At 40.1% G+C, this 54,511-nt stretch overlaps 3 protein-coding genes across 4 annotated transcripts; all 3 read left to right on the top strand.

Annotated features, from left to right (window-relative positions):
* The first annotated feature begins 10,371 nt into the window (after nucleotides 1–10,371).
* LOC146680754 (NLR family CARD domain-containing protein 3-like) lies at nucleotides 10,372–23,141 on the top strand. Of its 2 annotated transcripts, XM_085449910.1 has the most exons (12): nucleotides 10,372–10,816; nucleotides 10,900–10,998; nucleotides 11,484–11,600; nucleotides 12,293–12,374; nucleotides 12,538–12,766; nucleotides 17,353–19,204; nucleotides 19,908–20,081; nucleotides 20,223–20,396; nucleotides 20,785–20,958; nucleotides 21,435–21,481; nucleotides 21,574–21,779; nucleotides 21,944–22,074. In XM_085449910.1, exons 1-12 carry the CDS (start codon nucleotides 10,728–10,730, stop codon nucleotides 22,001–22,003), a joined length of 3,303 nt encoding a protein of 1,100 aa, XP_085306036.1. In that variant the 5' UTR covers nucleotides 10,372–10,727; the 3' UTR covers nucleotides 22,004–22,074. The 2 variants fall into 2 exon arrangements, with proteins under 2 accessions (XP_085306036.1, XP_085306035.1); XM_085449909.1 differs by having other exon boundaries at nucleotides 21,574–23,141.
* Nucleotides 23,142–24,791: 1,650 nt separating this feature from the next.
* Nucleotides 24,792–46,621, top strand: LOC146680753 (protein NLRC3-like). Its single transcript, XM_085449918.1, has 11 exons — nucleotides 24,792–24,928; nucleotides 26,483–26,561; nucleotides 27,026–27,148; nucleotides 27,302–27,424; nucleotides 40,128–40,206; nucleotides 40,362–40,590; nucleotides 41,154–42,930; nucleotides 43,050–43,223; nucleotides 43,996–44,172; nucleotides 44,454–44,500; nucleotides 45,331–46,621. Exons 2-11 carry the CDS (start codon nucleotides 26,515–26,517, stop codon nucleotides 45,870–45,872), a joined length of 3,318 nt encoding a protein of 1,105 aa, XP_085306044.1. The 5' UTR covers nucleotides 24,792–24,928; nucleotides 26,483–26,514; the 3' UTR covers nucleotides 45,873–46,621.
* Nucleotides 46,622–50,321: 3,700 nt separating this feature from the next.
* On the top strand, nucleotides 50,322–54,311 carry LOC146680752 (uncharacterized). Its single transcript, XM_085447671.1, has 6 exons — nucleotides 50,322–51,700; nucleotides 51,785–51,883; nucleotides 51,987–52,112; nucleotides 52,943–53,021; nucleotides 53,180–53,408; nucleotides 53,557–54,311. The coding sequence occupies exons 1-6, from the start codon at nucleotides 51,612–51,614 to the stop codon at nucleotides 54,309–54,311; spliced, it is 1,377 nt and encodes a 458-aa protein (XP_085303797.1). The 5' UTR covers nucleotides 50,322–51,611.
* Nucleotides 54,312–54,511: the final 200 nt, after the last annotated feature.

The raw sequence follows: 54,511 nt of genomic DNA, 5'->3' as shown, positions 1-54,511 counted from the left end.
ATGGGAACACAGGACCTACACTTTCAACACTTTTATTAGACCTGGGTCCAGTGGACCCGAACACCTTGTATGTAATGTAAATGCGTGGGGGGGAGGTACAGTATGAGGTCATTGAAAATTAGTTCGGATTTATGTTCTTCACAGAAAATAAGCCAAAGCCAATGAATTTCAGGTTGAAAAAATAATTAATTGTTTAATTTTTCTTTTGAGAAAAACTGAAAACGGGTCTCACAGACCCGAACACCATACAAGGGTTAAACACATCTGAGGGCTCGATTGTACCTGAGGAGACACTGGACAGCTTTGTCCTGGTTAATGCTAAGAACCTTAAGAAAGTTTTCTCCACAGTGAGACCCACCACATGTCTTTTAGATCCAATCCCCTCTTCACTCTTTAAAACACTTTATGGATTTTTTGAAGCTGAGCTTTTATACATGATGAATTGCTCTCTTCAGTTGGGTGTCTTCCCTGTTGCCTTTAAAACGGCAGTGGTGAGGCCCCTTCTGAAGAAGAGCAATTTGGATTGTAATGATTTTAATAACTACAGACCTGTATCCAACTTACCATTTTTAAGTAAAATCTTAGAAAAACTTGTTTTTACTCAGATTACTGATTTTTTTGAATGATAGACAGATCCTGGAGATATTCCAGTCTGGATTTAGGGGGAAACCACAGCACAGAGACGGCTCTCCTAAAGGTTTTAAATGATCTTAGATGTAACTGGGACTCCCAAAAGCTCTCAGTCCTGGTGCTACTGGATCTAAGCGCAGCCTTTGATACAGTAGACCACGCTATTCTTTTAAACAGACTGAAACACATGGTGGGCCTCTCTGGTGCTGTACACAACTGGTTCACTTCCTATCTCTCAGACAGAACTTTTATGGTGAGTATGGATACACAGTGTTGGGGAGTAACGGAATACATGTACCGCCGTTACGTATTTAAAATACAAAATATGAGTAACTGTATTCCGTTACAGTTACCGTTTAAAAAGGTGGTATTCAGAATACAGTTGCTTTGTTGAAATAAATGGATTACACTGCGGTACTTTCCTGTTTCATTTTGTCGCGGGTCAGGACTGTTTGGGTTTTGTTTGACAGCTACGTTCTGTTGTTCCAGGCGGCAGCGTTACGGTTGCCATGGTTACAGGGCGACGCTCTCTCTCTCTCTCTCTGCGACTGTGTGTTTCCTGGGTGAGAGAGCGCCTTTTCGTTGTTGTTGTTGTTGTTGTTGTGCTAAGCTAACAGGCAGAATGCTACAAGCATAGCTCTAAAGAATGTAGCATCATGGGCAGTGTAGTCCGTGTTGCAGGGAGAATGGACTGCCATACACGTTATGAGTCTGTGAGCGCGAGGAGGGAGAAAAAGGGGAGTGGAAAGGTACGACTTGTCATCGAGGAAAAACGGGAGCTGGAAGCATGTAAATATAATAATAACCACTGCAGCCAAGAAGAGTGCCCGACGAGCCCAGTTGTAAGTAAGCTATTAAGACTCGACTGTACGCCGTGTTCGTGTTTTCCTCCGAAAACAATAAGTTCCGTTGGAGCAGCCTTTCAACGCCTCTCTCTGTCTCTCGCAAGAAAAGTTGACCCACACAACAAAGTAAAGCTATTTTTCGGCTACGAGCCGACAGGGACCCCGCTGTATTAGTCAGAGGTCCCTTTACTACAGTTCGGAGTCGCGGACCTTCAGTAATAGTAATAAATCACACAGCAATAGTACATTCACGTTATTGTAAAAAGCATGATAATATATTAAGTAATCCAAAGTATTCAGAATACGTTACTGTCATCGAGTAACGTAACGGAATACGTTACAGAATACATTTTGGGGCATGTATTCTGTATTCTGTAATGGAATACATTTTAAAAGTAACCTTCCCAACACTGTGGATACATGCTCCTCTAAGATCCATAAAATGACATGTGGTGTGCCCCAAGGGTCGGTTTTAGGCCCTGTACTTTTTAATTTGTATATGCTCCCTCTCGGCGGTGTCATCAGGAGGCATGGAGTGAACTTTCACAGTTACGCTGATGACACTCAGCTGTACATCTCCGTGTCTCCTGATGACACCAGACCAATGGATGCCCTTTTAAACTGTATTCTAGATATAAGATCTTGGATGTCAGAAAACTTTTTACAGCTTAACCAGGACAAAACTGAAGTTTTAATCCTCGGTCCTGAGACTCAGAGAGAAAAACTCTTGTCTAAATTAGAGGCATTTTCACTATGTCCTTCGCTACAAGTGAAAAACCTGGGTGTTATTTTTGACTCTGAGCTTGGTTTTATCCCACATATTAAACATGTAACCAAAATTGGATTTTATCATCTAAAAAATATAGCCAGAGTCCGCCCTATTCTCTCTCGGGCCAACACGGAGATGCTGATGCATGCTTTTATTACCAGTCGCATTGATTACTGTAATGCCCTGCTCTCTGGTCTTCCTAAAAAGAATATTTCAACTTTACAACTTTTACAAAACTCGGCAGCTCGTGTGCTGACGAAGACCTTACTCTATTTATATTTATATTTATATTGTATCCCGTTCTTATTTATTTTATCGTTTTACCCTGTATATATCCTATTGTGTCATATCTCCAGTGTTTCCTCAGAGGGCGCTCTCTGCACCGGGGCTTTGATCGACCGTGGCTGCTGGGGCTCTGGGGGTCCTCTCAGCCTGGCTGGGGGGCTTCTTTGCCTCCCTCCTGCTGTGTGCCCAGCCTGGAGGCTGCGGTCTGTGACCGGCTCCCCGTGCAGACGGCTCCCTGTTATAGTGTTTCCTCACTTGGCTCATGCGAGCCCAGCCCAATTTTACTCTTTAAGTGTGTGTGTGTGTGGGGGGGATATGCGTGTATTCACATCGTTTATGTTAATGAGAGTGTGGGGAGTGAGTTGGAGGGTGGGGTGGGGTGGGCTGCTTTTAACCATGTAAAGCACTTTGTGCTACATTTTTTTTTTTGTATGAAAAGTGCTTTATAAATAAAGATTGATTGATTGATTGATTGATTGATTAAAACATAACCTTAGAAGTTTTGCTGGTTGACTGATACAGCTGTCTCAGGGCCTCCTGGAGACTGCAGTTAATCTCTTGGTAGTCAAACTAAAAGGAAGAATGAAAGAATAGGAAAGAAAAATGTTCTGTTCTTCTCCCCTCTGCTCTTCTTCCCTTTTCTGGGAGGCAGTGGGGAGGTAGAGCGTACAGCATGATCCGGCAGGGAGGTGTGGGAAGCCAGATCGGGCGCCCCCCTTCTGGCTCTCCTCTCTGCTCTCTCCTATCTTTTCTTACTTACTTGTCTTACTTCTCTCTGTCACCTTTTCTGTCCCTTTGGAAAAATGAGGCTCCATAAATCTAAATCCTACCTTAGCCTCTGAGCACCTGACCTGAGCACCAGTCAGAGGACACAAATCAGATCATGTCAAGTCTCATTTATCCGTTTGCTCAGATTATCACAAAGTTGCTTCTTGCTAACTTCATGCAGTTCTGTCTTGATTTACTTGTGATGACACTCATATAGTATTTTTTGTTATTTCTTAATTTTTTATGTTACAAATTTTTTATGAGCGTGTTACAAATACAACGAAGGCTTCTACAGACAAAAACATGGCTGCGCCATGGGCTCCCCTGTGTCACCTATTGTAGCCAACCTTTACATGGAGGAAGTGGAAAGGAAGGCTCTTGGCTCTTTCAAAGGAAGAGTACCCAGCCACTGGTACAGATATGTAGACGACACCTGGGTCAAAATCAAGACACAAGAAGTGGAATCCCTCACTGCATACATTAACGCTGTGGATAAAAACATCAAGTTCACCAGGGAAGACACAAAGGATAACTGTTTGCCTTTCCTGGACTGCGCTGTGCACATCGAAGAGAACGGCAACCTCAACATCGAAGTTTACCGGAAGCCCACACACACGGACCAGTACCTCCTCTTTAACTCCCATCGCCCTCTGGAACACAAACTTGGAGTAATTAGGACCCTACACCACCGGGCAGAACATGTTCCCTCTAAGCCTGAAGGGGAAAAGAAGGAACACACACATGTAAAGGAAGCACTCAAAACGTGCGGCTATCCTAATTGGACGTTCTTAAAGTCAGCAAAGAGGCACAGAAAAGAAGATCAGATACCAGCGAGGGAGGATAAGAAGGATAGACGTAACAACATTGTCATCCCCTATGTAACCGGTGTATCAGAAAAACTCAGGAGAATTTTCTCCAAGCACGACATCCCGCTGCATTTCAGACCCAGCAACACGCTCAGACAAAAACTGGTTCACCCAAAAGACAAAACTCCAAAACACAGACTTAACAATGTGGTGTATGCTGTACAGTGCAGCGAGGAATGCCCAGACCTCTACATTGGAGAGACCAAACAGCCACTTCACAAGCGTATGGCACAACACAGAAGAGCCACCTCCACAGAACAAGACTCAGCAGTCCATCTGCATCTAAAGGACAAAGGTCACTCTTTCAAGGATGCCAATGTTCACATTTTGGACAGAGAGGACAGATGGTTTGAAAGAGGAGTGAAAGAAGCCATCTATGTCCACTTTGAGCGACCATCTTTGAACAGAGGCGGTGGTTTACGACATCAACTGTCTGCCATCTATAATCCAGTTTTGAGTTCCCTCCCAAGACTTCTTAATGCCCACTCACATCCTGGGCTATCTGACCTCAGGAAATCACATGATAGGGTGGGGCGAGGTTTCAAAATGAGCTCACCCAAAACCCTGGCTGATTGGGACCCACACCCATTTTCACACCTTGGCTCAAGCGATTAGAGGATCATCAGGGGGTCCTTTTGTCCCTCTGTGGGGGGTTACTCCCACTGGGTTTAAATCTGGGACTCTCCACCATTTGACCTTAGAACTGAAGAAGCTTCTCGGATGAGAGGTTAAACGTCTTCAAGCAACTTAAAGAAGTCCAGACGCTTTTCTTTGCAAGCTCCTTTGACTACGATGACCTGGATGATTGAGAACCTTCACAGACATATGTTACATTTTATATTGATTTCATGTTTATCCTTGTTTTGAGCAGTGTGTGGAGCAACTTTTGTGCATTGTCTTCTGCTTATAATTTATTGTTTATATGGTCATTTTATTGCTGATAATTTATTCAGTGTCTTGTTTGTGAACTGTGTTTTCATTATTTGTAATGTTTCGGTTGCATCTTAAATTTCCTCTGAATTGTCTAAACTGGTGACCTTAAAGGTTTCTGCACAAAATAAAAACAAAACAAAAAATTATTTAAATTACATTTTTCAAATAAGACATTTCATTCAGTGTCAGTTTTAATTAATTCTAGTTTTTGCATTTGAACTTTTCCAATCCTGAATTTCATGCCAGAAAAATGTTTAAATTATTTTGGGGCAGGGAAAACAAATAAGTACTAAATTTAATGCAATAGAGGACAAAAACGTAGCTCTATGTCACAGGATGGGCAGCCTTGATATTCCAAATAGAGCACAGAGTGTGGGTGCTGGCACTGTTAAATATTGTATCTCTAACATATAGCAGCTGCAGGTTAATTATTGATGGCATTAAAGTCATTTCAGTGTGAAGCTAATCTTTGACATGTGAGCTGCAGAGTAGGATTCTTTAGTGGTTTGAAGTGTTTTATTTGGCAGAAGTCTCCTGACGCAGAGGAGCGATCACAGAAAAGAAGCAGAGCATTTTCTGTTTTTCAATAGAAAGCTGGTCCAGGCAGCAGAGAGCTGCAGAGTGAAGTTCATAGGAACAAGCTGAGTAAGTGCAACTTTGATTCATTTGTCTCTGAGATTTCTTCTTCATCACAGAGCTGCTGCTCTTTGTTAATGTGTGTTTGTTTGGGGAACAGATTGAGACTCATTACATATCTGATACATCTGTGAATACATCTGTGAATACATCTGGTATTGGATGAAATCAATAAAAACAATACACAAAATTCCTTTAACAAAAAAGTCTTTGATATCCAATTTAGAGCTTTTCAAACCAATCCATGTAAGAAGATCTTTTCCCCCTCACATCACATCACATCAGACAGACAGCTTGTGCTTTTCTTTATCAGGCAACAACAGGTTGTTAACAGTATCATGAAATGTGTCTCAGTGTGCACGTCACATCAGATCCGATCAGAAAAAGTCTGACTGTAATGTGATGTTTAGTAAGATGGACTCTGAACAAGCTCACCATCAAACTGTAAAACTATAAAAATCCTGTATTTCATGTTGATGATGAGATTGTTTTATGAAGGATCATAGTTCATTCCTTTTAAATATTCTCCATAATTCATGGAGAATATTTAACAGGAATTGCTAAGAGCCCCCTGCTGGTTCCCTCTAAGTCAGGGGTGTCAAGCATTAGGCTCAGTGTACTGAATCAGCCCAGCAAAGACTAATCCTACCTGCTGGACGACTTCGGAATTTTTTGGATTTCTAACTGTATTTTTATGTATTTTTATGTGTGAAACTGGGCGTGGGTCCAAATCAGCCTGAGCCACACCTTGGCTCAGGCGATTAGAGGATCATCAGGGGGTCCTTTTGTCCCTCTGTGGGGGGTTACTCCCACTAGGTTTATATCTGGGACTCTCCACCATTTGACCTTAGAACTGAAGAAGCTTCTCGGATGAGAGGTGAAACGTCTTCAAGCAACTTAAAGAAGTCCAGACGCTTTTCTTTGCAGGCTCCTTTGACTACGATGACCTGGATGACTGAGAACCTTCACAGACAACTATTTCAATGATTGTGCTTGCCAACTCATTGGATATTGAACAACCAAGTGAGCAGGAGGGCTATAGTTATAACTGAGAATTTGAGTTTTAGACATATTAATTTTATAGCCAGAGAGTTTCCCAAATTTTTGGCATAAATTCATCAACGAAGGCAGGGAGTTAGTGGGCTGATCTAGGTATATCAATATGTCATCCGCATAGCAAGCAAGCTTGTGTTCCTGTCCTGCAATGGTAATCCCCTTAATATCTTTATTTTGTCTAATTGATTGTGCCAAAGGTTCTAAATACAAAGCAAACAGAAGCGGGGACCAAGCACAGCCTTGTTTATTTCCTCTCTGCAGAACAAAGCTATTTGAGAGAGAACCATTAACTTTAATTCTTGCGGTGGGATTAGTATATAATGCCCTCACCGTATCAACAATTCCCTTATGTAAGCCGAATTTATCCAAGACTTTGTATAGAAAGTCCCAATTTACGGAGTCGAAGGCCTTTTCTGCATCAATACTCATAAGCATGGCTGTACTCTTAGATGTCTGTATCTGATGTATTATGTGAAGAGTTCTACGTATATTATCCTGGGTCTGTCGTCGTCTTATGAACTCTGTTTGGTCATTACTAATCAGGTCAGGTAAAATTTCTTCCATTCTCCTGGCCATTATCGAAATAAACAGTCTATAATCTATGTTAAGGACAGAAATGGGTCTATATGAGCCACACTCCATTTTGTCTTTCCCTTCTTTCGGGATAGCCGAGATGATAGCCTCCTTCCAACTCGGCGGCATTTGCGCTGTTTTTAACACACAGTTAAAAGTAGTGAGTAATGTAGGGATCAAGTCCTGTTTAAATTCCCAATACCACTCCGCGGTGTAACCATCGGAGCCTGGTGACTTATTGTATTTCAACCTATTGATGGCATTCATAAGTTCAGCTTCCGTCACCTCCGCTATCATCATTTTATTTTGTTCCTCATTAAGGCTTGGTAGGCATAAAGAATTCAGGAAATCGTCCATTTCATACTCAGCCCCCCGTGGGACTCCCGCATATAATGTTTTATAAAATAATTCAAAGGCATCCTGTATCTTACTAGGATGAGTCATTATATTTCCTGTCTCTGGGTGTTTAATTTTAGTTACAGTATTCTCCGCTATCTTCTTCTTAAGTTTCCACGCTAAAATTTTCATTGATTGCGATCCCCCTTGATAATACTTCTGTTTCAAATATAAAAATTTTCTCTTTATCGTTTGTGTACTCAACGTATTTATTTCAGTTCTGATCGTTGTTAATTTCTGCAGAGTACCCGCTGAAGGCGTATGTTTGTGCTCCCTTTCTAATTGTTTTTGAATCTCTTGTAATTCTTCCATTTTTTTCTCTCTTACTTTTTTTTGGAAGGAGGCAAACGCTATAATCTTCCCCCTCATGACAGCTTTTAATGCATCCCATAGTATCGGAGGTGACACCTCCCCATTATCATTAATTTCGAGATAGACTTTGAGCTCTTTCCTTGTTACTTTCCTAAATTCCACATCTTTAAGCAGAGATGAATTCAATCTCCAAATTGAAATTTTGGGGTATACGTTCATATCAATCGTCAGATACAGCGGTGCGTGGTCACTTATATCTATCGAGCCCATCTCGCATGTTAAGATTTTATCCCTATCTCTTCCAAACGTCAAAAAATAATCTATCCTCGTGTAAAGGGAGTGTGGGGCTGAGAAATGAGAGTAATCCCTCCTTGTAGGAAAGCGATTTCTCCATACATCAATTAAACCCACCTCATCAAACAATGCTGAAATTTTTTTATATAAGGTACTCAAGGTACTCCCGGCTTCTTTCTATTAGAGCTATCTAGATCCGGCTGCAGGCGTACATTCAGATCGCCGCCGCAAATTAAAGGGCCTTGAGTTTCTGTCACCATTATATTAACAATGTTCTTAAAAAAAACTTAAGTCACTTCCTGGTGGGGCGTACACATTCATTAAAGTAACCTGATTACCATCAACTGTTCCCCGGACCAGTATAAACCTCCCATCCTTATCTTTAAGTTCGAATGACTTTTCAAAGTTCAATGCCCTGGAAATCAAAATCACCACACCCCGTCTGCGGCCGGATTCATACGCTGAGGAGAACATGTTTGTAAAGCCCATCCTCTTAAGTTTTTCATGTTCATTATTATTTAAGTGTGTTTCTTGTAAGTATACTATCTGTGCTCGATCTTTCTTCATTTTAGTCAAAATTCTACTTCGCTTAATAGGATTCGTGAGCCCGTTCACATTAAAGGATATAACCTTAATTCCCTTAGCACTTAGCATTTTCCGAAATAAAGTATCCAAACTTAAGTAACTTATCGACTGGTAAACTCCCTTTAAAAACCCGAGCAATGAACAACAACAACCGTCCAAAACCGGACAAACCCCCCCAAAAAAACAAAAAAAAAAACCACAAAATTTTTTTTAATCATTTAGTAAGGGGAAAGTATTTGTTATCTCACCCACTTCGACAGAACAGTATATCTCCATTAATCTCCTGTCGTAGAGGGGGAGCACCTTCTAGAAAGCTGAAGCTGCTCACGAATGGGTCTTTCTCTGTGTCCCTCCGAGTCACACCGCTGCGACATTCCCGTCTTCTCCCACGTCAAATTTGACAGCTGCTCCGTTAGGGTCTGCTTCGGGACGACTTTAGCGATCTGGAATCCCCTTGTCCACATATCCGCCGTCGCTTCCTCCGCAGTCGAGTAGAGCCCAGTTCCCTCTTGATAGAAGACCCTCAATTTGGCAGGATAGGGCGTCTGGAATCTTATGTTCTGTTGTTTCAGATCTCTTTTAGCTTCAGCGTAGTCCTTACGTTTTCGCAGGATAGCTGGCGCGTAGTCTTGATCGAAATATATTCTCTGACCGTTCAGCAGAACAGTCCTCTTGGCCCACGCTTTGCGCAGAACTTCTTCCTTTGTGTCAAAGCGGGCAAAACAGATCAATATCGAACGTGGGGTTCCCTCTCGGTTCCTCACTGCTCCCAGAGCCCGGTGTGATCTCTCGATACTCGGGAGGTCGAGGCATTCCGTCAATACTTTTTCCACAAAAACTGGCATTGAAGACCCTTCTGCTCCTTCGGGGACATTATACAGCCTCAGATTCTTTCGCCAGGCCCGGCTATCCTGATCCGCGATTTTATTTTCTTGCTCGCCGATAATTTTTAGCATCTTTAGCATCACCTGTTCCACGTTTTGGACCCGGTCTTCCATCTTCGTGATACGGGTTTCTGCTTCGGTTATCCTATTATTGGCTCTGACCAAGTCTGATTTAAATTCTTGGAACTCTCTCCGAAAGTCCCGTAGTTCTTCCAGTATCGTGATCAAAGCCGAGCCTTCGTCCGTGTTAGCCCTAGCATTGGCTTCATGTCGAGGTGGCGATGCCGCTGCCGAAAACCCTTCGTTTACACGTTCTTCTGCCGAGCCTTTCTGTTTATCTCTTTTCCCCATGTTCACCCCGCTTATACCTCTACTATCTATCAAAAATTGGTAATAATTATGACACTTCACGGGGTGAACGACTTAATTATGAGAGAGAGCTACTCGTTAGACTGCCATATGTTGGGATGACGTCACCGGAACCGGCCAAATTATCTATCCTAAGTAAGCATAACTTCGTTTTTTCGAGGCAATGAGTTTGCATACTTTTCCTGCTAACTCATTACTGTACAGCTTTTCATTTTTTTCCTTCTGATTATCGAATTAGGGGTTCAGGTGATGAGGAAGAAATTAAAATATTCAGTCAAAGTAGCTTCATGGCTCCATCTAGTGGACTGATAGTAGAAGTAGAGCAGCTGATGGCAGCTTCCTCTGCCTCACACTGCTGTCTGACTGCATTCAGCTGACACTGAGATGAAGCAGAAAAGAAGCAGCTGATATTTGGACAGCACACATGATGGAAAGGAGGATTTCAGTTGATGTGCACATGAATGATTTGTGTTTCCTCGGAAGGTGAAGGTAGAAAGTGTGTGTGAGCTGACGTCAATTCAGCAGCATGGATCAGTGTGACGACAGAGAGGAGGGGGTCCCTCCCTCTAAAACCACTCTGTGTGGGGAACATGAGAGCCAGACCAAAGCTCAGAGGTGAGATGACCATCTCTAACTGTCCATGACTTTTTCCATGTCACAGCTCAGCACTCACATCACTGCTCCATCATTATTCACAGGAACCAACCTGGACCTGAACCCAGCTGTGTGTCCTTAAAGAGCAACTTCTCAAAAGGTATCGGTGAAGATTTTATGGGACAACATTCTCCACCAGAAAGGTAACCTGTAAATGTCTTTACTCTTTTTTACGCATACATTTTTGTGTTCATGTGCTACACGGTCTGTGTTAAAGTTTGTTTTTGTTTTAATAAGAATACCTTTGCCTTTCTTAACAAACATAAGTTGTGTTGTTTGTCCTTTCAACAGTGGCAGGACACACTTCACTCCCAGAAGCTGTAAACAACGAAACAATCAACATATTTTGACACAAAACACTCAGTTTTTTAAAAAGAAAAAAAAAATCTTCCAGTTATAATGATAGTGAATAATAAATATTATAATGTTATTGAACCTTGTATATTGGAAAAAAAAAATTCAAGGACAGAGTCTTGGAGTGCAGGAGTGCCTCTCACATTGATGAATCACAGTGTAACTGCAGTAGCATTTGTAGTTCTGATGTGTGAGATGACCATCTCTGACTGTCCATGACTCTTCTCCATGTCATAGCTCAGCACTCACATCACTGCTCCATCATTATTCACAGGAACCAACTTAGACTTGAGCCTTGGCCTATACCTGAACCCAGCTGTGTGTCTTTAAAAAGCAACTTCTCAAAAGGTATTGGTGAAGATTTTAGACAACAGCATTCTCCAGCAGAGAGGTAATTTGCTTTTTTAATAAATGTTCAACTCTTTTTACACACATTTGAGTGAATAATAATAATAATAATAATAATAATAATAATAATACCTTAGTCTTTCTGATCAAACATAAGTAGTAATGCCTGTCCTTTCAGCTGCAGCTAGGTTTGTTTTTAAATAATCAATCAAAAATTATGTTAAATAATGAATTATCAGTAATAAATATTAATAATAATGTTATTGACCATTAAATATATTTACAAGTACAGAACCTCAGAGTGCAGGAATGCATCTCTGGTTTTCTGGGTGATGTGCTGTTCTAGCGGCACACAGTAAATGAACTGGAGTGTATGCAAGTCTGATGTGTCAAAGAGGTTGAGTCCCCTCATTAAACTTGAAATCTCTAAATAATGGCTTTAATATTTAGTCCTATTATAGCTGATAAAGTACAGAGTTTAGAAATATACACACATGTGATTTTTTAAATTGTAATTTTCTTTTTAAATTCTGTATTATCATTAACTGATCTAACACAGTAACTGTTAAAACCAGGAAATCAATGTGGAGCAACAAGAGTCAAAAAAAGTGATCTCAGCGGGAGTGGAAACTATTTCTGTGGGGTTATTACAACCACAGGGAGTCACTTGCTTCAATGTTTTGTCAAAATATCAGTTACTACATACACTTTGAACTAATCATGATTTCTCCACAGAGTGGACACGAAGACCTCGGTGGTTCCCAGTGGTCATTCTGCACAGCATCAGAATCCAAAACACCTGGACTCCATATTTATGGTCTGTACATGTACAACAACTACTGTATTTTTACATCTATTCTGTTCACAGTCATCTACATGATGCTGTTTATAGACCAGTGCAATGTCAGTGTTTCATGGATCTTATATTGTGGTCCACAATTTCAGTCTAACTGGTTTATTAATGCAGTGTTGTGTTCCAGCTGCTGGAGGAAAACATTATCACTTTTGTGAAGAATGAGTTGAAGAAGATCCAGGAGGTTCTGAATCCCGGTTACGGGCAAAACCCAGAGCGTCAGAAGGAGGATGAGGAGGTGTTAGACACTGAGAATCAAGAGCAGGGGAACAGCAGCAGAGAGGCATTTGTGAAAATCACACTGCACTTCCTGAGGAGAATGAAGCAGGAGGATCTGGCTGACTGTTTGCAGAGCAGTAAGAAGATTTCTCTCAATATTTAAACTGCTCCATAAATGTGATGAAGAAAGTTTGCAAAAGAATCTATGCAGTCCTGTGAAAAATGATCATACTTATTGCTGGAGCATTCAGGTGTGTTTTAAGACGTTGCCAGAGTCTTAACAAGAGTGGATGTCCTATAAAATTTATACAATCATGTTACGTAAGGCCCCAAATGGGCGCCGTGCAAGAAAGTAGTAGCTCTAATATTGACCAGTAAGGATACACGCACACTGCAATGGGGTACACAAGAGTTTTTTCCTCAGAGTCAAACTACTGGCTGAGACAACTCTGGCCAGGAATCCAAGGCCCAAAGCCGCCACGGTCAGGGTTGTAAGCCTGGTTACAAACAGGGGAAAGGTGGTCACTTGGAAGAACAAGCAGCCAAAAACATATCAATCCTGCATCTTCCTCAGAAAGGTGTCATTTGAGGTTGGGCCTCCACATTAAAATCCTGGGGCTTCCACTCTCGAGCTGAAATTTCCCTAAAACTTGTCCAGTTTCCTTTTCATGGGCACAGAGAGTCTCCAATCCAGTGTTCTTTCTCCCAGCAGATCCACACAAATCCCATTTAAAATGAGTCCTCCCTCCAACATCCTCAGATTATTTTAAAAGCAAAACCAGGCCAGGTTAAAAATATTTTCTTTAAAATGTGCACACTTATTTTTGGAGTCTCCGAGGCTTCCCTGCTGCACCAGTGTCCTACAACCCCCCCTTACTGTTTCCTTCCTGAGAAGGGCTCCAGTCCTGAAATACACTGGCTAATGATGATGATTGGGGACCAGTGAAAACACAGCTGAACATAATGAAACAGAAAGTAGAACTAATGACACTTAGACAGAGGGCTGGCATGGTGAAGTACCCCCTCTTTCAAAGGCCAGTACCCGGCGGCCCAAAGAAAATACACCAGAGGGGGCAGAGGGGGTTCAAGACGAAGGGACAGAGTCCAAACATGAACAGTTCAGGGGGGCGGCCACAGGGAAGGCAGCAGCGGCAACTTAGCAGATCCAGAGGCCGACCACGCCGGTGACAAGGTCCAGTCAGCGGCCTGCAAGGTGGCCGCCAATGTCAAATCGGATGTGGGCGAGGAGGTAGCATGGGAATCGCTGGACTAGAAGAACCATGACCAGATAGCAACAGGGCAGCTGCAGGCGACGGCATGGGAGCCGGCGGTGGCGGGGCAGCTGCAGGCGACGGCGTGGGAGCCGGTGGTGGCGGAGCAGCTGCAGGCGACGGTGTGGGAGCTGGCGGTGCAGGGCCAGCAGGGACGGAAACCTTTGCCTGAAGAACTGAACAAGAGGATGAATGAGTGACAAGGCCAGAGACTGGATAGGAGATTGGGCAACGGGCGACTGAGCTACGGGAGAGTGGACTACAGACCTGACTGACTGGAATACAGGGGACTGGGCGACAGACTGAGCCACAGGTGACTGGAGGACAGGAAGAGACTGGACTACAGGTGACGGGAGGACAGTCTCCTCCCGTCACCTGTAGTCCAGTGACTGGGCTACAGGTGACGGAACAGAAGGAGACTGGACTGTCTGGCTGGAGACTGAGCTACAGGCAACTGGAGGACGGGAGACTGAGCTACAGGTGACTGGAGGACGGGAGACTGAGCTACAGGTGACTGTGTTACTGTTGGTGAGGTTAATGGCTGAGCTGATGGTTGGGTTAGAGATGGTGACAGTGCTGCAGCCTGAGATAATAAACCGGGTGCTTGAGCTGGGAATAGGTCTGTCAACTTAACCAGGGATTGAGCTACGGTGTGAAAAGATGGATGAGGAGGTGGATGAAGTGGTAGACTGGCACGTGGAGAGGCTAGCTCTTCCGAGCCTCTAGGGAGGTCAGCCTGGATTCTGGCTGCGCTGGGACAGGCACAGAAGGTGGCTGGACACCAGTCATCCCCACCTGAGAAACAGGAATGGTTGTGGAGGTAGACTGGGTCACAGCTGCCCTCGTCCTGGGAGCTGGCACAGGAACAGGCAATAGCTGAACATTAACTGCCCTCACCTGAGCAGGATGAAGGGAATGGCGGACTTTGAGGTACCTTGCTAACAGGAAAAGGCTGAACTATTGATGAGGAGATTTTGATTGAGTGGGAGAAATTATCTGATCTAGTGGTGTGAATGTCATTAGTAACGTCCTGGGATAATGAAACAGTTTCTTTGGAAGAGGGGATCAGACTTCTCAGCATCGCTGTGAATGTCTATGCCAGGGTGCTGAAGAGGTTAGTTGAGTCTCAAATAAAGGAAGAACAATGTTGTTTTCAACCTGGTCAAAGAACACTAGACCAGCTCTTTATCCTCCTGTGGATATTTGATGGTACGTAGGAGTTTGCCATTCATGTTTTGTGGAATTAAAGAAGGCATTTGACTGCATCCCTTGGAGTATCCTGTGGGGAGTAGCTCAGGTGTATTGAGTGTCTGGCTTGTTGCTACAAGCCATTCATTCCCCATATAACAGTTACATGAACTTGTTCTGCATTGCCAGCAATAAGCTGAACTTGTTCCCAGAGTGTGTCGGACTCCAGCGGCCGTCCTTTTGTCACTTGAATCCTGTTCAGAATTCTTATGCACAGAATTTCTAGACATAGCCAGATGGCAGAAGGATTCCACTTTGATAGCCTCAGAATTTCATCTCCTCTTTTTGCAGATGATGTTGTTCTGTTGGGTACATTAGGCGGTGGCATCCAGCTCAACCTGGAGGGTTTAGTGTTGAGTTTGAAGAACACTGTGGATGTTGTCACTTACAGAATAATTTCTTGGCACTGATCCCATGAATACCAGTGAATCTGGATTTTTTTTCATTGCTTTAAGTTTCTCATCTGAAGCTGACAGATCAGACCTCCACATGTTTTATTGTTTTTCTTGTAATCTGTTAGTCTTTTTCATATGAACATTGATTCCAGTTTGTTTGTTTTTTTACTCGAGTCAGAGTGAGTGTCTTGGGGAAAATTATATTCAGCACACGTGTTATTTGAGCCCAAGTATCTTTAAAAAAAATTTCCACTTATATTTATATATTTGTTCACTCCTCCACTGCAGCTGAGCCAGGGACCACACCTCCGCCACAATATTCTACTAATTATAATTTTTTTGTAGAATTTTTTTAAACAGTCATCACTTCCATGGAAACACTTTGGAAAACAGCATCTCTTCTGGCTTCCTCATTGGAGCCCGGACAGTACTATTCATTTCTCCATAGTGAGACTTTCTCTTTAGTGACCTCCTAACCCAGTATGAACCTTCCAGATCCCTCAGGTCATCTGGATCCGGTCTTTTATCAGTTCCCAGAGTCAGAACCAGACACGGAGAAGCTGCATTCAGCTTTTATGCTCCTTATATCTGGAACAAACTCCCAGAAAGCCTCAGATCAGCTGAAACACTCAGTTTATTTAAATCCAGGTTGAAGACTCACCTATTCTCAGCTGCATTTGAATAAAGCACCAAATCCACACTTTTAAGCTTAAATTTCAAAACTTACATTTAACTACTGATTTTATCTGTTTTGATGTTATATACTGTTTTGTTTGTTTGTTTGGTAATTAGTTAGTTAGTTAGTTTGCTTGTTTTAATCAATTTTAAATCATGCTTTTTATTTGTTTTTGTTTCTAATGTCTCTGTATAGCACTTTGAATCACCTTGTTGTTGAATTGTGCTATACAAATAAACTTGCCTTGCCTTGCCTTATTTTTTGCCTTAGAAGTGCAGGCTTTTCTCTTAGAAAAATCATCATCAGTTTCTCTGCTTCACCGTAATGTGTTTTGTTATATAAGAAATGTGAGTCGGTCAGTATGCAGACACTGTTTAAATTCTCTACAGATTGCACAGTTGCACAAACATACACATGGCAATGAGAACAAAATATACCAAAAAAATAGACTAGTATGCACATTAGAGATTATTAGGCAGAGTCTCTGAAACAATAGAGTACAACAGTAGATCGTATTATTGTATGATCTACTGTACAATATAAAGCGCCTTGAGGCGACTGCTGTTGTGATTTGGTGCTATATAATTAAAATTGAATAAAATTGAATTGAATTGAATAGATCCCATGGTAATTTTGTGTGAGAACTCATTGTTTGCATAGGATAGGAATATTTGCATGCAAATATTAGTAAATTAAGCCTGATGTCCTTTGGACAGACAATAATAATAAAGTTTGGTCATAAGGCACAGTTTGTGTTTAGAGAAAACTAAACACAGTACAGGAGCACAAATGCCTCATACCAACTGTGAAGCACAGACCTGGGCACCTTGCAGTCATTAAATTAGCCATGAACTCCTCTTTATAAAAAGTTATTCTAGAGACAAATTCTCAAAATGATGATAACTGTCCAGAAGCTAAAACTTGGCCACAATTTGGCCATAGACAAGGGCAGCAGCAAATCAAATATGGCTCAGTAAAATTCAACTCACGAGTGGACTGAAGCATTGAAGCACTTTACACAGTTTTTCACAGGACTGTATATTTATGATAATAATTATCTTGAGGAATGGGATGTTGGGATTATTTAAGTACTATAATTCATTTATTTGACTTATTTGTTGTGTATTTTTCAGAAATGTTTGCTCCACTTTATCAGCATAACCTAAAATCTAAGCTGAAGAGGAAGTTCCAGTGTGTCTTTGAGGGGATCGCTAAAGCAGGAAACCCAACCCTTCTCAATCAGATCTACACAGAGCTCTACATCACAAAGGGAGGGACTACAGAGGTCAATCAAGAACATGAAGTTAGACAGATTGAAACAAGAGCCAGGAAACCAGACAGAGAAGAAACAACAATCAGACAAGAAGACATCTTTCAAACCTCACCTGGAAGAGAGAAACCAATCAGAGCAATGCTGACAACAGGGGTGGCTGGTATTGGGAAAACAATCTTAACTCAGAAGGTAACTGTGGATTGGGCTGAAGAAAAAGCCAACCAGGACATCCAGTTCATGTTTCCATTCACTTTCAGAGAGCTGAATGTGCTAAAAGAGGGAAACTTCAGTTTGATGGAACTTGTTCATTATTTCTTTACTGAAACCAAAGAAGCAAGAATCTGTAGCTTTGAAGATTTCAAGGTTGTCTTTATTTTTGATGGTCTGGATGAGTGTCGACTTCCTCTGGACTTTTGCAATACAGAAATCCTAACTGACCCAAGAAAGTCCACCTCAGTAGATGTGCTGCTGACAAATCTCATCAGAGGTGATCTGCTTCCTACTGCTCGCCTCTGGATAACCACACGACCTGCAGCAGCCAATCAGATCCCTGCTGAGTGTGTGGACATGGTGACAGAGGTCAGGGGGTTCACTGACCCACAGAAGGAGGAGTACTTCAGAAAAAGATCCACAGACGAGCGACTGGCCAGCAGGATCATCTCCCACATCAAGACATCACGAAGCCTCCACATCATGTGTCACATCCCAGTCTTCTGCTGGATCACTGCTACAGTTCTGGAGGATGTGCTGAAAACCAGAGAGGGAGGAGAGCTGCCCAAGACCCTAACTCAGATGTACATCCACTTCCTGGTAGTTCAGGCCAAAGTGAAGAAGGTCAAGTACGATGGAGGAGTTGAGACAGATCCACACTGGAGTCCAGAGAGCAGGAAGATGATTGAATCTCTGGGAAAACTGGCTTTTGATCAGCTGCAGAAAGGAAACCTGATCTTCTATGAATCAGACCTGACAGAGTGTGGCATCGATATCAGAGCAGCCTCAGTGTACTCAGGAGTGTTCACACAGATCTTTAGAGAGGAGAGAGGACTGTACCAGAATAAGGTGTTCTGCTTTGTCCATCTGAGTGTTCAGGAGTTTCTGGCTGCTCTTCATGTTCACCTGACATTTGTGAAGTCTGGAGTCAATCTGATGGAAGAAAATCAAAAAGCCTCCCAGAAATTTAAAACAAGAAAACCTGGAAAGAAACATTTCTACCAGAGTGCCGTGAACAAGGCCTTGCAGAGCCAAAATGGACATCTGGACTTGTTCCTCCGCTTTCTTCTGGGTCTTTCGCTTCATAATAATCAAAGTCTTCTGCAAGGACTGTTGGCACAGACATCAAATAGCTCACGGACAAATCAAATTCTGTCACAATGTTTGTTGACACTGACTGGAAGTAGCTCACAGACCAATAGAAAAGCAGCTCAGTATATAAAAATGAGGCTCAGTAGGAATCTGTCTACAGAGCAAAGCATCAATTTGTTCCATTGTCTCAATGAACTGAATGATCGTTCTCTGGTGAAGAAGATCCAACAATCGTTGAGTTCACAACGTTTTTCCACAGATAAACTGTCTCCTGCTCAGTGGTCAGCTCTGGTCTTCATGTTACTGTCATCAGAAGAAGCTCTTGAAGTGTTTGATCTGAAGAGTTACTCTGCTTCAGAGGAGGTTCTTCTGAGATTGTTGCCAGTGATCAAAGCCTCCAACAAAGCTCTGTATGTACACATATACTACAATATATTCATTAATGAATATACTAGTTCTTTTATGAAAATTAAGGCACTGGACATCATTATCATCAAGGTTTGAGTTAAATCATGTTAAGCCCTGGCCTAGGGGAAACCCAAAGCGCAACATGCAGATGGCTCCCCTGCTCCCCGAGGAAAGGTACAGCAGGACTTGTAATTTCAAACACAGGACATTTTATTTCCCTTTAGCCATAGAAATCAGGGTGGGCATTGCAAAAACAATAAACAAAACATTCTAGAAAGGAAACTCAGCAAACTTATGTACCTATCACAAGAAGCAAAAAGAAAATACAGGCCTCTGACCTGTCTTCCTAACCTAAACCTAAGGGAGAAAAAGGCTTTAAAAGAAAAAGGCTTTCCACCCCTACAGCTACCAGATCAATCTCTACAAAACCAAAACATTATTTACAATATATATAAAAAATAACGAATCTAGCTCTTCGAGATAAAGAAAAACTTCATTACACAATACACTCACAATACACAACTAAATACACAGCACGGCCTGCTACACTGATGGGTTCCAATTTATAGTCTTATTCAGTCTAAAGTCTTTTATATAAATTAATAAGTTTATATCACTCGATTTTTTTTTTAGAAATATTCTACCACATTTTCAACCAGATATACATGTTTCTTTATATTTCTCTCCATATTTATGTTTCTTCAGACTGAGCAACTGTAACCTTTCAGAGAGAAGCTGTGAAGCTCTGTCCTCAGTCCTTAGATCCCAGTCCTCCAGTCTGAGAGAGCTGGACCTAAGTAACAACAACCTAATGGATTCAGGAGCGAAGATGCTGTTTGCTGAACTGAAGAGTCAGCACTGTACACTGGAAACATTAAGGTCGGATGTGTATGTTTGTATGTGGATATTAGAGAGAGTGAGAGAGACATTATTTTTACTATTAAATTCATTAGTTTCTAAGACGTAGCTAAAACAAGTGTCTACATCTTCTACATATTTATATTATTGTATTTTTTTCAGATTAAGTATGTGCAACCTCTCAGAGAGAAGCTGTGAGGCACTTTCCTCAATTCTTGGACTATATCCCACATCTTTAAAAGAGCTGGACCTGAGCAACAATGACCTGAAGGACTCAGGAGTAAAGATGCTTTCTGCTGGACTGAAGAGTCCACAATGTACATTGGAAACTCTAAGGTAATGTTGAGCTCTATTTTTATTGTTTGAGAAAATTAACCACTAAGAATTGTTACCAATACAATTCAAAGGCTCAAACGCGTCCACAAAACCAAGTTAGCAGGCAATTAAACTTTATATATGTTAGATGTCAGTATAACTAAATTTTGAAGCAGCATATAAGTATTGTTTAGTGGCTGTAGAATTTTGCTCAAAGCATCAATGTGTCTTAACTGTAACACAGATGAACATCTACAAAACATATATTCACAGTCATTTCTAACTCACCAACTCCCTTACTCAGTGACTGTTTAATTATATGTTGGAAACAGTTTTCTCTTATATTATTCACAGCAGAAAACAATTCTTTCAGAGAACCTGTGATATGAATTGGTTTATGTGTCTGCAGGCTTTCAGGTTGTTTGATCACAGAAGAAGGAAGTAATGATTTGGCTTTAGCTCTGAGCTCCAACCCCTTCCATCTGAGAGAACTGGATCTGAGCTACAATCATCCAGGATACTCAGCAGTAAAGCTTCTGTCTTCTGGAGTGAAGGATCCACATTGGAATCTTGACACTTTGAGGTATAGAGAGAGCTGCCGCAACAAATTCATGCTGCAAAACTTGCCAAATCCTCAAAGAAGATTTGGCAAGTTTTTATGGGTGCAACCTCAATTCTCCTCCTTAACCCACAGATACCTTTTTCTTATGGTACAAATATGGTACCATTTAAGGGGAAATCAAATGGTTTTCCATACAAGATTTACTGCCAAGAAGCATTGTACAACAAGGAAATAATCGTTTAAATACAAATTTCCTCACTTTTTGTGCTACGTTTAAATTTTCTGTCACCAAAGTGACAAAGAATATATTTGCCATGGGTCAGTACAACAAATAAAAAAAGATGTATGTGAAAACATTTGGTTAACTAGTCTGGATTAGTTCAAATGTTGTGCTCTTCTGTCATCACTGTCTAACAGTATGTGTATGACAGTGATGTAGTGTTCATGTGTGCATGCTGAAAGAGACTGTGCTGGTCTGACCCTCCTCCTCCTTTCAGGGTGGAGCCTGCTGGAGTCCGATGGTTGAGACCAGGTCTGAGGAAGTGTAAGTGTGTTTTTAATGTGATTCATGAAAACAAAGCAGCACACATTCAACCATCTTCAACAGATGTTTATTATGTTTGTTCCCTCCATCAGATGCCTGTGAACTTACAATTGACATGAACACAATTAGCAGAGAACTTCATCTGTCTGACAACAACAGGAAGGTGACACGTGGACGACCATTTCAGTCATATCCTGATCATCCAGAAAGATTTGAACGGCCTCAGTTTCTGTGTCGTGATCCCCTGAGGGGTCGCTGCTACTGGGAGGTTGAGTGGAGAGGATATTCTGATCTATCTGTAAGTTACAGCAAAATCAAAAGGAAAGGAAGAAATAATACTGGTGCATTTGGATGGAATGATCATTCCTGGAGTTTGTGGTTCTCTGAAAGTAATCCTTACTGTGTCTCTTACAATAACAAAAAAACACATATCTCCTCCTCCTCCTCCTCTGTCTCTAACAGAGTAGCAGTGTATGTGGACTGTCCTGCTGGCACTCTGTCCTTCTACAGAGTCTCCTCTGACACTCTGATCCACCTCCACTCCTTCAACACCACATTCACTGAACCTCTTTATCCTGGATTTACACTCTGGGATAGAGCATCAGTGAGTCTGTGTGTAGTTTAGTATAAAGAGTGTCTTCTTGTTATAAATATACTCAGCTGAATCAGAGTACAGTTAAGTCTGTAAATATCTGTCTATTTCACTTAGACACACATTTTCAGATTCCTGGATTAAGACAAATTTAAAAACTGCTCAGAGACATTCACACATTATTACCTAAAGAAGTTTTCGTTCACCCTATTTTTATTCATACTCACTCTTACAATACTGAAATGATAACTATGCTGTAACCTGTTTGTGATGTATAAATAACCAGGAAATTATTGTTATGTTACAAATGATGTTTACATTTTTGCAGTTGTAGACAATGTTCCTTGTTTTTTACACTGCACCTGTTTATATAATATGTATTTGGTGTTTAAAACAAAATGCTGTGTTGTGTTTTTTTAGCCAAAATCTGAACAAATTAGAAAACATCTTAAAACTGAGACCTTCAGTTGCCTTTAACAGCCTGTTGACTCGGTTGTTTATAAAGAACCAGGGATCAATTTCATATGAACAAAAACAAAAAGAAAAGAAATGACAGCTAAGGTTACTCACAGTTGCCTTGCCCCAATGTTTAACTTCTAGTCTCTTAATCTAATGTTATCTTTTAAATAAAGTGCACAAATGACTAATATCACCAAATATGTAACTCCACCCTGGGTAACTAGGAACAGACCCATACAAGTTCAACCCAAACTTGCCTGAACCTAAGTGGAGGGCTTTTTTCTTTCTTTAAAAATCTGTGAATATTTTACACATTTGCATTAGAATGGCCGATATTTATTTTCCTCCAATTAAATAAATTGTTTCTACTCATTCTTTCTGAGGTTTAAGTAATTAATCCAACACTTCTCCACTTCTTATTCTGGCTGGTTTCTGTGATTGAAAGAGTAACAGTGAAAATAATATCTTAAGATTTTTAATTAATTGATGTTGTAATTGTAATTCCAGATCATTTTTCTCACTCACTTATTATTGCATTACTTTATATACTGAAGGTGAATTTATATCAGCTTATTACTTGTTTAATTTTTCAATAAAATGGTGTCATATGACAAAGATCAGCTGTTTGGATGTCTCTGTTTTTCTATTTATCTGTGGCTGCAGCTGCAGACTCTTGCTCACTGATCAGTTTGCAGACTGTTTACTCAAAACATTGATTTGTCTGGTAAATACCAGCAATCGCTGAAAGGTTCCCACTGTTTGTTTTAGCGGGACAACAATACGAAAGCTTCAAATAATCCGATTACAGCCAGGGATGATAAAATAAAAACTTCAAAACAGTTAAGAGCTTCAACATGCAGATGATTGGAAGATGATTCAACAATTATCAGAACAGATCCAGATTAATTTTCTGGTATAAATGAGAAAACATCACTTCACTGGTTGCTTTAATTCTGTCACAATATAAACATTGAGACCGAAATCACAGAAGAACCCAAGATCGAGTAACATGCGGTGACCATCAGATTGATCTCTATTCTCTGTCCCAAGTAGAAAAAAATATACTGCATTGCTTTTCACAAAATAAAGGCACCAAACATCAAAGGAACATCAGAGGCACTAGCGTTACTATTTCTTAGCGTGCCCCACTCCACTTCAGTTTCAGCTTCAGCCTGAACAACAGTCAGTCAGCTTCATTCAATCCAGAGCCAGCAGCATAGTTTAGATTGGAGAAATCCTCATTCACACAGGTTCACTTCAAGAATTATTTTCACGTTGTTCTTTTTAACCTGGTGAACATGGCGCAAAGGGCTAATTCTACATCAGAAAATCAAAAGGATTGACATCATCTGGTCAAATACACACATAACTAATGCATAACTCAATACTCAACAAACCACACACAAGCAAAACATCACAACAGCTTTGTCTCTCTAACCAGATTCTGATCAGGCTGCCCCTCATCTTTAAGTCCTCCTAATAGTGGTACTTATGTACGACACAATCCTGGTAACAGTGACGGAAATCCTGTGACCCCACCTGCAGTATCAGATATGCCCAGACAGTAACTCTGGCGATTTTCATCCATTTTTATGGAAACAACCTGCCAAACAAATTCCAAAGGGCAGCGGCAGTTTTATCACAAATCACGGTTATAGTGTTATGATTGACTTTTGAGGTGTCAGAGGTCACAGCCTGGCCCAAACACTGAACAAGACACTGTAAGCAACATGGGGTGGTAACTGAGAAGATAAGCAACTCAAAAAGATGTTTACTTATCAGGAAATATCTGATGTGTGAAAACTATATGGCTGCGTGGCAGTGTGCACAAAGAACAAAAGGATGAGCATGCTGTTGCAGAAGTCAGTCTCAGCACAGCATGATGAAGGATGTCTCGGGTCCTAAAATGTGTCACAGTGGGAGATGAAGCCATTATGAAGGATGCACAGTTGTACCCTTTAGAAGTATTTTTACCTTCTCAATGTGGAAGAACAGAGGAATGAAAAGTCTTTAAACAGCTACTGCATAAACAGATCACCTGATGTCACAATGCTTCATGTTATGAATTCTGTTTAAAGCGGCTGTAAATATGAAACACGTCCTGTCACACCTGAGCTCGTAAAATACAGCAAACAAAACTGTCAATGCTGTAGTTAACAATCCTCCCTCTTTATTTCGCTTCCTCCGCCTCCTCCACTCAGAGCTCTGGTGGGAGGGACTAAGAGGATTCGCGATCTTTGCTGAGTTTTGTGAGTAGGCTTCCGGGACGAGGCTCGTTGTAATGACTGTCAGCACTTTGGTCTGCCTGGTGTGTTCTTAAAGTGCTATACAAATAAACGATGATGATGATGATGATGATGACTGAATCCTCGCAGCTGGAAGCTTTTTAAAGACAGGTGAGTGGCTGAGATCAGAGGTGTGATTATAGTGTTAAGTGGCCGTTTTTGTGCGTCCACAATATGATATATTATTACTGTTACTCATTGCGTCATGTTCCGAAGGAGGATAAACATCTTTGTAATGTTTTCTAGTGTCTCAGTCTGCAGTTTTAGCAGTCTCAATGACATTTTCTGGGTGTCACGTGTTTTTCTGTGACCTGTCCCGCGGTGCGTGGGCTCCGTTTGGCTTGTTTCGTGTTTTCAGTGTCTACAGACGTCTCTCTCTCTGCTTGTTTCTGGGCAGCTGTTCAGTTTCGGTTGCTCACCGGAAATGTTTGTGAACGGACTGGACAGGTGAGTCTGCGCAGCCGCAGTTGAAGGTGTCCGAGTTCTCTGAAACAAAACACACCTGTTAAATGCACCGAGTGTCTCACGCCCACATCCGCTGATCTGTTTTCACTGAGGTGGGCGGGGAAGCCCCGTGACGGCCCGCGGGGAAAACACACCGGGTTTATCCAGGATGATGAAATTCTGAACGTTTGCCTCCTGCTTCCTATAAATACAAGAGAAGAGCCCTTTGTTGTCATTTTACATGTAGAACGAAAGTGTAGATGCGCCACACCAACTGTGCAAGATTATAAAACTACTAGTAGACAGTGGGAATAAATGGAAATCAGGAGAGAAATATAGTTATTAAATTAAGAGAAATGTATCGAAAAAATAAGAAAGGCGAACTTTGGAAAACAAAATAGTTGCAAAGTGCCTTGAGAAAGTGCAAAGAAAAGACACGAAAAGTCCGTGTGTGAGTGGCCTGAGTGATGAAGGTTATAACTCAGTTACATTTACCGACACTAATTCCATTAAAAACATGATTAAAAATATTAAACTGCACACAGAGCAACAAGATAAGCTGAGCAAAGTTAACACACTGATGCTCAGCTGCATCAAATTTTATGGAAACTTTTATAGATGTAAGGATTTAAAATGTATCCAGAAAGTCTCTCATTAGATGTTTTTGGTTGATTTAAAGTCTGTGATGTTGCTGTAGTGGCCGCTTTTCAAAAATCCAAGTACTGATCAAAAGTCTGTATACACAAACGTCCTACTGATTTTAAAGCTGAGGTGGCCACAGCACAGCTGGATTCTGTCAAACCAGCAACAAAACCTAACATAAAGTCAGTCAGCTTGAAACCAGATTCATTTTGTGTTAAAACAATAATTTTACTATAAAATCAGCTTCATGCTTCCTTTTAATATTTCGTGATTCATGACTGAACCTGAGGGTTCTTTTTAGGAAATTATGAGGAGAGCTTGGGTGAAATAACGTGGAGAACACATGAGCTCTCATGCAACATGTGTGTAATAGATATATAACAGCTGGTTATCTGGTTCAGACTAACATCCTGCAGTTTCCTGTTACCATCACCATCAGTGACATCTATGGCAGTAATGAGCTGAATATTTCTGAATGAAAAGCATTATGAACGCTGCAGCTTATATACGTCTGTGACATGGAGACAGTCGTATTAGTGCGTTCATGACATTTTGTTTTTTGTCACCATCATTTCTCAGAATGATGACCTGCAGGTCCACGAGGAGCCACCATGAGTCCGCCCATTGTGTTTGACAGACAACCTTCTGAAAACATGATGTAAGTCAGCATTATGCATTTCTGTATAATGAACGGTAACTTGTTTTTAACTCCACACAGAATCATTTACAGAAGACTTCACTGATGTGTATGTGGTCCTACAGTAGAAACATTGCTTTATTTTGTATGTTTCAGTGTTCATAAAGCATTTTCCTTTCAGAGCTGTTTTTCCTTGTTTCACTCCAGACTGTAACTGATGATTATTTCATCGTGGATTTATAATTGATCTGTTGATTCCTTGTTTGCTTGAATAAAAACTATCACAAAGTGCTGTCTTCAGATGATAATTAAGATCAAGATCAAATCCAGTGCAGTAGAAGTAACTCAGAGCTGCAATGAAGCACTACTCGCTGAACTAGTTACTTAGTTACTTCTATCTTTTATGTATTTTCTTGTCAACTACTTGACAGACAATCAGACAATGATGGTTGCCGTCTTTCCAGTTATCTTCTGGTCTCTTCCAGGGTTTACCAGAGGTCAGTTTCTCTTGAAGCAGATTCTGGAGTCAGCTGTTTGTCTTTGAAGAGTAATGAGTCAAAGGCCGAACCTCTCCCTTTTAAAGAAGGCCTTTGCTGTGCTGAGCACAGGCAAGCTATTTCTAACATTCACGTTTTAGCTCAAGACATCCTGATCAGCTTTACTGTTTCTTAAGTGTTGATTTCTTGACTAATGATAGTTAATACGATACAGGAAGCTCAGTAAAGCATCACGGGTAATGCTCCATGGTTGTCTTCTAACAGGATCCATCACAGATCATCAGAGGCTGAGTCTAAACTCAGCTGTTTGTCCTTGAAGAGCAACAAGTCAAAGTCTGACCCTCTGCTGTTTAAACCAGGAGTCTGCTGTCCTGATCCCAGTCTGAGGTGAGGTCTTCAAACTGCTTCAGTTCTGACCTGCAGACACAGTAAAATACATTTAACCTCCTAAGACCCGAACTCTTCCACGGCATGCATTTTTAATTTCTCTTTGATAGTTGGGCATATTGGAGCCCGATGAACGTAAATACAAAGAATTATCAGATCTTTTTTTTTTTTTACCTTATTTTTGTTTTTAAGAAAAATAAGAGCTACATATGAGGATATTCGTTTAAAATTTTGATAGAACAGTAGAAGTATAATGTCCTCGTAAATGGATATCAGGCCCTTGTAGAGCAAAATTGAGTATTTTGGTCTAAATAACCCAAAATATGATGTCCACATATGTGGACACCAGGTAACAGTGTAGTTATAAAGTGTATGTTTATCAAATTAAGAAACAATACCTTACTTTTTATATAATGTGTAACAGTTTATAGTAGCCTATGAATAATTCTAAATGTATAGTTATTTAGAATGAAGTCAAAAGCTGTTTTACCGTTTACAATAAAAACATGAATGTTATACACAAGTTTATTATATTTTACTAAAATAAAATAAAAATAAATAAAACTAGGCATGAAAAAATATTTTATTTAACTAAGACAACAATAAAAACTAGACTTTTGAAAAATTGTTTAAAACTAAAATAAAATTAAATATATATAAAGAAATATCCTTAGTTTTAGTGTCTATTAGTGTGGTTGAAAAAAACATTACTAAAACTTGCCTGATGGCATGGATGGATATGTTTATCGAGACTCTAGATGTCTGAGTAAACTGCTTTTAAAACGTTTTTATTTTTTTAACACCTGTACTGATTTTTGGTCATTTTCCCTCTGATGTGTGTCCTCCTTACAAGACTGATTAAAAAGACTGAAACACTGAAATCAATAAGACCTCAAATACAACTAAACTTTTACAAGAATAAAAACTTAACTTAAACAAAAACTAGTCTGGAAAACTAACTGAAACTGTACTTAATTATAAACAAAAAATTAAATAAAAAAACTATAATAAATATATTAACTACAAGCGTTAAATTTAATCATTTACATTTCCAACAGGAAAATAAATTATGATGTAATTTTTTCTGTCTTATTTGACTCTTAACTCTAAACATAATGACTATGGTGGGGAAACACGGAAAACACTAACACTTAGTTGAGACAAAGATCGGGAAGCAGTGTTTCAGCTAGAATAATAGTTAAAAACAAGAAAAACAGGAACCAAAAGCCTCGGCCCATGGTGTAATGTTAATTTTTATTTGTCATTAGTTGGTATAATAAAGAAATAATAATTTTGTTATCAAATTTTCTGGCAGCTCAGAGACTTAGTGTTCTTTACCTTTAGACCCATGATGCATACAATACCAATAAATAGAGAGTAAATTGTTGTATTTTACCCAAGTTGTTGTAAGTTGCGGTATTTTTTTCTAAATCCAGTCACACTAGTAAGTAAAAGTGAAAGTAGCCAGATTAAAAACTATATTAACCAGTGAGAGAGCTGGGACACAAAGGTTAACAGTGTATTACATCGGGGTCACTCCATCTTCTCTCTTATACATGCTTTAAAACACTAAACGTCACAGATGGACACTATGCAAGATAAGATAAGTCTTTATTGTCGTTGCACAGTCATACTTAGTACAATAGTACAACGAAATGCAGAACCCAGGCTGTGGAACTCTCTACCCCCGGATTTAAGAAACACTGGTTCTCTCCCTCAGTTTGAATCTCAACTCAAAATCTATCTGTTCAAGTCTGCATATTCACTGTAAACATATTGTTTATTTTATCTTTTTTTATTGTTCTTCATTTTGTTCTACTATGTGTTTTAGTCTATTGTTAAGTGTCCTTGTGTGTCTTGAGAGGAGCTTTTAAATTAAATTTTTTATTATTATTATTTTTATGCATTATAGTGAACTGTTAACAGTTACTAAACAATATTATTAATCCACTCTCTCTTAGCAGTCTACATTCATTCAAATGTATGAATTCAGTGTATAAATATTGTAAATAAGTGCTTACATATTCAAGGTTTTTTAATAAGATAATGTAAGTTTGTAACTGAGAATTGATAAAAACATATTTAAGTGTGAGAAAGTAAAAGGCGTTTTAAGGACTAGCTGAAATGACTGAACTCCCATAAGGTTGATTCTCTTCATCTGGACGTAGCGTTTTCAGTGGCAGAAAAGTTTCATTACTCAGCCGAGTGACTTCTTCAGTCGTTGGATGAGTGATGAAACGTCTCTCTCACTGAAAATGCTACGTCCAGATGAACAGACTCAACTTTTTGGGATTTACTTACCAGGAGTGACTGTACATGCATCAAGATTCTTCCTAAACTACTAAAAATTAAATAAGTTTTTATCACCATTCATTTTTTCATGTATTTTTCTTTTTTAACAATGCAATTTTAATAAACTTTTTTTATGAAAGTAACAAGGGATTATACTTTCACATTAAATGTAGTAAGGTCTTTAGTTATTTCACATAAGTTTAAATTAAACGTGAAATTGTACATTTCATTTTTGGAACATTCTGGTCTGCATAAATGTAACAATTGTAAGTTGTTTGGGTGCAAACACTTGTAAAAACCCAACTAGTAATTGTTCCTTTTAAACATGGACTTTAGAGTCTAAATTTATAAAGCCCCACTGCACATTTGCTTAAGTGAAGTCAAAGTTTGCTACATGTTTATTTCATGTTCAGTTCATAATTATGACTTCAGGGATCCTTACATTGTGTCTGTCTCTAATTCTTCTTCTTTTTTTTTTTTTAATTTATATTTTTTTTTAATTAAGGTTCAAAAGCAGGCATTCACAGTATGTACATCATGTAAGCATACTTCTTGCTTAGGTTATCTGCCTTAGATACCGAAATAGTATTTTAATTTACATCCGAGTCATAAAGAGAAAATATTTACAACTATAGAAGCAATTGAAACAATCACATAATCCGAAATAAGAAAACAAACAAAACCAACAAACCTACAAACAAAACAAAAAAACAACAACAAAAAAAAAACCAAAAAAACAAACAAAACGGATGTGTTGGTAGGGGCTGATCCTATAAATATATACTCTCATACATCACAGTTATTGGTTTGTAAAAATAAAATCTGGCCTATGAGGCGTGATATATTTGACCCAGTTTTCCCAGTATGATGTAAATTTCTCCAGCTTGTGGTTAACAGAAGCTGTTATCTTTTCCATGTTATAGATTTCCATTGTGATTTCCATCCATGTACTTATGTTTGGGCTCTCCGGGGATAAACATTTTCTGGTGATACTCTTTTTACAGGCCACCAGTAGAACATTTACTGAATGTTTATCATATTTAGGCCATTCCTGAGGTATATATCCAAAGAACATAGTCTTACTCTCGAGGGGTATTTCGCATTTAAAGATATCCTGTAAGGCATTATGTATTTCTCTCCAATAATCCCTCAAGATAGAGCAGTCCCAAAAAATGTGGTAGTGATTTGCACTTTGATTTCCACAGTTCCTCCAACAAGCAGGGGGGTTATCATCATAATGAGACTTCTGAGAAGGTGTTATAAAATATCTAATTATGCACTTCCAACCGAATTCCCTCCACTTTTGTGAGCTGGTACACATCCACTGATACCTCCATATTGCCGTCCATTCTTCCTCTAATATTTTTATCCCTCCTTCCTTCTCCCATTTTGTTCTAATATATGAAGTCGAATGTGGTTTCAAATCCATTAGACCCTTATACAGACATACAATTCTATCAATAGTTTCTGAGTTATAGCTTTTTATAAACAATTCCATCGAGCGTGTGTTTATCATTGTTACATTTCTCATCTTCGTGTCAGCATAGTGCCTTAACTGCAAATATCGATAGAAGTCTTGTTTTTCTAATGAAAATGTCTTTCTAAGCGTGTCAAAGCTGAACAATTTTCCATCTTTCATTATACTACGCAGGGCTGTTATGCCCTTACCTGTCCAGTCCTTGAATCTAGAATCCAATTCATTAGGCTTGAACTCTGAGTCGTAAGCACACCATTTAAGAACTGTAATATTGGTCTCGAGTTTATATTCCTTTATAATAGTTTTCCATGTTTTAAGGGTCCTTTTCACCCACAGGTTATCAATGTTTTTTATATAGGTTTGTAGATTATTGTCAGCTAGAATTGCCTGAATAGGAATAGACAGCATTTGTTCCTCAATGGTTTTCCATTGGGCAGTGTATGATGGGTTACACCAGCATATTATTGCTCTCATCTGCGCTGCAAAGTAGTAGTATCTGAGGTCAGGGAGGCCCCATCCTCCCTTTTGCTTAGCCAGCTGTAGAGTTTTGAGGCGAAGCCTTGGTCTTTTACGTTGCCATATATATCTAGATAACATTTTGTCCCACTCATTAAATTGACTTTGGTTAATCTCTATTGGTAGGGTTTGAAATAGATACAAAAATCTTGGCAATACATTCATTTTAATAGAATCAGTTCTTGAATTAAAGCTAAAGAAAGGAATTAAGTTCCATCTTACTATATCTTCCTTTATTTTTTTGTATAAGGGTAGGTAATTCTGTTCAAATAATTTTGTAAGATCTTTCGGTAAATTTATGCCTAAATATTTAAAAGACTCCGTTTGCCATACCAGGGGATAACTACATTTTATTTCTTCTGGTGGGCTATAATTATATAAGAGTAGCTGGGTTTTACCTATATTAATTTTGTAGCCTGATAATTGGCCGTATTGTTCAAATGATTGCATCAGTTTGGGTAAAGAATATGTTGGGTGTCCAAGGTAGACCAAAATGTCATCCGCATAGCAAGCCAGTTTATATTGCGTCCCTTTAATAAAAATTCCCTTAATGTCTTCGTTTTGCCTAATGAATTGAGCTAGTGGTTCCAAGTATAATGCGAAAAGTAACGGTGACCATGCACAGCCCTGTCTAGTGCCCCTTTTTAGGGTAAAACTGTTAGATAGGCATCCATTAATTTTAATCCTGGCTGTAGGATTGTCATATAGTGCTTGTATAGTTTTAATAATCGTATCATGAAAGCCAAATTTATATAATACCCTGTAAAGGAACTTCCAGTTGACGGAATCAAAGGCTTTTTCAGCGTCTACACTCATCACAATTGCTTTGATTTTATGTTTTTGTATATGGTCCATAATATGTAATGTCTTTCGTATATTGTCCTGTGTTTGGCGTTGATGTATGAAACCCGTTTGGTCGTTACATATCAATGTTGGTAGGAACTCTTCTAGCCGTTTGGCCATGATAGATGTGAAAAGTTTATAGTCTAAGAACGGAGATTGGCCTGAAAGATCCACATTCCATTTTTATCTTTGCCTTCTTTTGGTATAACTGAGATAATTGCCTCCTTCCAGCTGGGGGGCATTTGTGCCTTTTTCAAAACCCAATTCAATGTAGGCAGTAAAACAGGTATCAATTCCTTTTTAAATTCTTTATACCACTCTGCCGTGTAACCATCTGGTCCTGGTGATTTACTTAATTTAAGCCTATTAATTGCAGCTTTTAATTCTTCTTCAGTTATGTTCATTATCATTGCTTGATTTTGTTCTTCATCTAAAGTGGGTAAGTCTAGAGGGTTCAGGAAGCTATCAATCTGAGCTTCAGTCCCGCCAGGGGCTTCCGAGTATAGGGTTTTATAGAATCTTTCAAAGGCTTCCTGTATTTCATTTAATTTATTTTTTATCACTTTTGTACTTGGGTCCTTAATTTTATAAATCGTATTTTCCGCTGTCTTTTTTTTCAATTTCCACACCAATATTTTGGTAGATTTAATGCCACTTTCATAGTGTCTCTGTTTCAAAAACATTAAATCTTTCTTGATTTCTTGTGTGGCTAGATTGTTAATTTCGTTCCTAATGTTTTTGATTTCCCTTAATATATCCTGTGCTAAGTCCCTTTTATGTCTTCTTTCTAGTTCCTTTAGTCTCTTATTCAACTCCTCTAGTTTTCTATTCTTATCTTTTTTCCTAAATGAAGTTATTGCTATAATTTTCCCTCTTAGTACCGCCTTCAAAGTATCCCATAGTATGGGAGGTGGTACTTCTCCAGTATCATTGAACTCTAAGAAGAGACTAATTTCTGATTTAATTTGTGCCTTAAAAGGCGAATCATTCAATAGACTTGAGTTCAATTTCCATGTATTATTTTTTAACCGTAGGTTAAAATCAATGGATAAGTATATTGGTGCATGGTCACTTATATCTATCGTCCCAATTCCACAAGTATGTATTTTATCCTTATCTTTACCAAATGTTATAAAATAATCTATCCTTGTATAAAGAGAGTGTGGAGCAGAGTAGTAAGTATAGTCCCTTCTATTAGGAAAAAGGTCTCGCCATATGTCAATTAATCCTACCTCCTCAAAAAGTGCATTCACTTTGATATATGGTGATTTCCTATCATACGTTTTCCTGCTAGACGAGTCTAATTTTGGCTGTAGGTGTATATTTAAATCCCCTCCACAAATTAAAAGGCCTTCTGTTTCTGTTACCATAATATTAATGATCCTTTGGAAGAAACTAATATCACTCTCTGGCGGAGCATAAACATTTAAAAGGGTGATCAAATTCCCATCTATTTTTCCTTTTACTAGAATAAATCTACCCTCTTTATCACCCATTTCAGATACTTTTTCAAAGTTTAATTTACTTGAAATAAGGATTGCAACTCCTCCTATGTCCTGATTTGTATGAAGAAAAAAACAAATTAGTAAAACCCATTCTCTTTAATTTTACGTGCTCTTTATCTGTCAAGTGGGTATCCTGTAAGTAGACTATATGGGCTTGTTCTGCTTTCACTTTAGTTAAGATTTTAGTACGTTTAATTGGATTTAACAGCCCATTAACATTGAAAGATAGAAATTTTACTTTATCACTAGCCATATGTAATCAACGTATGTCCATGGAACAAATAAAATGAAACTTATCAGATCTACTCCCTAAACAAACAAAGATATCAAACATAGGTAACAAGTAGAAAAAAAAACTGTGGTTCCAAGGCTGGGGTCTCTAATAAGTGACCCTGGGTAGAGCTAGAAAAAGCGTCTAGCTGTGAGGGAAAGCCTCTCCCATATATGGGCTGAGGGCCCCCGCCATGGCACTTGAGGCGAAAGAAAACAAAGTCGTTGTTCATTACACAGAAAGTGTGTCTTTATGCATCCCTCGCTTATATCTATATAATCTCATCCAATTGGGGTAGAGATATACACACAAACATCTTGAAATATATATAACACCGGGTATTTTTACCTCCTTTTAAAGCCCGACAGTACTTATAACTCCTCTGACGAGGGTATGATCTGTCTTCTGAAGGTTCGCAGTCTCGCCCTGATATCTTTCTCTCGCTCGTCGTCTGTCCCTCGCTGAGTTGATCCTCTCGTTGTTTCCCAGGCGGTACAGGACAGCTGCTCGACCAGACTCTCCTTCGATGTAGTCACATTAACTGGAAGCCCTCTGTCCTTCATGTCTGTGGTCGCCTCCTCCGCCGTCTGATACAGACATGTTCCATCCTCATAAAACACTCGTAGTTTTGCCAGGAACGGAGTATGGAAGCGGATATTTTTCTGCTTTAACACCCGCTTCACCTCTACATACTCCTTTCTCTTCTGCAGTACTACTGGAGGGTAATCATGGTCAAAGAATATTAATTTCCCATTCAGAAAAACTTTCTTCTTTTCCCAAGCTCTACGTAGGATCTCTTCTTTAACCCTATAGCGGAGAAATTTGACTATTATTGATCGCGTTTTATCTTGCCTGTCTCCGGCGGGTCTTGATGCCAGCGCCCGGTGTGCTCTCTCGATGCCAAACTCCACGGTAGGGTTTATCTCCAGAGTGTCCCGCAGTAGTTTTTCCACATGTCCATCATAGACGAGCCCTCGGCTCCTCCCGGAACATTATATACAGTGGGGCAAAAAAGTATTTAGTCAGCCACCGATTGTGCAAGTTCCCCCACCTAAAATGATGACAGAGGTCAGTAATTTGCACCAGAGGTACACTTCAACTGTGAGAGACAGAATGTGAAAAAAAAAATCCATGAATCCACGTGGTAGGATTTGTAAGGAATTTATTCGTAAATTAGGGTGGAAAATAAGTATTTGGTCAATAACAAAAATACAACTCAATACTTTGTAACATAACCTTTGTTGGCAATAACAGAGGTCAAACGTTTACTATAGGTCTTTACCAGGTTTGCACACACAGTAGCTGGTATTTTGGCCCATTCCTCCATGCAGATCTTCTCGAGAGCAGTGATGTTTTGGGGCTGTCGCCGAGCAACACAGACTTTCAACTCCCGCCACAGATTTTCTATGGGGTTGAGGTCTGGAGACTGGCTAGGCCACTCCAGGACTTTCAAATGCTTCTTACGGAGCCACTCCTTTGTTGCCCGGGCGGTGTGTTTTGGATCATTGTCATGTTGGAAGACCCAGCCTCGTTTCATCTTCAAAGTTCTCACTGATGGAAGGAGGTTTTGGCTCAAAATCTCACGATACATGGCCCCATTCATTCTGTCCTTAACACGGATCAGTCGTCCTGTCCCCTTGGCAGAAAAACAGCCCCATAGCATGATGTTTCCACCCCCATGCTTCACAGTAGGTATGGTGTTCTTTGGATGCAACTCAGTATTCTTCTTCCTCCAAACACGACGAGTTGAGTTTATACCAAAAAGTTCTACTTTGGTTTCATCTGACCACATGACATTCTCCCAATCCTCTGCTGTATCATCCATGTGCTCTCTGGCAAACTTCAGACGGGCCTGGACATGCACTGGCTTCAGCAACGGAACACGTCTGGCACTGCGGGATTTGATTCCCTGCCGTTGAAGTGTGTTACTGATGGTGACCTTTGTTACTTTGGTCCCAGCTCTCTGCAGGTCATTCACCAGGTCCCGTGTGGTTCTGGGATCTTTGCTCACCGTTCTCATGATCATTTTGACCCCACGGGATGAGATCTTGCGTGGAGCCCCAGATCGAGGGAGATTATCAGTGGTCTTGTATGTCTTCCATTTTCTGATGATTGCTCCCACAGTTGATTTTTTCACACCAAGCTGCTTGCCTATTGTAGATTCACTCTTCCCAGTCTGGTGCAGGTCTACAATACTTTTCCTGGTGTCCTTCGAAAGCTCTTTGGTCTTGGCCATGGCGGAGTTTGGAGTCTGACTGTTTGAGGCTGTGGACAGGTGTCTTTTATACAGATGATGAGTTCAAACAGGTGCCATTCATACAGGTAACGAGTGGGGGACAGAAAAGCTTCTTACAGAAGACGTTACAGGTCTGTGAGAGCCAGAGATTTTCCTTGTTTGAGGTGACCAAATACTTATTTTCCACCCTAATTTACGAATAAATTCTTTACAAATCCTACCATGTGAATTCATGGATTTTTTTTTCACATTCTGTCTCTCACAGTTGAAGTGTACCTCTGGTGCAAATTACTGACCTCTGTCATCATTTTAAGTGGGGGAACTTGCACAATCGGTGGCTGACTAAATACTTTTTTGCCCCACTGTATCCTTAAATTTTCTCGTCGGGATCTTCCTTCATAGTTGTTAAGGTTCAAAATATTGGGGATGGACACCAGAGGAAAAACCCACAATAACAACACTGGTCCGGTCGGGTTGAGTCAAACGATGATTTAATGATCACACACGTGGGAGATGGACACTGTATGCAGACAGTCTCAGATCTCGTCTCAAAAAACACATCACCATAGTTTTATGAAATCAGGGTATTAGAACGCCCCTTCATGCGTAGTGACAGGTGTAATACAATCAATGTTGACAATTTTATTTAACACAAAGAATAACATTGTCTCCTTCCCGAGGGCAGACGCTGACTGCCCCCGTCTCCTGGAACCGTCTGTACCCTGCTAAGACACAACATGGCAGCTACAAGGACTCTTTCATTTGTTAAGGCCATCAGTGTGTATTGCTCTAAATCAAGTATATAATATTAAATGAATATTGCTGGATCAGCTACTTCTACTTAAAACATTAAAACATGACTAAGCACAAAATCACCAAGAATAACATCTTATAAGTGCTGTGTAAGCGCGTGCGGCCTTCCAAGCTCAAAGCCTTTGCCCTCCATAGATCAGCCAGACTCGCGCTGGCTGTAGCTTTAACCTTTAATTAACTTGAGCACAACTCTAAAATAAGCAACAAACTGCAATGTGTATGGAATGATCAGGGTTACATCTGCAATGGAAAATCATGTTATTATTCTGGTACCTGCAAGGAAAAAGATCAAACTGAAATTATAGCCATCACTGTAAATGCAAAAGATAATGTAAGGTCAAAAACTTCAATTTATGCTTAATGCAAAGCTGGTTATATACTTCTAATGAACTAATAATGCCATATTAAAATATTAAATGATAATGAGAAAAACATCCCCTCCTTATTTTACAATTCCCTCTGTTGACCTCTGGAGAATCCAGAGGTCACAAACAGTTGTGTCCCTCCTTGGCCTACACATTCAGTTCTACATGCATCATTGGCATCATGGACATTGGAGTAATGACTCCAGGGTCCACTGCCCTCACAGACATACTTTTGAACATTCTTCTGGCACAAGGGATGAGACAACAACAAATAACCATAATACCCACCACAACAGACAAAGAAAACATGACCGAAGCGATAACCCCCTTCCACCGTCCGAACACTGAGGTCAGCCAGCCTTCTAACGGATTACCAACACCTGAGTGATCATGCATAGTTTCAGAAAGGCTCTTTAGGCCCTCCAGAGCCTTGGTTACCGACCCATCTGGAGCAGTATTGTTTGGAATAAAGGTGCAACACTGATCGGCAAACATAGAACACACGCCCCCTTTTTCCGCTAACAACATGTCAAGGGCCATTCTATTCTGCACTCCCATTAACGAGGTCGGACCCACCTGCTCCGCCAACCCCTCCATGCCGTCTCTGGTCAGGTTAGAGAGCCTCAGCACATTGTAATGAACATAATTAATCCTATCTACATTCTTGTTTGGGGTCACTGGAAAGAAAGCAGAAATTATTGGAATATTTTCAAACCCGGCTGCTATTTGGTCAACAAGTTTAAATTCATTTGGAACCCCCCTGGGCACTCCAATGGAGTCGATCCAGGTGGGGGAATTCATTCTAGGGTCATAAACATTTATGTCATGTATTCCTCTCTTCCTCAAAATGTGTCTTTTGCACCTGGCTGCCAAAGTGCGCGTATTGTGTGAGGGAATTGATTTTACCTTATTTCCGATTAGCACAAGTGGCGCTCCTAGTCTCACCATCGCGCACGTCCCCACGCTCCCAAGAGGAACACGAACCAGTAGAGTCCTGTGCCCGCAATAGTAATACAGCCCGCTCCTAGCCCAAGTCCCAATTAGGGTGGCTGCATCACTCACATTGTTGGTGGTCCTCCCAATCTGGGTGACCGAACACCAACTGGGGTCAATTTCCCCCAACCGATATTTAACTTTATCTGTGGAAAACTTAAAGCACGTATAATTATCTTTCCGGGGCATAAACGGCCCTACTTGCGTGAGCTTGCCAATAGGGGGAAATAGACTGGACAACACAGTGCAGTTCCCCGTATTCACAGCTCCTCCTCTGATTTTTTCACACCAAGCTGCTTGCCTATTGTAGATTCACTCTTCCCAGTCTGGTGCAGGTCTACAATACTTTTCCTGGTGTCCTTCGAAAGCTCTTTGGTCTTGGCCATGGCGGAGTTTGGAGTCTGACTGTTTGAGGCTGTGGACAGGTGTCTTTTATACAGATGATGAGTTCAAACAGGTGCCATTCATACAGGTAACGAGTGGGGGACAGAAAAGCTTCTTACAGAAGACGTTACAGGTCTGTGAGAGCCAGAGATTTTCCTTGTCTGAGGTGACCAAATACTTATTTTCCACCCTAATTTACGAATAAATTCTTTACAAATCCTACCATGTGAATTCATGGATTTTTTTTTCACATTCTGTCTCTCACAGTTGAAGTGTACCTCTGGTGCAAATTACTGACCTCTGTCATCATTTTAAGTGGGGGAACTTGCACAATCGGTGGCTGACTAAATACTTTTTTGCCCCACTGTATCCTTAAATTTTCTCGTCGGGATCTTCCTTCATAGTCAAGTAACTTATTTTCTTGTTGATCCATGACTTTTATCATCTTATTCAGCGTCTGTTCCAAATTTTGAACACGGTCTTCCACTTTTTCAATTCGTACCTCTGCCTCCGTTATTTTTTGATTAACGCTGATAATCTCTGATTTAATACCAGTTAATTGTTCTTTTATGTCTTTTCGGAAGTCCCGAATCTCCTCCAAGATTTTTGTCAAACTTACGTCGGCACTTGAGGGAGCTGGGTTAGCAATAGGTAAGGTAAGGTAACTTTATTTATACCTAAAGGCAAGGTATAAATAAAGGGAGCTGGGTTAGCATTAGCTTCGCCTTCTTGTCCCTTCGTAAGAGAGCTGCTCCTCGAATTTTCTGCATCTGCAGTTTCTGCGGCGGTGGTTTCTTTGTTTGCACGCGTCTTCCCCATTCTTGCCCCTCTCATCTGTTCGAGTATTATTTGTAGGTCTAGTATTTGATGGTCTGAAGGGACGAAATAACTATTTTCACGAGGGAGCTATTACTTTAGGCCGCCATTCAGGATGGTGACGTCACCGGAACTCAAGCCAACTTCGAGAAATAAAATCCCTGTCTCTAATTCTTGATGATTTCTTCACAGCGTGGACCAGGAGACCTCAGGAGCTCCTAAAGGCCGGTCTGCCCACGATCATCAAACACACCTGGACTCCATATTTATGGTCTGTACATGCACAACAGTTATTCTGGCATCTATACGGTTCAGTCATTTCTATGCTGCACTTGTAGTCCAGCACATTGTTAGTGTTTACAACATGAATCTGATTGGCTTGATGATTTCAGTTTGATTGGATATTCACAGAGTATTGTGTTCTAGCTGCTGGAGGACAACATCATCGCTTTTGTGAAGAGTGAGCTGAAAAAGATACAGAAGGTTCTGAGTCCAGATTACCCACAATGCTTAGAGAATCAAAGAGAGGTTGATGAGTTGTTGGAGGGTGAGGATGAAGAGGAGAGGAAGAGAAGTAGAGAAGCATTTCTGAAGATCACACTGCACTTCCTGAGGAGAATGAAGAAGGAGAGGCTCGCTGACTGTTTGCAGTGCAGTAAGAATATTTCTCTAAAGGCTTAAACAGAGACTTGCTCAGCATAAATAATTTATAACTAGTTTATGCTACCTTTGCTAGATTTCCACCAAATGCTGTACATATTTGATCAGTTACTATGGACCTGTGCTTTGTCTGCTTTCTGTTTCTGACCGTCTCTGGCTTTGGGCTCCCTCCTCCCAGCATCAAGCTTCGCTTTTGGCTGGTTTTAGCCTAAGTAGATTCGATTTTCAAATGTACCTCACCATCCAAGCAAGCTAATAACACCAACAGACTTCTTTAAAGTAGAATTACGTTTTTTTTTGTTTTTGTTTTTTTTTTTTACAAATGGTACATTGGCACCATTTGTAAAAAATAAAATGGTGCCAATGTACTTAAATGAAGTCACATGCTTCATTTATGCCAAGCTTTTGGTTTTTTTGTAATGAAAGGCTGATTTTATTTGCACTTCAACAAGAATCAAAATGACAATTATTCTGCGTCAGCCAAGAGTAAAAAACTTTTGTGTGTCAGTATTATGATGTAAATTCTCTTTAAGTACAGGGTGTTCTTTGTTCTTTCAGAATCTCCTTCCATGTGCCAACAGAATCTCAAATCTACTCTGAAAAAGAAGTTCCAGTGTGTGTTTGAGGGGATCGCTAAAGCAGGAAATCCAACCCTTTTGAATCAGATCTACACAGAGCTCTACATCACAGAGGGGGGGACTGCAGAGGTCAATGAAGAACATGAGGTCAGACAGATTGAAAAAAATTCCAGAAATCCAGACAGACCAGAAGCAACAATTAGACAAGAAGATATTTTTAAAGGCTTGCCTGGAAAAGAGGAACCAAAAATAGTGCTGACAAAAGGAGTGGCTGGCATTGGGAAAACAGTGTTAACACAGAAGTTCATTCTGGACTGGGCTGAAGGCAAAGCCAACCAGGACATCCAGTTCATATTTCCATTCACTTTTAGAGAGCTGAATGTGCTGAAAGAGGAAAAGTTCAGCTTGGTGGAACTTGTTCATCACTTCTTTACTGAAACCAAAGAAGCAGGAATCTGCAGGTTTGAAGACTTCCAGGTTGTGTTCATCTTTGATGGTCTGGATGAGTGTCGACTTCCTCTGGACTTCCACAACACTGAGCTCATAACTGACCCTAGAAAGTCCACCTCAGTGGAAGTGCTGCTGACAAACCTTATAAGAGGGAAACTGCTTCCTTCTGTTCACCTCTGGATAACCACACGACCTGCAGCAGCCAATCAGATTCCTTCTGACTGTGTTAACATTCTGACAGAGGTCAGAGGGTTCACTGACCCTCAGAAGGAACAGTACTTCAAGAAGAGGTTCTCAGATGACAAGCTATCTGATAAAGTTCTCGCACATATGAAGACATCACGAAGTATTCACATCATGTGCCACATCCCAGTCTTCTGCTGGATCACTGCTACAGTTCTGGAGGATGTGCTAAAAACCAGAGAGGGAGGAGAGCTTCCCAAGAACTTGACTGAGATGTACATTCACTTCCTGGTGGTTCAGACAAAACTGAGCAACATTAAGTATAATCAATATAGTAAATTTGAACCAGATAAACACTGGAGTCCAGAGAGCAGGAAGATGATTGAGTCTCTGGGAAAACTGGCTTTTGATCAGCTGCAGAAAGACAACCTGATCTTCTATGAATCAGACCTGACAGAGTGTGGCATTGATATTAAAGAAGCCTCAGTGTACTCAGGAGTGTTCACACAGCTCTTTAGAGAGGAGAGAGGACTGTACCAAGACAAGGTGTTCTGCTTCATCCATCTGAGTGTTCAGGAGTTTCTGGCTGCTCTTCATGTCCATCTGACCTTTATTAAGTCTGGTATCAATCTGATGGAAGAACAACAATCAACTTTCCAAAGAGAAAACCTTTTTTACCAGTGTAGTGTGGATAAGGCTTTAGAGAGTCCAAATGGGCACCTGGACTTGTTTCTTCGATTCCTTTTCGGTCTGTCACTGCAGAGCAATCAGATTCTCCTTCGAGGTCTGCTGACACAACCAGGAAGTGGCTCACCGACCAAAGAGGAAACTGTCCAGTACATCAAGATAAAGATCGAGGAAATCCCTTGTCCAGAGAAAAGCATCAACCTGTTCCACTGTCTGAATGAACTGAATGATCGTTCTCTAGTGGAAGAGATCCAAAAGTCCCTGAGATCAGGAAGTCTCTCCACAGATAAACTATCTTCTGCTCAGTGGTCAGCTCTGGTCTTCATCTTACTGTCATCAGAAGAAGATCTAGATGTGTTTGACCTGAAGAAATACTCTGCTTCTGAGGTTGCACTTCTGAGGCTGCTACCAGTGGTCACGGCCTCTAAGAAAGCTCTGTAAGTGGGTACAGATATTGGTTTGGGTATTTTGGTTCATGTGATAGTTGTTAAAACCAGATTTTTTTTTCTCCTTTTCTTTTAAATATGTGTTTATTTATTCTCCTATGTTTTTCCAGACTGAGTGGCTGTAACCTTACAGAACGAAGTTGTGACGCTCTGTCCACAATTCTCAGCTCTCCATCCTGTAGACTCAGAGAGCTGGACTTGAGTAACAATGACCTGCAGGACAAAGGAGCCAAGGCACTATCCAGAGGTCTGGAAAGTCCACATTGCGCCCTGGAAACTCTTAGGTCAGTTCAATATCTTCTGTTTTACTGAGTTGCTTTAAAAATGAACATTTATGTATTTACTTTTTTTCATTGTCATTGCACCTCATATTTGTTTTCCAAAATCTCAATTTAAGAAAATGTACTTGGTTTAGTCATATGCATTATGACATTTAAAAAAAAAACAAGAAAAAGAAAAAGAAACAAAAAAGTGTGTGTGTATTTCTCTTTATTGTACAGCTGGGTGACGATTGTTTGATCAGAGAAGGTAATTTGGGGTTTAGTGTCAAAGGTGACTAGGTCACCCAGTATTTGTCCACAGTGATTCTGGAGCATCTGAAAGTCTGCTAGTGATGGGAAATGCTCTTTTCAGTTTGAATACACTGTTTGGGTTTGTCCATCAGCAGATTCAGAGGTAAGCCAAATGGGTGTGGATAATATGTAATATAATATAGAATAACCTCAATCTGCAACAGTTGCTGCACAGACAATGGAGCTCTTTCTCTAAGATTCACAGATTGCAGTATTGTTTCATTTTTGTATTATTTAAATTTTATTTTATTTCACTTTGCAGCTTGTTCTTTTCACTCTATAAGTTTTTCCCTTACTGGGCTATTTTAAATCGCTTTTATTTAATTGTGTTATTCTACTTCATTTATGGCCTTTTTAAATAGATTTTGTTTAATGCATTGGCTCCTGTGACACCCTTTTCCAACTCCCTGGATAAAAGAAGTATAATATATCTTATCTCATAAAATTTAATATATCCTAGTTAATGGTAGTTTTGCGTTTGCAGGTTGACAGGCTGCATGATCACGCATGAAGGGTGTATTGCTCTGGCCTCAGCTCTGAACTCCAACCCCTCCTCCCATCTGAGAGAGGTCGACCTGTCCTACAATCACCCTGGAGACACAGGAGTGAAACTTTTGGCTGCTGAGTTGAATGATCCACACTGGAGAATAGAAAATCTCAGGTCAGCAATCACCCTGATTAAAAACATGAAAAAGTCCTCCTCCGCATCTACATGCAAACTTAACTAGGATTAGGATTTTCAGTAGTTCTGTGATATGCAAAGATTTCTTTTGCAGACTATTTGCTCTTAGTTGTGTTTACCAAAGGGATACTTCACAAATATTACAACAATCTTTCTATATTTGGTGTTTTGCTTTATTTAACTTTATCTGCATCTTAGTGTTTAGAAGTATTTGCGACGTAACAAAGGAAGATAATAATTTCTCCTCCCATATCTTGCAGAGCTGACCCAGTTGGAATCGAGTGGTTAAAATCAAGTCTGAGGAAGTGTAAGTGCTTTTTTTGTTTTTTCTAATGTACTATGTTTATACTTCCCCTGTTGAGCTCTCTCCCCCACTTTCAATGAGTCATAGTTTTTCTTTTGAATTACTTTCTCTTATTCATCATGATATAGCATTTTGTGCATTCTTGCATAGTAAATGTTACTGTATAATGATAAATGGCCTGTATTTGTATAGCGCTTTACTAGTCCCAATCAGACGAGGCTGCTGGACACTGGCGCCAGGGGGCCCTCTGACCACCACCAGTAGGCAATGGGTGAAGTGTTTTGCCCAAGGACACAACGACCGAGACTGTCTGACCCAGGGCTCAAACCGGCAACCTTCCGATCACAAGGCGAACTCCCAGCTCTTGAGCCACGATCGCCCCTCTGCTTTAATGCAACATTAAAACAAACATTTTATATATTGTATTATTTGTGCTTCATCAACCACATCAGGGCTGAATGTTAAGTCCCGTTCTTTTAATTCATACATGGAGGGGATGGATCGCAAACCTTTTTAATTTAGAGTTTTGATCTTGAACGTCTTGATTCTTTTCAAACCATTTGCAGTTTTCGGTACTGCATATGTTGAGCTTGTTTCCCTTAAGTATTTTCTCATGTCATATCAAATATGAGTCCACCGACATGTCCTCAAACGTCCCCAGTGGCAGGCTACAACACACTGGAGGAGGTAGTTTTACCCCAGATGGAAACATCACTTACTAAAAAAATAGACTTAGCCAAAAATCAACTTAATGCAGTTTAAATATAGATATACATGAAAAACAGGAAACTTTAGACAATATTAACCAAAGATTTTTATGCTCTTTTTGGTAGATTTCTGTGAATTCACGCTGGACCCAAACACAGCTCACAAATTCCTCAAATTATCCGAAAGCAACAAAAAAGTGACAGACCTGAGAAAGGAGCACCCGTATCCTGACCACCCAGAGAGATTTGATTACTGGCCTCAGGTGCTGTGTGAAAATGGTGTGACTGGTCGCTGTTACTGGGAGGTCGAGTGGGTTGGAAAGGTTTATATTGCAGTAAGCTACAGAGGGATCGGAAGGAACGGAGACATTGATGCCTCAAAATTTGGAGGCAATGAGCAGTCCTGGTGTCTGACCTGCACTGATGGAGGGTATAGCGCCTGGCACAACAACAGCGGGACTCCCATTACAGTAACGTCATTATCTAATGTTTCTCACAGAGTAGCAGTGTATGTGGACTGTCCTGCTGGCACTCTGTCCTTCTACAGAGTCTCCTCTGACACTCTGATCCACCTCCACACCTTCAACACCACTTTCACTGAAACTCTTTATCCTGGGTTTGGTTATGGGGTGAAGTTGAACTCATCAGCCTTTCTGTGCACACTGTAGACCAGAAGCATGGACAGAAAACTCACTGGTTCCATTAATACTGTTTAACCTTAAAACTGATGAAGATTGTGAAATATGATTTTGGAATGAAAACTGACAGAACCAAGTTTGAACAAAAACCCAGAGTGAGATGAGTGTCACTGAACTTTTCATTTCACTTTTATTTATATAGTGCCAAATCACAACAACAGCTGCCTATATTATATATTTATATTGTAATGTAAAGACATTATAATAATAAGGGTCTTTTAGACTTTAAAATCTTGGAAAAGGTCAACTTTCAAACCAGGTACTGTACACTGCTCTGTTTATGTTTGTTGTGTTTACCTTCATTTTGTATTTATTTTAATTTAATTAGTTTTAATGCTGTAAGAAAATAATTTCACAATTCTGGGCTAAAGACTATTTTGTCTTTATGAAATTTGTTTATACACTGTTAATACATATAGTTTTATTTGTCTCTCATCTTGTTTGTTTGTTTATTATACTGCCTTTTTTTATTTTGCAGTAGTAATAGTAACAGTAGTAGATGATAGTAGTAGCATAACAGTGCCTAATGTTTGGGGTAAGTAACAGTAGCATCTGTAATGGAATATAAAGAGATTTAAATCTATAGGCTACAGCAAAAGTGTTTTTGTTGATGTTTTTAAACAGTTCACCAGAACATGTGGTCTTCATGTTTGAAACTCTGTATGTTAATGAACATACTGATGCTGTGTAATGTAGGTAAACAAGGGTTTTGCTCTTTTTTTTCTGTGTGAGGCTACAGGTTCTTCTTAAAATCTGCCACAGTCGTATTAACAGTTGCATTTCAATATGGTCTGCATAGCTCTGATGGGGGGGGGTGAACTATATGAAAATCACTCTGTGTGCACTGCTGAGAAAAGAATCCCTTTTGTGAAGAGTTGCAGGACAGAGACAAAGTTTTAGCACTACACTCACATCTTTGAGTCGTACACCCATCCCATTTATATTTTTCTGACCTTTCCCCCTGAATCCAGGTAAACACTCAAACCATCACAAATCCCAGTGTTAAATTTACTGCATGCCACAAATATTATTATTAATGTAAAATGTGAAATACATTATAGGTCTGCCATAAAAAGACTTGCTGTGACCATGCCTCTCAGTCACAAAAATGACACTACACCACTTGAAAATTCCTGCCTGAACATGTTTGTTTCTCTGGTGCGGACTGTTAGTAAATCGAGCCGCTGTCTGTTAAAGTGAGCTGATGGATTTCCAGCGTTAAAATCTTTTTGCTCAAACCAGAGGAATCGTCCCATAATGACCACAAGTACAGTCCCACAGCTCTGCAACACCACAAATGGCGCATTACTGTTTCATCATCAGAGGAACTCTCTCTCAGTTATCTGTTTAAAATACGATGAACGTTCACTGAAGCTCTAGTAAAACTAATATCAACTGTGAACGAGTTTGACATAAATTGGGGAGTTGTCGCTCTCTGCTGGTAAAACTTTGAACTACATTCTGATATAAATGACTGGCTTTCATTAAATATGTAGGACGTTCTGCATTTATTTTGCTCCCTGTGAAGCTTTGCTGCTCCCCAAAAACCCAACTTCAGTTCAGAACTTAATCAAGGATGCAGCTCACACAAAACAACAGTAAACTGTCAGACTTCAAAAAATAAATGTTTTAAGCATTGAAGAAACTAAGAGCTTAATCCTTCAAGTTAAAAAAAAATAGGCCTGTGTGTTTGACGTTTAAGTGACAAAAAAATTACACCGTAAGACAAACATTGATATATGCGTCAATTTCTCTCCCCAAAAAGATTAAAACTATAAAGTGATCAGATGTTGATTTTGTCGATTCTGATTGGCCTTAAACGCATCTCTGAGTGTTTCCTTCCTCATTGAAGTTTCATTTCACTTTCCTGTATTTCGTATCAGATGATCGTTTCCATATGAAGCTCCGTGTGAAGGTGAGTGAGGCGGTCTGTAATGTTTTCCTGGATCACATCAGCTGTGCGCTGTTTAGTTCCAGCACAACTCTGCCGCTCATAGCTCACAGTGACAGACTCAGAGTGAATGAAGGAGGCCAGCAGGTAAATGTGTCAGCCACAATTTTATCTGTGTGCGCTTCTTTGTATGTGAGCCAAGGAACTTACCTACTTATTAACTATATTTGAATTCCTATTTAAATATTTTCACCGTGAGGATTTGTCTTTTATTTTGAAACTGGCTTTACAAATTTGATCTTCTCCTGGACCTGAAAGTTAACTCAATATTTTTTCTTCACTGCTCTCTTCGAGTAACTTTGAATACTTCTTTTTTTCTGCTTGAGATATTCCCACTGCTACAGTTACTTCAACTCAAAGTACACCTTCCATAATTCAATGATTAAACTATAGACAGGAGCTGCTCCAAATGAACAGTATTTTTACTTTTACTACATTTGTCTGAGAACACTTGTTAAGATGAGAGCAATGCTTTCATTTTGGTGTCTTCCACCACACCTACCTTTAAGGGTTTTTTTTCCTAATTATTAAGAGCTCAACATTTCTGTTTATTGGAGAAATGATATAATCATGTATAGTTGACATTTCATTTGTGTATTTCTACTGATTTCTTCCTAGAACAGAGTGAACATGTAACTGCTCAAAAAATGAACACTTTGAAAACACATCAGATGTCAGTGGGGAAAAAGGACACAGTGGATATTTGTACTGATATTGAATGGGTAATGTGGTCGGAATGAAAAGAGGCCATGTCGTTTGATGGGAATGAAAATAATAAACATAATGAATTCAAAGATGCTCAGAAAACCAAAGTGAAAAATTTTCTGAGTCCATTTTGATGAAATTTAATGGCACCAACCCAAAATGGTATTCAGTCGTCTGTATGGACGTCATGTGCTTGTATGCAAGCCTGACAATGTCTGGGTGTGTTCCTGACAAGAGGGTGGAGGGTGTACAGAGGGATCTTATCACAGATCTGGAGAAGGGCATCACTGACTTTCTCAGCAGTCTGAGGGAAAAACGTGGTGGCATCAGATGGACTCAAACATAATGTCCCAGAGTTGTTCTGTTGGATTTAGGTTAGGCAAGCTTGGGGGCCAGTCAGTGCTGTCAGTTCCTTCATCCTGCAGGAACTGCCTGCATACTCTTGCCACATTTTTCATCAGGAGGTACCCAGGACCCTCTCCACCACTGTCAGGTAGGACATGGGTCTGGGGATTTCATCCTGATACCTAATGGCAGTCAGGGTGTAGTTGCCCAGCCTGTAGAAGTCTGTGTATCCCTCCATCAATTTGTGTCCTCAGACCATCACTGACCCAACACTAAACCGGACATGCTGACATGTTACAGGCAGCATGACGTTCTCCACTGCTTTTTTAGAGCCTTTCACAGCTGTCACACATGCTCAGGGTAACCCTGCTCTCATCTGTAAAAAACACAGGGTGCCAGTGGTGGACCTGCTAATTCTAGTACTCCACAGCAAATGACAATCAGGCTGGTGCTGTGGTGCTGGGGAGTGAGTACGGGGCCCAGTAGAGGATCTTGACCTTCACCACAGGATCTTCGCCTTTGTGAAGTCTGTTTCTAATTGTTCGGTCATTTACACCAGTGGACTCTTGGAGGTTGTTTTGTAAGGCTCTGACAGTGCTCATCCTGTTCCTCCTTGCACAAAAGAACAGATACTGCTGATGGCTCAGGACATTTTATGACCCCGTCCAGCTCTACCAGAGTGACTGTCTCCTGGAATCTCCTTGATGCTCTCGAGACTTTACAGCAAACGTTCTGGTATCACCTCTTGGTGCCAGTAGGGACAATGACCTTAGCCAAAGCAAAACTAATGACAAGACAGACAGAAAAGATGAAGAGGGAAAAATGTTAGTGCCCTCCACCTGTAAAACCATTCCCGCTCCTGCTCTATTAACAGAACGCTTTAATTATTTCTTTGAGTAGTACACATTTATAATGGACTTTATTTGATCCTGCTCCAACATTTTAAAGCTTAATAATAATAATTTGATAATAATGATAATAACTAATAATAATTTGTATGTATTACCATTAAAGGGTCTAGTTTTCTGACTGTCACTGTGTACTCATTGCCCAGCCTGGTGGGTTGTTACTGAGGATTTACACCTGCTACATCTGGCAGTAAAGACTTTTGTTCCATAGGTCAAAAAGAAGTTATTTAATTTTTTATTACATTGAAGCAAAAATATTAAACATATTTAATCTTAATAATATAATGTATATATGTATGTATGTAAGCTTGCATATATCACAGAAGAAACAGCAAAGACTGGGATGAATGCACAAAGCTGACACTGATTTCTCCCGTGTCAGCCTGTTATACTAAAACTCATCCTAGACATGTGACGTCACATGGTAAAAATGCAAACCACATTGCAAAGATGCTGCTGGCAGCAGTTTCCTGTCTTCTCTCTTCTCTTTTTTTCTGACAGATACAAATGCAACCAAAGGAAGTGAAACACGTTGCCATGGTAACATGGAAACTTGTCAGTCACCTCCATATATTTCTGCAAATACTGATGTCATTGGTCTAATGTGTAACAACAAAATGTGTGACTTCCTATCCATATGTTCAGGCAAAAGATAAAAGAATTGTTACTTAATATAAAAACACAATTTAGAGAAACACTTGTGAACCTTAGTTTACCATGATTTATACAATTTTAAACTAAAACTCATACATTGGGTAGATAATGTTGTAATCTTCACTCTATACTGCTGGTCCTTTTATCACCCAGCTAAAAAAACCACTCTGAAGTTACAAACACCCTGATGCTCTGCGCGGAGGGAGATCTTTCAACCTAGAAGCAGATCTGAGGGACAGTCCAGCAGGTCCTTACATTTAGACTTGGTGTTTATTTCTAATGGTCATCTACAATATTCAAAACAACTTTCCTAAATGATGATATATGAATATACATAGCACTATATGTGTGTGAGTGTGCGTGTCTGTGTGTAACACCAATGCTCAGGCACCCTATAAACAGGATGTGTGGGGGTATGATGTACTCTCTGCACCTCAGGCTGAAGGGCAACGAACTACTTCTCTCTTTTCTAGCTGTTCCACACATTTCTAGCACCCTCCAACTGTGGCTTCCTATTTCGTTTTATGTCAGGCAGACCCCCACTGTCAATAAATTCTTCTCTCTCTACAGTTACACACACCCAGGCTTATAGCTAAACCAACCTAAAACACACACATTCACAAATCCTGTCCTATTCGTGTGATCTACAGCTGCACCCTGTCATCTAAACAAACTTGAGCCCATTTTATTCTAATCATTGTTTTCTTGTACTCACAATAATTATAATCATCACATATTCAAACAGTAATATCCACTTCTTCACTTTACCTTAAATACTACTGATCCTCTCTGAATTATGGATCATCCAAATTGTTTTAAAATCCTGTTTAGATGTGTTAAACTGAGTGATTATTAATGAACTGAAGCTTCCAGTTACAGTGACTCAGTGTATTTCAGTGTGTGATTCATGGCGTCATCTAGTGGACTGATAGTAGAAGTAGAGCAGCTGATGGCAGCTTCCTCTGCCTCACACTGCTGTCTGACTGCATTCAGCTGACACTGAGATGAAGCAGAAAAGAAGCAGCTGGTATTTGGACAGCACACATGATGGAAAGGAGGATTTCAGTTGATGTGCACATGAATGATTTGTGTTTCCTCGGAAGGTGAAGGTAGAAAGTGTGTGTGAGCTGACGTCAATTCAGCAGCATGTATCAGTGTGAGGACAGAGAGGAGGGAGCCCCTCCATCTAAAACCACTCTGTGTGGGGAACATGAGAGCCAGACCAAAGCTCAGAGGTGAGATGACCATCTCTAACTGTCCATGACTCTTCTCCATGTCACAGCTCAGCACTCACATCACTGCTCCATCATTATTCACAGGAACCAACCTGGAGCTGAACCCAGCTGTTTATCCTTAAAAAGCAGTGATTCAAAGGAAGTTGTGATTAATTTCAGACAAAAAAGTTCCTTTGGTAAAATGTAAGTTGTTATTGGTATTAACTGATTTGAACTTCAAATACACATTTTAAGGTTTTATGTGCAAGGAAACATTTGCGGAATTTAATAACTTTTCTTCTGTCAGGATTCATCAAAGACCAGACGCACGTGGACATGAATATAAAGATGAATCCAGCAATGTCTCCTTTAAGAGCAATAATTCAAGGAAACAGCCTACTGATTTTAAAGATGAACAGGCTAATTCTGTAAAGTAAGCAGAAGCATGTTGACTTTGTTAAGATATAGAAAACAAATAAATTTTGTTAATTTTTGTTTTGCTGCATTTCACCTAGCTTACTTCATAATTTGTGTTTCTCTTCCGAATGACATTTCGGAAGAACCTGTTGGGCATGCCCACTAAAAACACTCAACATCACCCGTTGATTATTGGTGTTAAACTCATGACCTTTTTCTTTCCAAGCTCCTTAGATCCTGTCTGACATTCTTTTGACCTACACAGCACTATTCACATACTTTTCCTTCCTCCTACTTCATTATGTTTCATATCTACACCTTTGAACAACAGTTTGAATCCACCTCCAACGCCCCTGGCCTTGCTGTCCTTCCACAAACAACAACATTTCTATGTCCCTTCTTTCGCTCAACCAATTTGCTTTGTTTACCAATTGTGGCCCACCATTTAAAGCCCATATTGTTACTTTCCTTCTCTCTCACTGGATTTGAATATGCCTTTCCCTTCTCCTCCTTTTTTGCCTTTAGCCAATACTGGCAGTTTCTACTGTCACCCTGTTAATACGCAGAGTTGTTTGTTAACCCAGGTCCTGACCAGTCCGGTATAGAAATCACATTCTTGATGACCACATGTTTGATTTGGCCTAGATTGGGCTTGGGAGTGCCAATTATACTCCTACCTCTTTAAGAGTGTTCTTGACTTTGTTAAGATTCAGTGTTGTTTTCTTTTGATAATGCTTAAGTGGTGATTGAATTCTTTCTCTTTAAAAATATATATCAGATTATTGATTTGGCCACTCGTAGAATTTTTGTTACCTATATGATAGGTTTATTTTGATTCCTCCATAGCTTGGACCAGGAGAGCTCAGAGGTACCCAGTGGGCAATCTGCACATCTGTGTCAAACACACTTGGAGTCAATATTTATGGTCTGTACATGTATAACCAGTTTTACATATATTTTGTTCACAGTCATCTCCATGCTGCATTTTGCAGACCAGTGGATTGTTAGTGTGTACAACATGGATCTAATGTTTGGCTCAATTATTTCAATTTATTGTATCATTCGTGTGGTATTTTGTTCCAGCTCGTGGAGGACAACATCATCTCTTTTGTGAAGAAACAACTGAAGGAGCTACAGAAGGTTTTACATGCAGATTTTCCAGAATACTTAGAAAGTCAGAGCAAGGATGAAGAGATGCTGGAGGCTGAGGTTAAAGAGCAGAGGGAAAACAGCAGAGAGGCTTTTGTGAAGATTACACTGCACTTCCTGAGGAAAATTAAGCAAGAGGAACTTGCTGATAGTCTGCAAAACAGTAAGAGGATTTTTCTCAAGACTGCAGCTGCTGGATAAATGCAACAAATATCTCAAGAGCTAGACAAACATATGTTCACTCTTTAGAGGAATGAGATGTTGACTATATAATAATTCATGTATTTGGGTTATTTATTTTATGTTTTCAGAAATCTTTGCTCGACGTTATCAATATGAACTTAAATCTCACCTAAAAAAGAAATTTGGGTGTGTGTTTGAGGGGATCGCTAAAACAGGAAATCCAACCCTTCTGAATCAGATCTACACAGAGCTCTACATCACAGAGGGAGGGACTGGAAATGTGAATGCCAAACATGAGATCAGACAGATTGAAACAGCATCCAGGAGACTACACAAAAAAGAAACAACAATTAGACAAGAAGACATCTTTAAAGCCCCACCTGGAAGAGATAAACCAATCAGAACAGTCCTGACAAAGGGAGTGGCTGGGATTGGGAAAACAGTCTTAACACAGAAGTTCACGCTAGACTGGGCTGAAAAAAAAGCTAACCAGAACTTTCAGTTCATATTTCCATTTGCATTCAGAGAACTGAATGTCCTTAAAGAGAACAAGTTTAGTTTGGTGGAACTTGTTAATCTCTTCTTTAGTGAAATCAGAGAAGTAAGAATCTGCAGCTTTGAGGACTTCCAGGTTTTGTTTATCTTTGATGGTCTGGATGAGTGCCGACTTCCTCTGGATTTCCACAACACTGAGCTCATAACTGACCCTAGAAAGTTCACCTCAGTGGATGAGCTGCTGATAAACCTCATCAAGGGGAACCTGCTTCCCTCTGCTCAGCTCTGGATAACCACACGACCTGCAGCAGCCAATCAGATCCAACCAGAAGCCTTGGATGAACCGGGATGTTCGTCTCCTCCTGAAGGCCCGCAACACCGCCTTTAGGTCAGGAGATGCACACGCCTACAGTACAGCCAGGGCTAATCTAAAGAAGGGCATCAAAAAAGCCAAACACCATTACAAAAAGAAGGTAGAAGAACACTTCTCCAACTCCAACCCCCGACGCATGTGGCAAGGACTCCAGACCATTACAGACTACAGGACCACCAAACCCTCCCCCGCATCCTCTGATGTCTCCTTCCTCA

Source organism: Copadichromis virginalis, linkage group LG23, assembly GCF_057382275.1.
Source record: "Copadichromis virginalis isolate Kocher_CV1m ecotype Utaka linkage group LG23, C_Virginalis_male_GT1.1, whole genome shotgun sequence".
Taxonomy (NCBI): domain Eukaryota; kingdom Metazoa; phylum Chordata; class Actinopteri; order Cichliformes; family Cichlidae; genus Copadichromis; species Copadichromis virginalis.
Note: the sequence above shows the minus strand (reverse complement) of the source record. Positions and strands in the feature narration are given on the sequence as shown.

Bases quoted from the DNA above. Each gene is read 5' to 3' on its own strand.
- LOC146680754 (XM_085449909.1), top strand. From the start codon at position 10,728: ATGGATCAGTGTGACGACAGAGAGGAGGGGGTCCCTCCCTCTAAAACC. The intron at 12,375-12,537 runs GTCTGTACATGT...GTTGTGTTCCAG, and splicing joins ACCTGGACTCCATATTTATG to CTGCTGGAGGAAAACATTAT. The intron at 20,397-20,784 runs GTAATGTTGAGC...ATGTGTCTGCAG, and splicing joins TGTACATTGGAAACTCTAAG to GCTTTCAGGTTGTTTGATCA.
- LOC146680753 (XM_085449918.1), top strand. From the start codon at position 26,515: ATGAGTCCGCCCATTGTGTTTGACAGACAACCTTCTGAAAACATGAT. The intron at 27,149-27,301 runs GCAAGCTATTTC...GTCTTCTAACAG, and splicing joins CTTTGCTGTGCTGAGCACAG to GATCCATCACAGATCATCAG. The intron at 44,501-45,330 runs GTAAGTGCTTTT...TCTTTTTGGTAG, and splicing joins AAAATCAAGTCTGAGGAAGT to ATTTCTGTGAATTCACGCTG.
- LOC146680752 (XM_085447671.1), top strand. From the start codon at position 51,612: ATGTATCAGTGTGAGGACAGAGAGGAGGGAGCCCCTCCATCTAAAACC. The intron at 53,022-53,179 runs GTCTGTACATGT...ATTTTGTTCCAG, and splicing joins ACTTGGAGTCAATATTTATG to CTCGTGGAGGACAACATCAT. The intron at 53,409-53,556 runs GTAAGAGGATTT...TTATGTTTTCAG, and splicing joins TGCTGATAGTCTGCAAAACA to AAATCTTTGCTCGACGTTAT.